This window comes from Ranitomeya imitator, chromosome 2, assembly GCF_032444005.1.
Source record: "Ranitomeya imitator isolate aRanImi1 chromosome 2, aRanImi1.pri, whole genome shotgun sequence".
NCBI lineage: Eukaryota > Metazoa > Chordata > Amphibia > Anura > Dendrobatidae > Ranitomeya > Ranitomeya imitator.
In genome coordinates this window covers 262932745-263004833 of record NC_091283.1, presented here as the reverse complement: position 1 = coordinate 263004833, position 72089 = coordinate 262932745, and the positions used below count along the sequence as shown (strand labels likewise).

General features: G+C 46.2%; 1 protein-coding gene across 1 annotated transcript; it reads left to right on the top strand.

Annotated features, from left to right (window-relative positions):
- The first annotated feature begins 28957 nt into the window (after nt 1-28957).
- Nucleotides 28958-67746, top strand: LOC138663025 (oocyte zinc finger protein XlCOF22-like). The gene is made up of 7 exons (XM_069749079.1): nt 28958-28990; nt 54323-54469; nt 54599-54778; nt 54861-54984; nt 55068-55165; nt 55364-55454; nt 66274-67746. The coding sequence occupies exons 1-7, from the start codon at nt 28964-28966 to the stop codon at nt 67632-67634; spliced, it is 2028 nt and encodes a 675-aa protein (XP_069605180.1). The 5' UTR covers nt 28958-28963; the 3' UTR covers nt 67635-67746.
- The last annotated feature ends 4343 nt before the right edge of the window (nt 67747-72089 follow it).

The following is a 72089-nucleotide window of genomic DNA, read 5'->3' as shown; positions in this document are numbered from 1 at the left end:
GGCCCATTTTTGGAGTTTTGTGTGAAATGATCAATGTTTTGCTTTTTGCTTCATTCTCTTTTGTGTTTTTTCATTTAAGGCAAATTAAATGAAGATAATAATACCAAAGAATTTGTGTTTGCAATAATTTTCAGGAAGAAAATGAGTATTATCTGACAGAATTGCAGGGGTGTCAATACTTTTGACCATGACTGTACTGAGCCCGAGTGACGGGCGAGACACCACATGTATTGAGCTCGGATGACGGGCGCGACACCCCATGTACTGAGCCCGGGTGACACTGTAATATGTAAGTAACATCAGACTGTATTGTGGGGACCATTCACTTCTATGGGAGGGTGTTAAAGGGAACCTGTCACCCCCAAAATCGCGGGTGAGGTAAGCCCACTGGCATCAGGGGCTTATCTATAGCATTCTGGAATGCTGTAGATAAGCCCCCGATGTATCCTAAAACATGAGAAAAAGACGTTATATTATACTCACCCTGTTGAGGGCAGAGCAAAGTACAGCATTGTGCAGGCGCCGGGCCTCTCTGACCTTTCCCGGCGCCTGCACAATGCTGTACTTTGCTCTGCCCTCAACAGGGCAGGCAAAGTACGCCTGCGCCGGAGCTGCGGCGTGAAGACCAGAAGAGGACGTCATCTGATGAAGATGGGAGGCGCCAGACCCGGACCAACAGCGGGAACGCCCCTGGGTGAGTATAATATAACGTCTTTTTCTCATGTTTTAGGATACATCAGGGGCTTATCTACAGCATTCCAGAATGCTGTAGATAAGCCCCTGATGTCGGTGTGCCTACCTCACCCGCGATTTTGGGGGTGACAGGTTCCCTTTAAGGAGGAGGAGGAGGTGAGCTGTGACATCTCCTATTGTGACTGTTGGATCTGGTTGCCGGGGTCTACCTTCCTGTGGTTGTTACAAGTATCCTCCGCTCACCTTTCGGGGTGTTGCGCTCCTCGTCCACTTGTCTCAGGAGATTCGGTTGAACGCTCGGTCCGGCGCTGATATCCTGCAATATAATGGAAATGGCGGCCGAAACTGCAGCACCAGGAGACACCGGAGAACGGCGGGGACAGAGCGCTCTGTAGCCGTGGACACGTGCAGTATAGCACGCGGCTGCCGGTCATGTGACGCCTGCACTCACTTTCACCAGAGGAGCGGCGCTATAGGTCAGAATATCAGAGTAGAAGCCTCACTGTCTGATCACCGGATATTTCCGTGGGAGGACGGTGCTGATCCACGCGGGTAACACCGGCACAAGCGACTGCGGACGCGGGATCTCCCAGTGTGGACGGGACTCCGCGGAGGATGGGGGTCGTCTGCCGTTATCTGCTCCATCTGCGCCCAACAGAGAAGACAAACATGTCCGATAACTCTACAGGACCGCGACAGCTGCAGAACATCGCCCCTCCCTGCAGAACATCATCGCCCCCCCCTCCCTCCCTGCAGAACATCATCGCCCCCCCCTCCCTCCCTGCAGAACATCATCGCCCCCCCTCCCTCCCTGCAGAACATCATCGCCCCCCCTCCCTCCCTGCAGAACATCATCGCCCCCCCTCCCTCCCTGCAGAACATCATCGCCCCCCCTCCCTCCCTGCAGAACATCATCGCCCCCCCCTCCCTCCCTGCAGAACATCATCGCCCCCCCCTCCCTCCCTGCAGAACATCATCGCCCCCCCTCCCTCCCTGCAGAACATCATCGCCCCCCCTCCCTCCCTGCAGAACATCATCGCCCCCCCTCCCTCCCTGCAGAACATCATCGCCCCCACCTCCCTCCCTGCAGAACATCATCGCCCCCCCTCCCTCCCTGCAGAACTTCATCGCCCCCCTCCCTCCCTGCAGAACTTCATCGCCCCCCCTCCCTCCCTGCAGAACTTCATCGCCCCCCCTCCCTCCCTGCAGAACTTCATCAGCCCCCCCTCCCTGCAGAACTTCATCGCCCCCCCTCCCTCCCTGCAGAACTTCATCGCCCCCCTCCCTCCCTGCAGAACTTCATCGCCCCCCCTCCCTCCCTGCAGAACTTCATCGCCCCCCCTCCCTCCCTGCAGAACTTCATCGCCCCCCCTCCCTCCCTGCAGAACTTCATCGCCCCCCCCCTCCCTCCCTGCAGAACTTTATCGCCCCCCCCCTCCCTCCCTGCAGAACTTCATCGCCCCCCCTCCCTCCCTGTAGAACTTCATCGCCCCCCCTCCCTCCCTGTAGAACTTCATCGCCCCCCCTCCCTCCCTGTAGAACTTCATCGCCCCCCCTCCCTCCCTGTAGAACTTCATCGCCCCCCCTCCCTCCCTGTAGAACTTCATCGCCCCCCCTCCCTCCCTGTAGAACTTCATCGCCCCCCCTCCCTCCCTGCAGAACTTCATCGCCCCCCCTCCCTCCCTGCAGAACTTCATCGCCCCCCTCCCTCCCTGCAGAACTTCATCGCCCCCCCCCTCCCTCCCTGCAGAACTTCATCGCCCCCCCTCCCTCCCTGCAGAACATCATCGCCCCCCCTCCCTCCCTGCAGAACATCATCGCCCCCCCTCCCTCCCTGCAGAACATCATCGCCCCCACCTCCCTCCCTGCAGAACATCATCGCCCCCCCTCCCTCCCTGCAGAACTTCATCGCCCCCCTCCCTCCCTGCAGAACTTCATCGCCCCCCCTCCCTCCCTGCAGAACTTCATCGCCCCCCCTCCCTCCCTGCAGAACTTCATCGCCCCCCCTCCCTCCCTGCAGAACTTCATCGCCCCCCCTCCCTCCCTGCAGAACTTCATCAGCCCCCCCTCCCTGCAGAACTTCATCGCCCCCCCTCCCTCCCTGCAGAACTTCATCGCCCCCCCTCCCTCCCTGCAGAACTTCATCGCCCCCCCTCCCTCCCTGCAGAACTTCATCGCCCCCCCTCCCTCCCTGCAGAACTTCATCGCCCCCCCTCCCTCCCTGCAGAACTTCATCGCCCCCCCTCCCTCCCTGCAGAACTTCATCGCCCCCCCTCCCTCCCTGCAGAACTTCATCGCCCCCCCTCCCTCCCTGCAGAACTTCATCGCCCCCCCTCCCTCCCTGCAGAACTTCATCGCCCCCCCCTCCCTCCCTGCAGAACTTTATCGCCCCCCCTCCCTCCCTGCAGAACTTCATCGCCCCCCCTCCCTCCCTGTAGAACTTCATCGCCCCCTCCCTCCCTGTAGAACTTCATCGCCCCCCCTCCCTCCCTGTAGAACTTCATCGCCCCCCCTCCCTCCCTGTAGAACTTCATCGCCCCCCTCCCTCCCTGTAGAACTTCATCGCCCCCCCTCCCTCCCTGTAGAACTTCATCGCCCCCCTCCCTCCCTGCAGAACTTCATCGCCCCCCCCTCCCCCCCTGCAGAACTTCATCGCCCCCCCTCCCTCCCTGCAGAACATCATCGCCCCCCCCTCCCTCCCTGCAGAACATCATCGCCCCCCCTCCCTCCCTGCAGAACATCATCGCCCCCCCTCCCTCCCTGCAGAACATCATCGCCCCCCCCTGCAGAACTTCATCGCCCCCCCTCCCTCCCTGCAGAACATCATCGCCCCCCCTCCCTCCCTGCAGAACATCATCGCCCCCCCCTCCCTGCAGAACATCATCGCCCCCCCTCCCTCCCTCCCTGCAGAACATCATTACCCCCCCTCCCTCCCTAACATCATCCTCCCTCCCTGCAGAACTTCATCGCCCCCCCTCCCTCCCTGCAGAACTTCATCACCCCCCTCTCTCCCTGCAGAACTTCATCGCCCCCCCTCCCTCCCTGCAGAACTTCATCGCCCCCCCTCCCTCCCTGCAGAACTTCATCGCCCCCCTCCCTCCCTGCAGAACTTCATCGCCCCCCCTCCCTCCCTGCAGAACTTCATCGCCCCCCCTCCCTCCCTGCAGAACTTCATCGCCCCCCCTCCCTCCCTGCAGAACTTCATCGCCCCCCCTCCCTCCCTCCCTCCCTCCCTGCAGAACTTCATCGCCCCCCCTCCCTCCCTGCAGAACTTCATCGACCCCCTCCCTCCCTGCAGAACTTCATCGCCCCCCCTCCCTCCCTGCAGAACTTCATCGCCCCCCCTTCCTCCCTGCAGAACTTCATCGCCCCCCCCTCCCTCCCTGCAGATCTTCATCGCGCCCCCTCCCTCCCTGCAGAACTTCATCGCCCCCCCTCCCTCCCTCCCTGCAGAACTTCATCGCCCCCCCTCCCTCCCTCCCTGCAGAACATCGCCCCCCGTCCGTCCTCATACTCACCTGTCAGCTCAGCTGCCTGTCCCACACACTGCGCGCGCCGCAGCCGCCGACATCCCTCTGGCGCTCTGTCCCGCCGCAGCGCCTTCTTCCTGAGTGAGCGGTCATGTGATACTGCTCAATAAGGTCATGAATATGCGCATATTCATGACCTTAATGACCGGTACCATGTGACCGCTCACTCAGGACGCGCTACAGACGATGAGAACAGGCATCGCTGGAGGCTGGAGCAGGTGAGTATCGTCTTCAAGGAGGGTGGGTGGGATGCGGAGGCGGGGGGGCACGGGGAGGAGGGCAGGGAGGCGGGCGGGGGTGCGGGTTTTGCGTCGGTCGCGTTTGTGACTAAAAAAAAAAAAAAAAAAAAAATCCTTGCCCAGGTGCCGCCCCCCCGCAATGACGCCGCCCTAGGCACGTGCCCTCGAGTGCCTAGTGGCAAATACGGCCCTGATGGGGCCATAATGAACGGTGCAGAGCATTATATATGGGGCACAGCTTTATATGGAGCGTCTTATGGGGCAATAATGAATGGTATGGAGCATCTATTTTTATTTTTGAAATTTACCAGTAGCTGCTGCATTTTCCACCCTAGGCTTATACTCGAGTCAATAAGTTTTCCCAGTTTTTTGTGGCAAAATTAGGGGGTCGGCTTATACTCGGGTCGGCTTATACTCGAGTATATACGGTATATATATATATATATATATATATATAGCAGTGAGAGACATATATCTACTATATAAAGCTGAATGTGTGTATGTGTGTATGTGTGTATGTGTGTATGTATGTCCGGGATTGGCATCTGCACCGTCGCAGCTACAGCCACAAAATTTTGCACAGTCACACGTCTGGACCCCGGGAGCGTCCAATTCACCAAACAATTTTGCCCCTATCTACATAATGGGGAAAAAAGTGAAAGGAAAAGTGTTGGAGGCGTTGAAGCTACAGCCACAAAATTTTGCACAGTCACACGTCTGGACCCCGAGAGCGTCATAGGCTATGTTGTGAGGTGAAATTTTAACCCCGCGCATTCCAATTCACCAAACAATTTTGCCCCTATCTACATAATGGGAAAAAATGAAAGGAAAAGTGTTGGAGGCAAATTGACAGCTGCCAGATGTGAACAAGGGGGACGTAAAGAGTGAGAGCGATGGCGCCAAAGAGTATATACCGTACAGTTGCTAAGGTGGGGCCCCGACATGGGATACTCACCACACACGGGGATATGAATACACACACAAAATGCGCCACACACTTCCACGTGCTTGAACACATATCACCCTCAGCACACATTTCACCACACATTCTCCAACCTCGCCACATAAAAGTCGAAACACAAAAGTCGCCGCTCAAAACTCGCCACGCGCAGAACTCGCCACATGCAAAAACTCGGCTCTTGCAAAACTCGCCACAAGTGCAAAACTCACCTCATGGAAAACTCGCCACACGCAAAACTTGCACATGCGGAAAAATTGCCACATGCACAAAAGTTGCAACACATGCAAAATTTCTTCACACAAAACTTGCACATACTCAAAAGGCACCACACAAAACTCGCCACGTGCAAAACTCGCCATGCGCAAAACTTGCTGCACACAAGTTGCTACACTAACCTGTCACATGCAACTCGACACACAAAAAGTTGCTACACGCATGTTGCCACACACAACTCATCTCACAAAAGTCGCTACATACATGTCGCCACACGCAACTCAACACACACAACTTGACAAACGAAACTCGCCCTAAAACACACACAAGTCTGGTCTTATCCTTCAAAAATAAAAATCTGATTAATAAGCAGACAAACTACAACAAATGTACCATAAAGGAAATACGGCAGCTGTCAGTCACATGACCTGTCTATTATGTGTATGTGTGAGCTAATATATACTGCCAGGGGGAGGGCTTCCTGCTGGCTGGGGATTTATCAGGCTGCCAATTTAGCTTACAAATACTGAGGTAAAAATACTGAGCAAATAACGTGTGAACGAGGTCTAATACAGGAGGAGATGACACACAGGTATATACTATATACAGGAGAGATGACACACAGGTATATACTATATAGAGGAGGAGATGACATACAGGTACATATATATACAGGAGGAGATGACATACAGGTATATACTATATACAGGAGGAGATGACACACAGGTATATACTATATACAGGAGCAGATGACCTACAGGTATATACTATATACAGGAGGAGATGACACACAGATATATACTACAGTGGGGCAAAAAAGTATTTAGTCAGTCAGCAATAGTGCAAGTTCCACCACTTAAAAAGATGAGAGGCGTCTGTAATTTACATCATAGGTAGACCTCAACTATGGGAGACAAACTGAGAAAAAAAAATCCAGAAAATCACATTGTCTGTTTTTTTAACATTTTATTTGCATATTATGGTGGAAAATAAGTATTTGGTCAGAAACAAAATTTCATCTCAATACTTTGTAATATATCCTTTGTTGGCAATGACAGAGGTCAAACGTTTTCTGTAAGTCTTCACAAGGTTGCCACACACTGTTGTTGGTATGTCGGCCCATTCCTCCATGCAGATCTCCTCTAGAGCAGTGATGTTTTTGGCTTTTCGCTTGGCAACACGGACTTTCAACTCCCTCCAAAGGTTTTCTATAGGGTTGAGATCTGGAGACTGGCTAGGCCACTCTAGGACCTTGAAATGCTTCTTACGAAGCCACTCCTTCGTTGCCCTGGCGGTGTGCTTTGGATCATTGTCATGTTGAAAGACCCAGCCACGTTTCATCTTCAATGCCCTTGCTGATGGATGGAGGTTTGCACTCAAAATCTCACGATACATGGCCCCATTCATTCTTTCATGTACCCGGATCAGTCGTCCTGGCCCCTTTGCAGAGAAACAGCCCCAAAGCATGATGTTTCCACCACCATGCTTTACAGTAGGTATGGTGTTTGATGGATGCAACTCAGTATTCTTTTTCTTCCAAACACGACAAGTTGTATTTCTACCAAACAGTTCCAGTTTGGTTTCATCAGACCATAGGACATTCTCCCAAAACTCCTCTGGATCATCCAAATGCTCTCTAGCAAACTTCAGATGGGCCCGGACATGTACTGGCTTAAGCAGTGGGACACGTCTGGCACTGCAGGATCTGAGTCCATGGTGGCGTAGTGTGTTACTTATGGTAGGCCTTGTTACATTGGTCCCAGCTCTCTGCAGTTCATTCACTAGGTCCCCCCGCGTGGTTCTGGGATTATTGCTCACCGTTCTTGTGATCATTCTGACCCCACGGGGTGGGATTTTGCGTGGAGCCCCAGATCGAGGGAGATTATCAGTGGTCTTGTATGTCTTCCATTTTCTAATTATTGCTCCCACTGTTGATTTCTTCACTCAAAGCTGGTTGGCTATTGCAGATTCAGTCTTCCCAGCCTGGTGCAGGGCTACAATTTTGTTTCTGGTGTCCTTTGACAGCTCTTTGGTCTTCACCATAGTGGAGTTTGGAGTCAGACTGTTTGAGGGTGTGCACAGGTGTCTTTTTATACTGATAACAAGTTTAAACAGGTGCCATTACTACAGGTAATGAGTGGAGGAAAGAGGAGACTCTTAAAGAAGAAGTTACAGGTCTGTGAGAGCCAGAAATCTTGATTGTTTGTTTCTGACCAAATACTTATTTTCCACCATAATATGCAAATAAAATGTTAAAAAAACAGACAATGTGATTTTCTGGATTTTTTTTTCTCAGTTTGTCTCCCATAGTTGAGGTCTACCTATGATGTAAATTACAGACGCCTCTCATCTTTTTAAGTGGTGGAACCTTCACTATTGCTGACTGACTAAATACTTTTTTGCCCCACTGTATATACAGGGGAGATGACAGACAGGTATATACTATATACAGGAGGAGATGACATACAGGTATATACTATATATAGAAGGAGATGACATTCAGGTATATACTATATATAGGGGAGATGACACACAGCAGGTATATAATATATTCAGGGGAGATGACATACAGGTATATACTATATACAGGAGATGACATACAGATGTATACTATATATAAGGGAGATGACAAACATGTATATACTGAGGTGATGAGGTGAAAATGAGAGGTGTGAGGTGAAAATGAAAAGGTGTGAGTGCAAAATGAGAGGAGTGAGGAAAAATAATGGAGTGATCAGAAAATGACAGATGTGAGGTTGAAATGACAAGTGTTAGGGGGGAATGAGAGGAGTGAGGGAGAAAATGAGAGATGTGAGGGAGAAAATGAGAGATGTGATTGGGAAAATGAGAGGCGGGATGGGAAAATAAGAGAAGTGACGTGCTATAACTAACCACAGATATTTACTATGCCCAGGCAACGCCGGGCTCTTCAGCTAGTATATATATATATATATATATATATATATATTTCATACAGCGCTAGATAGCATAAAAGCCGGTAATTCAGTTATTTAATTGCCGGCTTTTCCTATCTCCTTCCCAAACCCGACAGGTTATGAGACATGATTACATACAGTAAACCATCTCATATCCCTTCTTTTATTACATATTCCTCTTTAGCAATGTAAGAGTGTCTTTGTTTTCAAATTTGGCATCATTAGCTATTAAATTAAAGGGTCAAATCCCGGAAAAAATTGGCGTGGGACCCAGAGTGGTAAAGCCAGTGACTGAGGGCAGATATTAACAGCCTGGAGAGGGTCCATGGTTATTCCCCCCCCCCCCCCCGCTAAAAACATCTGCCCCCAGCCACCCCAGAAAAGGCACATCTGGAAGATGCGCCTATTCTGGCACTTGGCCACTCTCTTCCCATTCCCGTGTAGTGGTGGGATATGGGGTAATGAAGGGTTAATGTCACCTTGCTATTGTAAGGTGACATTAAGCCAGGTTAATAATGGAGAGGCGTCAACTATGACACCTATCCATTATTAATCCAATAGTATGAAATGGTTAATTAAACACACACACATTATTTTAATGAAATATAGACACAGGGTGTTTTAATATTTTATTATACTCTTAATTCACCTCAAGACCCTTGTCACCTGAAACCAAGTTAAAAAAAAAAAACAACAACATTCCATACCTTCCGTCGTTCAGTCTTGTCCCACGCTGTAAATCCATCTGAAGGGGTTAAATCATTTTACACCCAGGAGCTCTACTAATTCAGCTGTGCTGCTGACTGTTAAACTTGGTGAATGAATGGAAGGCAGGAGAATGTACTGTAGTAACGTCGAGTTGCGGTGATGCGCCCTCTGCTGGATGAACTCATATGAACTCAAGCGTGGGAAAATATTCTGAAAAGTTCCCAGGCTCGAGTTCATATGAGTTCATCCAGCAGGGGGTGCATCACCGCAACTCGAGGTAACTACAGGTCATTCCCCTGCATTCTGGTTTTGTTGATGAGGTGAATAATGCGATACAAAGCATCGGCTGATCACTCAGGCTACAGAATGGAGGATCCATTGGAGGAGCACTCTGGATGCCAGAGACAACGAAAAAACTGGGGAACGAACTACACTAGTGATGAGCGAGCATACTCAGTAATGTTCGTTACTCGCCCGAGCATCAGTGTACTCAGCGAGAACCGAGCATTTCTGGGTTTGCTCGGGGGGCCTTTGGCACGCTTTAGAGAGCCAATAAACATGCAGGGATTGCCTGCCATGCACTGCAATGCCGTAGCCATGTTGGTTGTGGCATGCTTGAAAAAGATCAAGTTTTGGTCAAAACGTTGCTGCTATACCATGGCTTAATAAAGCGTTGTTTGAAGATTTCTACACCTGGGTGGAGCGCTGTTCATTTATATTGGATGGATCCTCTTAGTGAGGACATGGAAGGCTTTCCTGTTACCGGTCTGGCACGCATGGCTGACTTTATGTTGTGCTGCCTTTCCCGTGACATTTTAGTTATATCCAATACTATATGAGGTCCTTATATCTTTGGTTATTAGGTGGTGGAACGCATTCTAGTTCTATCCAATAGTATATGAGGTCCTTATATCTTTGGTTATTAGGCGGTGGAACGCATTCTAGTTCTATCCAATAGTATATGAGGTCCTTATATCGTTGGTTATTAGGTGGTGGAACGCATTCTAGTTCTATCCAATAGTATATGAGGTCCTTATATCTTTGGTTATTAGGCGGTGGAACGCATTCTAGTTCTATCCAATAGTATATGAGGTCCTTATATCTTTGGTTATTAGGTGGTGGAACGCATTCTAGTTCTATCCAATACTATATGAGGTCCTTATATCTTTGGTTATTAGGCGGTGGAACGCATTCTAGTTCTATCCAATCGTATATGAGGTCCTTATATCTTTGGTTATTATGCGGTGGAAGGCACTTGCGTTCCATTGTCCGGATATGACATCACGAATCATGTTTCCGTACTTCCTGTGCTCTCTGCAAATATTGTGGCACGCATGATGCGTTCCACTAGCCGGATATGATGGCGGTAACAACACACAGCAAGTTCCGGCTCCAGTGCTTGCGGCTCAGCAACCGGATATGACATTACAAAGAACGCTGTGACACTTCCTGTTATAGGAAACACGTGGTTCATGTGAGCGCGACTGGAAACTAATTAATATTGTGCTATAACTAGAGGTTGGGAACGGACATCGGCAGCACAAATCATGTGGACAGGCAGACTGCTACCTGTTCATAGCTCACGTACCCATTGAGGCTTTTTGGAAGTCCCATGATGAACCTCCAAAGACTTGATTGATGGGGAGAAACGCGACGGGACCTGGGGAGTTAATCAGACACTATAACTGACATAAGGGATCAGCCTTCAACATACATCTAAGTTTGACTCATTCATGTATATGAGCGATGTTTTCTTTGGCACCTTATTTGCACTTTTAGCACTTTAGCCCAGCAGGTGGTTGTGCTATGGCATATATGTTTTTTCTTGATTGAGCTCATATGGTACATATTGCATAAGGCTGCATTTTTAATTGACTATTGAGCTTCTATACTGTTTGTGATACACTTTCCTGTGTCACAAGTAATGTTATTATACATCTATTATAATTAGTTTTGCTTTTTTAAGCTTATATTGAACCAATTGCATTGACCGCTCTCTTGATTTAATGAGCCTGGCTTCGATCGGTGAGAGGCTTTTCGTATGTACCCTATTACAAGTAATGCTTTGTTATATATATAGCTCAGTCAGGTCTTATCGCGATCATGAAATTTTTTGGTGCTCTGTCGGGTGCGTTATCTTACTGTGCCACCAAGCGATATAGATCAACCTTGATCTATAGTCTATTGTTGCTTTGTCTGTGATTCAATTTAGATTAAAGGGAAGGCTTAGGGATTGAAGGGAGAGCCGTCGTAGAGCGACATCGCAATTTTAGGGTGCCAACCTCTGCTGTCAGGTAGGCCATCAGATCCCAGGGCCTACCAGGGATAATGTTAGGTATATTGCTATTTTCAACATTTTTTCCAAGGACCGCTACCCTGATTCCTTGGCTGTAAACCCCCTTTTTTAGGGTGTTATTTACATACATTTTTGTTTTTATTTTTTTGACATTGTTATTTTTGATAATTAATAAAGAATATCTATATATAGGGGTAATTTTTCCTTAATGGTGTCTCATTTATTATTCCCCCTTTTTTGGTGTATCTGTTTTATAGTTTACATAGACAAACAATTGCTCAGAGTTGGCGCACACCTAGCTACTATTCTGATGCCGTTTTTAAGCATTGTATCCATAATGTCATCATCTCTAAGAATATTTAGGCTACGATGCACAGTCTTGGAGATTGATTTAAAATGTGTGCTGTATGTTAGAACCAGGACCGGCTGTTCTGGAAAATAATTATTTTTTATTTTATCTTGATTTTGACTGGTAAAAGCGGAATCAGAGGAAACCGCAATGAGTTCTGACCTTGATTTAGTATCGGCTATGTGAAAAGCACTGTCTGTTAGCCTGTGCATTGCATGCAAGGCCTGCCCTGCACCAGAGTTACAAACACCCAGGGCATTACTGCCCTGACTGGCGTATGGGGCCCGATCAGCATAGGGGCCCCGCATCGGGCCCCATCTCTTCTGCTGATTGGTCCCCAGCGGCAGGATTTTGCCGGAGCAGTAACTGAACCCTGCGTCCGAGACGCAGGGTTCAGTTACACTCTATTGCCATGCAGGCCTGGGCCCACATGGCAATAGTTAAAGCACCAGCCAATAAGAGGCTGGCAGCTGACGTCAGCGCGCACGTTGCCGGCGTCTGACGTCATCGTCAGTCGCTGGCGAGTGCGCATTTTCAGCCTGAAGGGAAGATCGCTGGTACACCAGTGCTAAAAGGATAATCTCTATGTGGCATGTTCACATTTATATTTATATTTTTCGGGGTGCAGTTGGGCCCTAGATGGCTCTGTAAACTGTGGCCTCTGTTCACACAGGATGCATTAGTCAGCAATGGTCAGCCCGCCACATGGCGTCATTAATAGGCTTTGAGCCATATGCTCTGCATTTTCTGTGTGAACATGCCGCATACAGATTATCTTTTTGCACTGGTGTACAAAGCGGCCAACCCCGGATTGTAGGCTGGCTGCCTTATCGGTATTACTGCACCTGTGAAGTTGACATCTTAACTTGGGTCCGCTGCACCTTGATAGTGCAATTGGTCAGTGGCCGTGACAGGTAAGCACCTATGTCTGTGTACTGGTGTTTTTTTTTTGTCTATAGTTAATGGAGGTTTTTCCTCTTATGGTGTTTTTTATGGCCACATGAAACCAAAGTTCCCATTATTTTTCATTTGGTACTTTCATACTGTTAGCCTATGCATTGAATGCAAGGTCTGCCCTGCACCAAAGTAACATGCACCTCAATAACACTTGGAACAGACGACCTGGATGGCCACAGGAAACCAAAGTTCCCATTATGTTTATTTTTTTTACTCCCATACAGTTTTCCCATGAAGTGAATGCAAGGCCTGCCCTCCACCAAAGTTACATGCACCCCAATAAGCCTTTGAACCCACGTACTGGATGGCCACAGGAAAACCAAATTCACATTATTATTATTTTTTTATGTCACATAAAATTTGCTCATGAAGTGAATACAAGGCCTGCCCCAAATTTGCACACAGTCCAATCACCCAAGGATGAAATGTGGAGGATGGCCTCCGAAAAATGTTTTCCCAGTTAAAAGGAGGGGATTCCTATATTTGTAATGCCCATATACCATCCTCCCGGCCCCTCTTATCAGTTCCTGGATCACTTTGCCAACTGGCTTCCACACTTTCTCTCCTGTCATCTCCCCACCCTCATCATGGGTGATTTCAACATCCCCATTGCTTTTCCCCTCTCCCCATCTGCATCTCACCTTTGATCTCTATCCTCCTCTTTTGGCCTCTTGCAGCATACTAACTCTCCAACGCATGAAGACGGAAATTCCCTCGACTTGGTCTTCTCCCGGCTTTGCTCAGTGGATGATTTCACAAACTCCCCTCTCCTGCTCTGACCACAACCTTCTTTCATTCTCTATCAAGAACTGCCATCCCGCTCAGGTCATCCCCACTTTTCACACTTATAGAAACATCCAGGCCATTAACACCCAGAAACTTATGAAGACCTTGCAGTCCTCATTGGCCCCTATCTCCTCAATCTCATGTCCTGATTCTGCGCTGAAGCATTACAATGAAACCCTGCAAAGTGCCCTGGATCAAACTGCATCTCCTATACATAGAACAACTCAGCACAGAAGGTGACAACCCTGGCACAAGCTGCAAACACGTTTACTGCAGCAGTGCTCCAGGTGCGCCAAACGTCTGTGGAGAAAATCTAATCTACCCAACGATTTCATCCATAATAAGTTCATGCTTAAAACATACAACTCTGCCCTTCACCTCTCCAAACAAACCTATTTCAACAAACTCATCACCTCACTGTCCAATAACCCTAAACGTCTCTTTGACACTTTCCAGTCCCTACTCAACCCAAGAGTGCAGGCCCCAACCACAGATCTCCGTGCTGACGATCTGGCCAATTACTTCAAAGAGAAAATTGACCACATCCAACAGGAAATTATCTCCCAATCCCTTCATACTATGCACTGTCCTCCCTCCTCCACAGCATCTAGTTCACTCTCTGATTTTGAACCAGTTACAGAAGAAGAAGTAATCAGGCTCCTTGCATCTTCTCGCCCCACCACTTGCACCAGTGACCCCATTCCGTCACATCTCCTCCAGTCCCTTTCCCCTTCTGTCACCTCTCACCTAACAAAAATATTCAACCTTTCTCTCTCTTCCGGTATCTTTCCCTTCTCATTTAAGCATGCCATCATACATCCATTACTTAAAAAACCATCGCTCGACCAAAACTGTGCCTCTAACTATAGACCTGTCTCTAATCTTCCCTTCATCTCTAAACTCCTCGAACGCCTGGTCCACTCCTGTATTATCCGCTATCTCTCAGATAACTCTCTTCAATCTGGCTTCCGCTCTTTACACTCTACTGAAATTGCCCTAACTAAAGTCTCTAATGATCTACTAACAGCTAAATCTAATGGTCACTACTCCATGCTAATTCTCTTGGATCTCTCTGCAGCATTCGATACTGTGGATCATCAGCTCCTCCTCAATATGCTACACTCCATCGGCCTCAGGGACACCGTTCTCTCTTGGTTCTCCTCCTATCTCTCTGGCCGCTCTTTCACTGTATCTTTTGCTGGTTCCTCCTCCTCTCACCTTCCCCTTACTGTTAGGGTTCCTCAAGGATCAGTCCTAGGCCCCCTCCTCTTCTCTTTGTATACTTCCCCATTGGACAAAAAAATCAGTAGATTTGATTTCCAGTACCATCTCTCTTTGCTGACGACACCCAATTATACATTTCTTCTCCTAATATCACGCCTGCCATTTTAGAAAATACTAGTGGTTGTCTTACCGCTGTCTATAACATCATGTCCTCCCTCTATCTGAAACTGAACCTGTCAAAAACTGAACTCCTCGTGTTCTCTCCCTCTTTTAACCTACCTTTGCCTGACATTGCCATCTCTGTGTGCGGTTCCACCATTACTCCCAAGCAACATGCCCGCTGCATTGGGGTCATACTTGATTCCGAGCTTTCATTCACCCCCCACATCCGATCATTGGCTCGCTCGCTTTTATCTGCATCTCAAAAACATTTCTAGAATTCGCCCTTTTCTTACTTTCGACTCTGCAAAAACTCTTACCATTTCTCTTATTCATTCTCATCTGTACTATTGTAACTCTCTACTAATTGGCCTCCCTCTTACCAAACTCTCCCCGCTCCAAACTGTCCTGAATGCTGCAGTCAGGATCATATTCCTCACCAACTGTTACACTGATGCCTACACCGATATCTTGTGCCAGTCATTACACTAGTTACCCATCCACTCCAGAAATCAGTACAAAACTATTACCCTCATCCACAAAGCACTCCATGGCTCTGCACCACCCTACATCTCTTCCCTAGTCTCAGTCTACCACCCTACCCGTGCTCTCCGTTCTACTAATGACCTTAGGTTAACATCCTCAATAATCAGAACCTCCCACTCCCGTCTCCAGGACTTTTCACGTGCTGTGCCAATTCTTTGGAATGCACTACCCAGGTTAATATGATTAATCCCCAATCCCCACAGTTTTAAGCATGCCCTAAAAACGGATTTGTTCAGACTGGCCTACCACCTCAACGCATTAACCTAACTATCTCTGGGTGGCCCATTCAAAAAACTTTAACCATAATCAGGTTCCTCGCATCATGTTCTCATACATTTTATGCAGTTAATTAGCCTTTTGTGTCTGTACTGTTACATATTTAGGCTGTTAACTGGTTCATGCAGCATTACATGAACACCCGATCCTTACGCTATCGCTGGTCCGAACAAAGAAAGCAATTGTTACCATCCACCTCTCGTGTCTCCTCTTTTCCCTCATAGTTTGTAAGCTTGAGAGCAGGGCCCTCACTCCTCTTGGTATCTGTCACGAATCGGGGGGTGACCTTTGGCCAGCACACGGCTATCACATGTGCGGGGGGCTTATCTTAGTTATCCCACAACTGCTAACATGTGATGAAAACACAAACAAGGCTATTGACCTATCAATTTACCGCAGGGGCTTATTTAAGTTATCCCACTGCTGCTACAATATGTCACGAACTGCAGGGATTTAAGTATATCCCGCTTTCCAATTCCGCTTCGGAACTTGCAGCTCTCCGGTGCCCCCTTACACTCAGGTCAGTCAGGGAACTACACCTAGGATAATTAGTCAACGGATGGGCCGATTTACTGTGGACTGGCTAGCAGGCACGCTGCAGCAAGGGAATTATATATGCTCAGGCCGCAGCGAGACAAAGGCTTATAAAACCCCATTCCGTCGCTGCCAGCTATACCCACCTAGCCCAGAACACACTTTGCTGCCATCAGCTCAGATTTCTCCACAGAGGGGTTCGAGCCAACCCAAATTAGTACCGTAATTAACTTCAGGCACATGAAAAATTTGCATAGGACATGGAGAAGACGAAACTAGTAAATTTTGTATTTTACTCCAAAAAGGTAGGCAGTGTTTACAAAAGGTATATAAAAGTTTTACAATATGAGACAATTTAAAGTGTGTACAATGCAATTACAAAGAAAACAGGGATTAAAACAGAAATTAACACTCATATGTGGCTTAGGTCATCCTAGCTAACCATGCTGGTGGGAGGAACCAGATGTCCCAATTCATCAGGGGGCCCTGCTGTTTCAGCTCCTCAGGCAAGAATGAAGGCCGGGTTGAGTGCAGAGACTTATACTTGCAGGCTTCTGACATCAGTAAAGGGGCTGGTTTACCTGCACCCTCCCCTAGCTGCCCGGGTGCACATTTTGGTACGAAAACTTATAATACTCCTAAATGTGCTTGCATACCTAGTAGAATAACGGCACCCACATCACTCATCTTCTACTGAAATTAGCTTTCTAATGAGTCTAAGCTTGGGCTAGCTATTCCACCCTGGTTAGGAGAAATCCATTTCCCTGGTTCTGTTGGAGCTAAAGTCTAGCAGTTGCCGCAGTGACGCTCTATTAAATCACATTCCGAATATGTATCTGGCGTATCTCTATCAAACACTGGCGGCGCATTATGGCTCATTCAATATCTCCCCTATACACAAAGGAAGCACGTTTTCCTGGGACAAAGCCAGCTCTGGGCTAATTAACATTCCAAGATGAGGAGGGAGGAGTAAGAGAGCAGAGAGGAGTTTCAAAGCCCCACGCTGGAGTTTCAAGTCACCCAGGGATTATGTCCAGACCAGCGAAGTCAGTGGGAAGGAAAAGGGGGGTTAGAGCCCGCAGCGTGTGTGAGAACAAGGGGAAATGAAAAACATGTTTTGAACTGTGATTATTATTATGCTGTAATGTCTGTTGTCTGTACAAATCTCCTCTATAATTGTAAAGCGCTGCGGAATATGTTGGTGCAGCGCCCCAGAGATCTGGTCGTTGCAGTATGACACTCTGCCGCTAAGGCGAGTGATCGTACGTCTGATGGCACTGAAGGAATTCTACTGACCAGTAGGGTTGAGCGAAACGGGTCGGCCATTTTCAGAAGTCGCCGACCTTTGGCAAAGTCGGCTTTCATGAAACCCGACCCGATCCCTGTGTGGGGTCGGCCATGAGGTCAGCGATCTTCGCGCAAAAGTCGCGTTTCATTCCGATACCGCAAGTATCGGATATCGGCCAATATTTGCAGTATCGGAATCCATATTTATATGTAAAATAAAGACTAAAAATAAAAAATAGGGATATATTCACCCTAGGACGCGCCCTGGTACTAACTGCTGTAACCGGCAGTTTCCATTCCTAAGAATAAGCGTGTGAAGGACCTTCGATGACGTCGCGGCTTGTGATTGGTCGCGTGAGCAGTCACATAAGCGGTCACGTGACCAATCACAAGCCGCGACGTCATCAAAGGTCCTTCACGCGCTCATTCTTTGGAAGGAAGGCTGCCGGTTAGTACCAGGGCGCGTCCGAGGATGAGTATATCCCTATTTTTATTTTTATTCTTTATTTTACACATAAATATGGATCCCAGGGCCTGAAGGAGAGTTTCCTCTCCTTCAGACCCTGGGAACCATTAGTATCCCATTGCACTGCATTGGGTTTCGTGTTTCGGCCGACCCCGACCCCGACTTTTTAATAGGATCGGCCGATTTCACTCGACCTGACTTTTGAGAAAGTCGGGTTTCGTGAAACCCGACCCGACCCTAAAAAAAGTCGCTCAACCCTACTGACCAGGTATCACCAGCACACATTACACTTCACACTCCGACCACTAGGGGGAGAAAAATGCTTTATTTATTGGGCGACTCCACACACTGGTAAAACTAGGGGTTGGATAGGAAGTTAGTCAGAAGCTGACTGGGTTGGATTCAGGCAACATCCCGTGGCAGGGGATGTTGCAGGGAGAAGATTCAGGGGGGTGCCTGTCAGGCGTGGGAACCTGGCAGGTACCTAGCGAACAGAACAGAACGTTATGGAACCGCGCCTGCACTACCTTGCGGCGGTATCCTAAGAAAGAGACACGAAGCGAAGGATATTGTGGAACAGTGAGAAACGAGATCAGCACAAAGGAGATCCAGTAGGAGTTGTGCCCCGAGAACGGCAACATCCTACTGAGGCGCGTAGCCGGTGGCCGGAACACCGAGGAAGTAACTGACTCTATGCCTTACTTCAAACTCCGCAGGACAGTTAATTATAGGTTGGCTGTCTACCTTAAATTTCCTACGAAGACATAGGGGACAACGCATGGAGAGGGGCGTCTCTAGGGTCCCGGAAGGGCTCCGAGCCTTCCCGTCATACGGGTGCGTCCTAGCCATAACATACCTGGGGGACGAGAAACTAGTAACATCTGGAATGAAATAGAAAGAAAGAGAAAGAACTAGAAAGAACGAACGAACTAGGACAGAAGTTGTGAGGACTATACCGAATGCTCAGCAGGGTAGCACTACAACACACAGGTGCTGGATGTGCCATCGGACCGGCCGGTCTCCGACAGCCCTGTTAATCATGCTCTGGATTGAGGATCCTGAAGTCTTCAGTAAAGGGGTAAAGAGACTGCAACCCTGTGTCCTCGTTATTGCCTGCACCTCACACCATCACAATCCACCTTACTGGGAAGCCCTGGGGACATACTTCACCTGTGGGAAGGTTTACCATCTAGCTGCCATCACATCACCCCAGTGGACCCCAAGCAACGTCGGTCACCCTGACCAAACACCACAGGTGGCCTCACGAAACCTTGACAGACTCCTATCACCTTTTATTGGACGCCCCTTAGCAGGGCCACGGACGGGGTCCAGCCACCGTGACAACCCCAGAACTGAGACAGAAAGGACCGGTACCGAGTAACCTGTGGCCCTGTGTCTGGGGTGATCCAACTTGGCGTCACGAACAGGATCGTACTTAAGCCTGAAGAATTGGGTCATGTGTGCCTTGGAACTGTGGTTGAATTGTGCTTGAACCGTAATTTATTGCAAAGACTGAGTATTGCTGTTTGCCGCAAGATTCCCGCCAAAACCCCCGCCATTACAGCGCCACGAGGAGCGCAGGAGAAGAAGAAGGGCGTGGAGTTGTGGGCGTGAACAAGCTGCAGAGCGCGAAAGATAATGGCCGCCCAGTCTAAGTATTGTTGTGTTCTGAGGGCGTGTTCGACAGCAACTGAGATCCGCCTCCAGATTCTTTATGGCGGGCGGAGGCCGAAGAAACGAAACTATGACTCAGATGGAGTGGAGCTGGAAAGCCGGGGAGGCTTACGGAGGAGGATGGCCCAGTCTAGATCCCCATCACCGGAGGATTTTACCGGCATGCCACTGCTGGAGAAGATCGAGTCCTGGGAGCTGTCCGCGGAGCCCCTGCTGCCTGCACCAGACCAGGTGGCCGCCCCTGAGGAACGGCATGGATCTGCCACAGCCCCCACCTGTGAGCGAGCTTGGTACCCTGGCCGATCGGGGATCGGTGTTCCGCCGACTTATGACCCGACTACCGACGCGGTTGGTGGAGTTCCGGAGTCTGCATCATTCGACCCGGAAACGCGTGAGTGGGACATGGGCTCCTTCCCCTGGGGGGATTATCGGAAGCACCTCATAGCTGAGTATGCCAGGGACGTGGAACGGGAGGCCTGCGGTGAGCTGCTGGATGGGTCATTGCCGAAATGGGGAGTGGTGATCGTTTACCAGCCCCAGGGAGGAAGAGGCTTTGTCCAGGAAATAGGATCGACAATAAGGGTCCATATCACCCGGGAGGTGATGGAGGCTGGCCTGCGGGCTGAGAGTAAGGGTCCCGTCCTGCTGCCGGGGGATGCGGTAAGCTACCTCAGATACCAGAAGGGCCACGGCTGGTGGGCTCGGGATATCCAGCGCTGTACCTCCGTCCTGGTTGCTGCCAAGTCCTTGGAGGAAGAACTGGCTGAAGCAGCGGCAGCCGCTGCTGCTGTTCCTCAGATCGTTCACTGGACTCCCGCACTGCTAGAAATAGACCGTGATTTAAGACTTCCCAGACCCCCGAGGCCTGCCTGCCCGGTTAGGCCCTGGCAGAGGCCACCAGAGCAGCAATAAACCTTGAAAACCTGAAAATGTACATAGTTAACTCTTTGTTTTCCTTACTTTTTTTGCTACTTAAACCCGTCCAGGGTTAACTCTAGGGATCCCTTTGTTTACCCGGGATCCCTCTTCATTTTTTTTGTTTGTTCATCATTGTTTCCAAAGACTGCCGGATCATGAACAGTGAATGATTCCAAAACTGTGTTGTATACAGTTCGCGCCTTATTAAAGGCGCCCCCTACTGGTTTTACATCGAAAGCAGACTTTGCAAAGATACTGCTTTTGGACATGACGCAGAAGGTCTTGCTTTCATTAGACTTGCAGACAGAGAGAATCTGCACTATTTCAAAGAGACTTGATTCACTCTTAAAGGGAATGTTCACATGTTGCACTGAAGTTATAATGTTGCCTTAAGAAAAGTTGAAATGTTAATAATGTTGTGATTCAGAAAAGTTTGATAATGTTACTAGAGATTGAGGACAGGAAAGATTGAAAGTGAACCCGTAGGGGTTAGAGAGAGAGTCCTCCTGAGAACCATAGAAAGATGATTGGTTGCTGACAGAAAGACAATGACAGTAGGCCCAGCCAAGGAGCTAGGTGGTCCTGCATTGGTGAAGCTAGAAAGAAAAGAAAAAGTTGAGTTTGTTTGATTCAGGGGGGTGCCTGTCAGGCGTGGGAACCTGGCAGGTACCTAGCGAACAGAACAGAACGTTACGGAACCGCGCCTGCACTACCTTGCGGCGGTATCCTAAGAAAGAAACACGAAGCGAAGGATATTGTGGAACAGTGAGAAACGAGATCAGCACAAAGGAGATCCAGTAGGAGTCGTGCCCCGAGAACGGCAACATCCTACTGAGGCGCGTAGCCAGTGGCCGGAACACCGAGGAAGTAACTGACTCTATGCCTTACTTCAAACTCCGCAGGACAGTTAATTATAGGTTGGCTGTCTACCTTAAATTTCCTACGAAGACATAGGGGGCAACGCATGGAGAGGGGCGTCTCTAGGGTCCCGGAAGGGCGCCGAGCCTTCCCGTCATACGGGTGCGTCCTAGCCATAACATACCTGGGGACGAGAAACTAGTAACATTTGGAACGAAATAGAAAGAAAGAGAAAGAACTAGAAAGAACGAACGAACTAGAACAGAAGTTGTGAGGACTATACCGAATTCTCAGCAGGGTAGCACTACAACACACAGGCGCTATTGGTAGGCACTGATTTCCACCTGTAAAGGGAACTCTGGATGTGCCATCGGACCGGCCGGTCTCCGACAGCCCTGTTAATCGTGTTCTGGATTGAGGATCCTGAAGTCTTCAGTAAAGGGGTAAAGAGACTGCAACCCTGTGTCCTCGTTATTGCCTGCACCTCACACCATCACCATCCACCTTACTGGGAAGCCCTGGGGACATACTTCACCTGTGGGAAGGTATACTATCTAGCTGCCATCACATCACCCCAGTGGACAGACTCCTATCACCTTTTATTGGACGCCCCTTAGCAGGGCCACGGACGGGGTCCAGCCACCGTGACAACCCCAGAACTGAGACAGAAAGGACCGGTACCGATTAACCTGTGGCCCTGTGTCTGGGAGCGATCCATTGGCACTATATAAATAAAATTATTATTATTATTACACTAAGTGTATGGGTTGACAAATATTTCACCCTGGGGGAGTACGCATCAAGCTACTGTGTCAACATTTATTTTAAGGGCATCATAAACACCCTTGCCAACAGTAACGTGGCTGTTGCATCACGGAACACGTTCACCCTGGTGATCTAGTGGTGGTGTTGGAAAAGACGTGGAGGATAGCCTCTGAAAAATGTGTTCTCAGTTTAAAGGAGCAGGTCTCCTATACTTGTAATGCCCATACACTAAGTGTATGGGGTGACAAACATTTCACTCTGAGGTGTACGCATCAACCTGCTGTGTCAACATTTTTTATAATGGCATCATAAACACCCTTGCCAACAGTAATGTGGCAGCTGCATCACGGATCACGTTCACCCTGGTGATCTAGTGGTGGTGGAAAAATGTGTTCTCAGTTTAAAGGAGAAGGTCTCCTATACTTGTAATGCCCATACACTAAGTGTATGGGGTGACAAACATTTCACTCTGAGGTGTACGCATCAACCTGCTGTGTCAACATTTTTTATAATGGCATCATAAACACCCTTGCCAACAGTAATGTGGCAGCTGCAACACGGATCACGTTCACCCTGGTGATCTAGTGGTGGTGGATGATGAGGATGAGAAGGAGGAGGATAATAGCAAATAGCCAAAATCAGGAAGCGTATACCCATGTGTGGATGTGAACAGGTGCATGGGAATATACCTCTCAAAAAAAAATCTGGATTTGAGGTTAGGCTTCACTGTTATCATGCGGTGGTGTACAAGTCTGGCCCAATCCAGCCCATGTTCATTTTTATAAGAGTCAGCCCGTCAGCATTCTCAGTTGTCAGGCGGATGCGCTTATCAGTTATAATTCCACTAGCGGCACTAAAAATGCGCTCTGACAAAACGTTAGCGGCAGGACAGGCCAGGACTTCCAAGGCGTAGAGTGCCTGTTCATGCCACGTATCCAGCTTTGAGACCCAATAATTATAAGGCACAAAGGAATCACGGAGAACAGTGGTACGGTCAGCAAGGTACTCCCTCAGCATCTTCCAAAACTTTGCACGCCTTGTGACAGTACCCCGCATCTCATGGCCACTGCGATGGGAAGGTGTGAGAAAACTCTCCCAGAACTTTGCCAGTGTTCCCCTGACTCTGCTGTATTGGAGTTGTGTCTCTCTCGCCTGTACTCCTTAGTTGTCCAACAAAATGTGACCTCTGCCACCAGCGTTTACAGATGGGATTTTTTTTAATAATTCTGAAACAAGGGCTTTCAGGTACTGCACCATTGTAGTAGACACGTCTGCCTCTGGAAAAAGAGATTGAAAGTTTTAATTGTAGCGTGGGTCTAAAAGTGTCACTAATTTAATGACTGTCATCTAAAATTTTGAGAATACGAGCATCACGGGAAAAGCAGCGCAACATAAAGTCAGCCTTGCGTGCCAGACTGGTAAGAGGAAAGCCTTCCATGTTCTACCAAGAGGAAGACTGACCATGCTCTACTTCCCCTACTCCACCCTGTCCTCAGGCCATTCATGCTGAACAGATGGTATGACAGTAGTGCCTGTAGAACCATCTATAGTGCATGAAAGTAGCTCCTGTTCTTCCTCCTCCTCTTCCTCATTATCTCCCAAGCTACATTGGGTGAGATGAGGCTGGGCTGTGTTTAATCACCCTGTATGGTTCCTTGATCCATCTCATCGTGCTCTGCCTGCAATGCATCCTCTTTGAGTGTGAGCAAAGAGCATTTCAGAACACAGAGAAGCGGGATGTGAAGCTAATTATGGCATCATCACCGCTCACAATCTTGATGGAGTCCTCAAAGTTTTCGAGGATGGTACATATGCCTGACATCTATATACACTGCTGAGGTCTTATGAGTGAAGTCTGAACTGAATACCAACTGCCTTGTTGATGCTGGTAGTCAACAACTGCCCTCTTCTGCTCACAAATTTCTTCCAACATATGCAGTGTAAAGTTCCAATGCGTGGGGACATCACACACCAGTCGGTGAGATGGAATCTGCAAACGCTGCTGCAGCACTGCACGGGTGACTGAAGCTGTAGCTGACTTCCTAAAATGGGCACACAGGCTGCATACTTTGACAAGCAGATCCGGCAGCTCCGGTACGTTTTGAGAAACCGCTGAACCATGAGGTTCAGGCATGGCACGTGTGTGAGCTTGCCTCAGAGCCGCCACCAGGTTTCGGCCATTGTCACACACGACCATGCCTGGCTGTAGGTTCATCTGTGTCAGCCATAGATCTGCCTGTTCTTTCAGAGCTGTCCACAACTCTTCAGCATTGTGCGGTTTGTCACCTAAGGCCGGCGTCACATTAGCGAGTTTTACGGACGTATGAGCGCATAAAATACGTCCGTAAAACACGCCTAACAAACGTCCCAATTATTCTCTATGCCCCTGCTCCTATCTGCCGTATTTTACTGATCAGTATTATACGGCTTTCTACGGCCGTAGAAAATCGCAGCAAGCTGCGTTTGTCACCGTATTGCGCAAAAAAAACGCCAATGAAAGTCTATAGAAGCCAGAAAAATACGGATTACACACGGACCAGCAGTGTGACTTGCGAGAAATACGCAGCGGTGTTAGAGAGAAAAGCCGGCAATTCAGTGCGGTGTACAGTAAAATCACACTGACAGCTTACATTAGAATAGGTAGAATAAATGTGTACACATAGAATAGGTATATATATATATATATATATATATATATATATATACATATATATGTCAGTAGACACATATATATATATATATATATATTATTATTATTATTTCATACAGCGCTAGATAGCTTTAAAGCCGGTAATTCGATTGCCGGCTTTTGCTATCTCCTTCCTAAACCCGACATTATATGAGACATGGTTTACATACAGTAAACCATCTCATATCCCCATTTTTTTGCATATTCCACACTACTAATGTTATTAGTGTGTATATGCAAAATTTGGCCGTTCTAGCTCTTAAAATAAAGGGTTAAATAGCGGAAAAATTGGCGTGGGCTCCCACGCAATTTTCTCCGACAGAGTGGTAAAGCCAGTGACTGAGGGCAGATATTAATAGCCTGGAGAGGGTCCATGGTTATTGCCCCCCCCCTGGCTATAAACATCTGCCCCAAGCCACCCCAGAAAAGGCACATCTGGAAGATGCGCCTATTCTGGCACTTGGCCACTCTCTTCCCATTCCCGTGTAGCGGTGGGATATGGGGTAATGAAGGGTTAATGCCACCTTGCTATTGTAAGGTGACATTAAGCCAAATTAATAATGGAGAGGCGTCAATTATGACACCTATCCATTATTAATCCAATACTAGTAAAGGGTTAAAAAAAAACACAAACACATTATTAAAAATTATTTTAATGAAATAAAAACAAAGGTTGTTGTAATAATTTATTCTACGCTCAATCCATCTGAAGACCCTCGCTCTGTAACAAAAAAAAAATAATAAACCAACAATATACATACCTTCCGAAGATCTGTATGGTCCCACGATGTAAATCCATCTGAAGGGGTTAAAATATTTTGCAGCCAGGAGCTCTGTTAATGCAGCGGTGCTCCTGGCTGCAAAACCCCGGGGGATGAAGGTAAAGTAGGTCAATGACCTATATTTTCCTTCATTTACGGTGAGGCGCCCTCTGCTGGTTGTTCCTAGAGCGTGGGAACTTTCCTAGAAAGCTCCCAGGCTCGAGTTCATATGAGGACAACCAGCAGAGGGCGCCCTCATATGAACTCGAGCCTGGGTGCTTTGTAGGAAAGTTGTTTTTAGCCAGGGGGGGGGGCCAATAACCGTGGACCCTCTCCAGGCTATTAATATCTGCCCTCAGTCACTGGCTTTACTACTCTGGCCGAGAAAATTGCGCAGGAGCCCACGCCAATTTTTTCCGCCATTTAACCCTTTATTTTAATAGCTAGTACGGCCAAATTTTGCATATACACACACATTAGTAGTGTGGAATATGCAAAAAAATGGGGATATGAGATGGTTTACTGTATGTAAACCATGTCTCATATCATGTCGGGTTTTAGGAAGGAGATAGCAAAAGCCGGCAATTGAATTACCGGCTTTAAAGCTACAGTATATATTATATAATTCATCCAGCGCGAGATAGCTTAAAAGCCGGTAATTCAATTGCCGGCTTTTGCTATCTCCTTCCTAAACCCGACATGATATGAGACATGGTTTACATACAGTAAACCATGTCATATCCCCATTTTTTTTGCATATTCCACACTACTAATGTTAGTAGTGTGTATGTGCAAAATTTGGCCGTTCTAGCTAGTAAATTAAAGGGTTAAATGGCGGAAAAAATTGGCGTGGGCTCCCGCGCAATTTTCTCCACCAGAGTAGTAAAGCCAGTGACTGAGGGCAGATATTAATAGCCTGGAGAGGGTCCATGGTTATTGGCTTCCCCCTGGCTAAAAACATCTGCCCCCAGCCACCCCAGAAAAGGCACATCTGGAAGATGCGCCTATTCTGGCACTTGGCCACTCTCTTCCCATTCCCATGTAGCGGTGGGATATGGGGTAATGAAGGGTTAATGTCACCTTGCTATTGTAAGGTGACATTAAGCCAGATTAATAATGGAGAGGCGTCAATTATGACACCAATCCATTATTAATCCAATTGTATGAAAGAGTTAAAAAAAACACACACACATTATTAAAAAGTATTTTAATGAAATAAACACACAGTTTGTTGTAATATTTTATTGTACGCTCAATCCACTGGCTGAAGACCCTCAGTCTGTGACAAAAAATAATAAATCAACAATATACATACCTTCCGAGGATCTGTAATGTCCCACGTTGTAAATCCATCTGAAGGGGTTAATTTTTTTTACAGCCAGGAGCTCTGCTATAATGCAGTTATGCTAGTGGCTGTAAAAGCCCAGCAAATGAATGGAAACTAGGTCAATGACCTGTAGTTACCTTCATTCGCGGTGAGGCGCCCTCTGCTGGTTGTCCTCATATGAACTCGAGCCTGGGAACTTTTCTGAATTTTTCCCACGCTCGATGGACATCCAGCAGAGGGCGCATCACCGCGACTGAAGGTAACTACAGGTCATTGACCTACATTTCATTCATTCCTCGGGGTTTTACATACAGGCAGCAGCACAGCTGCATTAGCAGGCTTTGCTTGTAAAATTAGTTAACCCCTTCAGATGGATTTACAGCGTGGGACGAGACTGATCATCGAAAGGTATGGGATATTGTTATTTTTTTATTTTACCTTTTTTACAGAACGAGGGTCTTTAGGTGGTTTACCAGGATAATAAAATATTACAACAACCTGTGTATTTATTTCATTAAAATACTTTGTAATAATGTGTGTGTGTTTTTTTTAACCCTTTACTACTATTGGATTAATAATGGATAGGTGTCACAATAGCAAGGTGACATTAACCCTTCATTACCCCATATCCCATCACTACACGAGAATGGGAAGAGAGTGGCCAAGTGCCAGAATAGGCGCATCTTACAGATGTGCCTTTTCTGGAGTGGCTGGGGGCAGATGTTTTTAGCCAGGGGGGGGCCAATAACCGTGGACCCTCTCCAGGCTATTAATATCTGCCCTCAGTCACTGGCTTTACCACTCTGTCGGAGAAAATTGCGTGGGAGCCCAATTTTTTCCGCTATTTAACCCTTTAATTTAATAGATAGAATGGCCAAATTTTGCACATACACACTACTAACATTAGTAGTGAGGAATATGCAAAAAAAAAGGGTATGAGATGGTTTACTATATGTAAACCATGTCTCATATCATGTCGGGTTTAGGAAGGAGAAATGAAAAGCCGGCAATTGAATTACAGGCTATTCTGCTATCTAGCGCTGTATGAAATATAAATATTAATATATATATGTGTCTCACTGACATATATATATGTATATATATACCTATTTTATGTGTATATATCTATTCTATTCTAACCTGTCAGTGAGATTTTACTGTACACCGCGCTGAATTGCCGGCTTTTCAAAGGACACAGGTGCATAAAAATCGGACGGCACTCGCATGGTGCGAGTGCTGTGCTCTTTTTTTCTCGCACCCATTGACTTGCATTGGCGAGTCTCGTCCGAGAATCGCAGCAATACGCAATATGCTGCGATTTTTTTCTCAGTCCGATTTCGGCTGAGAAAAAAAATCGCAAATGTAATGTCACCTATTGAATAACATTGGTCCGAGTGCAATCCGATTTTTTATTGGATTGCACTCGTCCGTTTTTCTCGCAAGTGGAAAGGAGCCCTTAGCCTGACACTGGAAGGGGTTAAATAAGCGAGATTTCGGCATTTTAGCTCCCGGTGTGGAGGCGACAGCACAATCATATGCCGCCATATACTAGACGTCCGGTAACCGGTAATAATTCCCTCATGTGTGGGGTCTATTTGTCTCCAGAGAAATCACACGTTACATTCCACACATAACATTGTGTAGAAAAGGCAGCGCGAGATAATTGTGCCAGTAGTGAGGGCGAATAATGGCGGAAATGTCACTGACTGAGGAGAAGTCTCCATGTAGCGTCTTCACTGCGGATCACGTGACCCCTGACTCCTCCCTCCTGTGACCTCATCACAGGTCCTGTGCGCACAGAGCAGCCATATATGTGGAGTGCGGCTCTGCAGGTGGAGGTATGTGGAGATTCCCCATTACTGAGCGCGGGTACATTAACCCCTTCTGCACGGAGACTCTTTATAAGAATCATAACGTTGTTGTTCTGTTTCCTGTAATAGATACATACGAGCCAACTATGGAGGACAGGAAGTGAGGGAGCGGATTGTTCTCCTAGTACAGGCCCCTTTCTTGGCCCCACACAGTGTAATGCCCCCATTATGCCCTGTAAGCAGGTTCTGCCCCACACCCAGCTGCCTTGGGCACTTTACCATGAGCTGGTACCTCAGATTCTTCCCCACACCCCTTTCCTTTGCTTGGTGCCAAATCTGTTCTGCCTTTGATGCCGCTCACACAGTATAATGTTTCCACAGTACTGGCATCTCACGTAAAAAAGGTATTTTCACACTACCGCCATACCCCCACACACAGTATAATGTTCCTACAGTACCACCATACCCCCACACACACAGTATAATGTTCTCATAGTACCGCCATACCCCGACACGCAGTATAATGTTCTCATAGTACCGCCATACCCCATACAGTATAATGTTCCTACAGTACCGCCATACCCCAACACGCAGTATAATGTTCTCATAGTACCTCCATCCCATCACACACAGTATTTTGTTCCTACAATAGTGGCTTCCCACAGACACAGGACAATGTTCCCACAGGACTGGCATCCCCCTCACACACAGTATAATGTCCCCACAGTTCTGCCGTCCCCCCACTTTCTAATGTTCCCACAGTACTGCCCCCTACATGCACAATATGGTACCATGCACCTCACTGACTACCTCCGACCACCGACAATTAATAAATACTCACTTAGCCTCATTCTTGGTGCAGATACTAATGAACCCAGGATCTATGAGATATTTCCATACGATAGTTGGATAGGCAGGAGTGTGTCATCCATAAAGGTCGCCCACTCGGTTGCTATGATGCCTATGAATTGACAGGGCTCGGTGGGGTGTGCTATTGGTCACCCTCTCCTTCCCATCATCACAATGTCAGCGATATCCACATTCCCATGACGGTGATACCACTGAATAGATTAGTGAATCAGGGAGTGGAAAGCTCCTGATCCACCATTCAGCCTTCACTTCTGAGTCTGAGACTCCGTGCACTGCAGACACAATGACGTCACTACATCACACCTGTAGTACGGAGACTCAGTACTTACACCGCACAGACCAGAGCAGCGCTCCTCAGGATCCGGGTTGGCTGAGTAGTGTGTGAGGTTTAATATCAGGAATTGTGGGGGCATCATATTGACCCTGCTGTTCTGTTGGCATTTCCTATACACTTGTACTGTTCCCGGGTCAATATGACCCGACCTATTAATTCTTGATTTTTAGCTACTCTAAGTGTTTTATTTGAATACTTTTTTCATTATTATACTGTATGTGAACATGGTTGATCATAAACAAATGAAAAATTTAAATTTAAACTTGATAATTTTTTTTTTTTCATAAAAAGGTTACACAGGCTTTTTACAATTATCTTTGATTGTTGGCATTCTGCACACAAATAACAAAGAAGCTTTACATTACTATTACTAAAACATGAAATTTAACTTTTTAAAAACAATATTTATAAATCAACAAATGAAAAATCATAAAAACTTCTACCTTTTTAGAAAGAAAAAAGAAAAACTGAACATGTTCCTGCGTTTTTACACTGAACACAATAATAAGACACATGTCCTTTACACAGATATTTTGAACATCCAGCACATGTCAGATTAGTCTTATTGTCACAGGAAGATGGACAGAAGCTCCATCTCTTCCTTTTTTTTGCTGGTAGCTGTGCTGCTGGTAGCTGTGCTGGTGGTAGCTGTGCTGGTGGTAGCTGTGCTGCTGGTAGCTGTGCTGGTGGTAGCTGTGCTGCTGGTAGCTGTGCTCGAGGTAGCTGTGCTGGTGGAGGCCATGCTGCTGGTAGCTGTGCTGCTGGTAGCTGTGCTGGTGGAGGCCGTGCTGCTGGTAGCTGTGCTGGTGGTAGCTGTGCTGCTGATAGCTGTGCTGGTGGAGGCCGTGCTGCTGGTAGCTGTGCTGGTGGTAGCTGTGCTGCTGGTAGCTGTGCTGGTGGTAGCTGTGCTGCTGGTAGCTGTGCTGGTGGAGGCCGTGCTGCTGGTAGCTGTGCTGCTGGTAGCTGTGCTGGTGGTAGCTGTGCTGGTGGTAGCTGTGCTGGTGGAGGCCGTGCTGCTGGTAGCTGTGCTGCTGGTAGCTGTGCTGGTGGTAGCTGTGCTGTGCTGGTAGCTGTGCTGTGCTGGTAGCTGAGCTGCTGGTAGCTGTGCTGGTGGTAGCTGTGCTGGTGGTAGCTGTGCTGTGCTGGTAGCTGTGCTGCTGGTGGAGGCCGTGCTGCTGGTGGAGGCTGTGCTGCTGGTAGCTGTGCTGCTGGTAGCTGTGCTGGTGGAGGCCGTGCTGCTGGTAGCTGTGCTGGTGGTAGCTGTGCTGGTGGTAGCTGTGCTGTGCTGGTAGCTGTGCTGTGCTGCTGGTAGCTGTGCTGGTAGCTGTGCTGCTGGTGGAGGCCGTGCTGCTGGTGGAGGCCGTGCTGCTGGTAGCTGTGCTGGTGGAGGCCGTGGATGTGGAGTCTCTTTCTTCAGCATGCTGGACACTTTTTACAATGGCTCCTTCACTTCTAAGGGTCACTTTTCTGCTCTCAATATATGGCCTAACCAGGGATTTGCCCAATTCCTCAAGAAATAATCTTCTTTAATGAGCTTATTCCGGTTCCAATAGGGGGCGATTTCTCTCCATAAGACAAATGCATTGTATGCAGAAACGTCCAGTATGTTATAAAATAAAATCATTGGCCACCGATTGGTTTTGCGCTTGCATGTATATGTTGATATTGCTTGGTCTAAAGTATCAACTGCTCCCTTTGGGGCATTATAATCCAAAATAATGTCAGGCTTTCTGTCTTCTATATCACTTACGGCATTGTCATGGTGCATTGTGCTCATTAGAATTACCTAAGTTTGGAAAAGAAAAGAATAGTTGTAAAGATATGTATTCACAGCGTCAGTCAATAGACATTTTAGAAACATTTTTATCCAAGTTTTGAAAAAAAAGAATACCTGTAAAGATGTGTATTCACAGCTCAGTGCTCTCTCTCTCTCACAGATTCCAGTGTCTCTTTTTTTCACAGGACTTAGCTTCAGGGTGTAAGTCAAATGACTGGTGTCCAATTTATAAGACAACAGTGTCTTCTCTCACAAACTGAAAATGCATTTGACTAAATAAATACTTGATTACTGATGACAGTGAAAACCCCAGCCTTTGAATGATAGACAACCAGTCTCTCACAAACAGCAAATGGATAATACTAGATAATTACTTGTTTACTGATAAGAACAGTGAAACCACCACCATTTTGAGATGAAGTACACATAAAAAAACATCTTTTGCAGTCAGAAATAATCAGAGACCTGTAGAACAGTATAAAATGCTATTGGGTCGTATTGACCCGAACAGTACAAGTGTAACAATCAGCGTGTAGCAAAAAGTAAACAAAAAAAAAATATAGAGCTCCACAAATGAGGAAAAGTCAAGATACCACTAGTTTCAAATCCTCATATAAAAAAATCTACAGGGTCTCAAAAATCATTTCGGGTCACATTGACCCGAACAGTACAGCAGGGTTAAGAGAAGAGCTGTTGGGACTCTCATACTGAATGTGTGGCTGGTAGGGGCCATTATACTGGGGTTCTGGTGGACTGTAAATGCCTCCATACTGAGTGGGGGTTTTATTTTGTGTAGCAGGTTGTGGAAGCCATAATTAGAGGTGAGCGAATATGTTCAGAAAACGATGAGCAAACATAAATTTGGCACGAATATGGTACATTCGGATTCATGATCGGTAACACGAGCATTTTTCTTAAGATCGGAAAAAGTCTGTAACATTCGGTAAAAGACATAATAGAAGCCGGCAATACATGTGCCGCGTTTAGTAAAATCACAGCCACCAATATGGGAGACGGGCTCAAATCCTGGCTCTGCCCTGTTGGACATAATATACCAGTAGTGGTCCATAACACTATGGTGCCTACCTCAATAAACATGAGAGTGTCACGAACAAAGAGAGTCATGGCGGCACAGACGTCACCTGGATTAACAAGGTCAAGGAACCAGGACAATCTGATGATACATGGGCTACTGGACCAAACCATACATGGACAAGGAAGAGAACCTGGATCTGGTGAAATGCTACTACAACAGCAGACCAAATAAGAGAGGATATATGAAGCATATGAGGAAACTCTGGATGGATACAATACCTGCATGTCCACTAACTGAGAAACAACTAGTCACCCAACGTTTCAATATCATAAAGAGAAAGCTATTATCACAACTTGAGATGGATCAACTGCACTGCAGATCCACCACACATGAAGACCTGGAAGAACAACATGTGCAACCCCCTGAAGATCCTGATCCAACCCTGCAACTAGAGAGCACTCCAGCTGGTCTGAAACAGAAGATCTTAGATAAACTTAATACCATCAATACAAGAGATCGACTGCCAAGGCTCAGCAAAGAAACACCACCATATAGTATGCTAGAGGATGCCAATAGAGCAGCTCTTGCATCAATACCTACCACCACCATAACTCAACCTAAATACCTGATCTATGCTACTGCCTCAGCAATCATGGAAATGCTTGGCTATACAACCAGCAAGAACAACAGAAGTACGTGCCCCCCCCTGGGAAAAGAAGACTGTAGACAAAAGATCAAGGTGCCACGAAGGGAAGTCAGCCAACTATCAGAAATACAGAAGTGTGTAAAGATCAAGAATAAGACCAATCTGGACAAGTAGAAAGGCCTGACCCCAACTGAAGAGAATGCTAAACAAAGGCTCACAGGACTCACTACAAGACTAAGGAGATACATTAGAGAAGCTGAGGCCAAGAAGATAAATGCCCTGTTCTCCAATGAACCATCCAAAGTGTACTCCCAACTACAGAGGAACAGCACAAAGGCAGCAACTCCACCAATAGCAGAGACTGAACAATACTGGAGGAACAACACAACACCAGTGCAATGTGGCTGCAATATTTGAGAATGAAACACAGCAACCACCTAGACCAAGAACCAGTTACCATTATAGAAGCAGACATCCAACAGTGGGTTAAGAACACGTAGAGCTGGACAGCACCTGGAACAGACATGATCCTCACCTACTGGCTAAGGGAATTCACAGCGGTGCATGAATGCATGGCAATGCAGATGAACCAACTGCTAGAAGCAGGCCACCACCCAGCTTGGATAACACAAGGAAGAACAGTGCTGATCATGAAGGATCCTCACAAAGGAACATTCCATTCAACTACCGCCCAATAACCTGCCTTACAACAACATGGAAACTTCTGTCAGGCATCATAGCGACCAAGCTACAGAACCATATGAACCAGTACATGAATCCAGCTCAGAAAGGCATTGGGACGGACACCAGAGGCTCTAAGCACCAGCTCCTAATAGATAGAGCAGTCGCTCAATACTCAAGATCCAGACAGACCAATCTCAGCACAGCCTGGATTGACTACAGGAAAGCCTATGACTCAATGCCACACACATGGATCTATGACTGCTTGGCTCTGTACAATGTCAACAGGAAATTAAGAACCTTTCTCAGAAACTCAATGGGCCTATGGAGAACAACATTGGAAGTCAACTCAAGACAACTAGCACAAGTGACCATCAAATGCGGTATATAGCAAGGTGGCGCACTGTCCCCATTGCTGTTCTGCATAGGTTTGAACCCCCTCAGTCAGATAATTCGGAGTCTGGCTATGGATACAAGTTGAAGAGTGAAAGCACCATCAGCCACCTCCTCTACATGGATGACATCAAGCTGTATGCGAAAAACGACCGATACATCAATTCACTGATTCACCTGCAAGGATCTACAGTGAAGACATCGGGATGTCCTTAGAACTGGAGAAGTGCGGCTGGTTGGTAATAAAGAGAGACAAGGTAGTCAAGACTGATGGAATGGAATTACCAGCAGCCTGAAAACAAAGAGAAAAAGAAACCACTCATAGGAATGCACACCACAGGGCTAATAAATAATGATATACAAAATATAATCACAAGAATTTTATTAACAAACCACAACTTCAAAAAACATAAAACATAATTAAAAACAGTAATACAAAGTACACTTGGTCCACATATCGATATAACATGTATAATACCAATATAAATAGAATGAATCTGCACACCCTTATTTATAATGGAAGACCAACCCTCTGGCTCGTGGAACTAAGCGCATGAAAGCAGAACCTAATGCAACTCCCTATGGCGTGTGTAACCCCAAATAGAGAGGGGGACAAACGCCATAACAAGGGGATAACCCCCCAACAAGACAATATCTGGGAAAAAGACCGCCCAAATGTAAGGGATGAAGAATAACTCCAAGCCTGAAAGCTGGAGGAAACAACAAAATGTAAGGTCTAAATGCATCCCATGCCCATGATAAAGCAGCAAAGGTGTAGCATTACCCGCAGTGTCAGAGCAAGAGGAGAAGGAAGCACCGTCCCCGGGTGCAGACCAATGTGGACCAAGTAATACAGCCCAACGCGTATCGCCCTACAGAAGAAGGCTTCGTCAGGGGAAGATGCCGTTTGCATAAAATACCTCGTATAAATAGTGGTCATGTTGCTCACCTGATGTAACGCTGGTGAGCTGAACTCCGGCGAAACCGGAAGTGCGGCGCTAAAAAAGGAACACCCCCAGCAGAGATGAAAATGGGACAGACACGCCCCCCAACAGGGGGAAGAGGTGCGCAGGCGCCATCGGATCCTGACTGCTGACCTTAGTACTTCGACAATTGTAGGCGAACGCCCTTTGCTAACTGCCAGAAGGGCCCCGAATTTCAGGGATCTCCTTATTAGGAGCCACTGTACTAGACAAACCACTCGGACGGGCCATGGTGTGAGACTCCAAGGCTCTTTTGCCTGTGGAGATTGTAATGTCTGCTCCCATATGATCACTACCAAGGATTTTTTCATCAATCCCCTTGATGGCAGACGGCATAAACTACGTTCCTACATTAATTGCAGGACGTCGTGTGTGATTTATGCCCTCATTTGCCCCTGTCGCCTTGTATATGTGGGTCAAACCACACAGGAGTTACGGCGCAGGGTGCAGAAGCATTTTTCTACTATTCATGTAGCTGCTAATGATGTGGCTAAGGGCAGGACGCTTACTCCAGTAGCTACCCACTTTTTGACCCATCATGCTGGACGTACTTCCAACACACAGGTGATAGGTCTGGACAGGATCCGTCGTTCGAATAGGGGTGGTCCCATCAAACCCCAGCTTCTCAGGACTGAGGATGGATTTTCCAATTGGGATCGGTGGCCCCGACGGGACTTAATGAGGAGTTGTTATTTACTGGTTTTTTGGGTTAATTTACCCCTTCTTTTTGTTCTGTTTCTTTCTCCCTTTACCTCCTCTTAGGTGACACTCCATATTGTCCAGGGCTTTTATCCGGATGGCATTTATATATGGACGGGGAGTCTGGATCCGTGGCTGAGGAATATTTTGGACTATGCATTTCCTCTTGTTGGTCAACTAAGCTATATGACGGATGGTTATTTGCCCCCAACTGATGGAAATTGCTTGGACCTGTATTCTGTTTAGGCTGAAATATATCGTTTCATCATTACCCAGGGTTTTTGGACATCCGTTTGAGGGCTTTTTATATATATATTTATAATGTATGTGGCTTTTGTTGGATCAGGCCTGCTTGACCTATTGGGCTTATTATATTACCCTCATTTGGCTCATGGGGCTATTTAGGTATACTCTGTTAGGGATTTCAGACCACTTTTGGACGACTATTTTCGGACAACTATCAAGTTGTCCACTTCTCTGCTCCCTATTGGGTCGCCACAGGGCTGTTATCATCTCAGCACGTATGGCTCAAGGACCTGATGACTTTTTTATGGCTATATTTAGGCCTTATAATGGGCTTTGTGCAAATTGCGGATGGGGTTTATTCTTATGTCATGTTTCTTTTGATATATGTGATATTATGATAAACAATAAAGTTATTTATATTTATATATTCTTTTTATTAACCCTTTATCTGTTTAATTATTGTATGTTGAGTATGGCTTGTGAGGCCTTATGTACTGAGTTATGCATGTGGTGAAGTGCCCCCGGGGGTTGAATGTGGTATGTTAGTTATGGGTATGCCTGGCGCTCGGTCCATCTCCTCTATATGTATACATATATTTGTATAGGCCTTTTTGTGTAGCTAATATTATTAAAAATTCTTCTTGCGGCTAGTTTTCTAGCCGTCAGGGCCACTTTAACATTTTATAGGATGAGGTCCCATTGACTTTGATAGGCCTTAATATCTGGCCGCTAACATATGGTCCTGTGTATTGGGGCTTTACATCTGGGAGTTCACTTATATCTCCAATATGTTTTTAATCCCCGTTTTGTTATCTACTCAGGGGCTTTTTCTGCCACTATTATTGGCATTCTGAATCGGGGACTTACTCATCAGCTGACCGTAGTTGCGCACGCGCAGGCTTGCACTTGGTATCTTGCAACCTATTTGGTTGGCCTTATTCCATTGTGTTCGCACTGCGCCTGCGCGATTCCGCTTGGTTACTTTATCGTAGCTGGGGGACCCTCTTATCCCGGCTCCAGTATTGTTGTGGCCATAATTATTTTTGTGCCGCACTTCCGGTCGCGCTGTAGCCTCGCTTATCTCTGCGGGCCGATGGCGCCTGCGCACCTCTTCCCCCTGCTGCGGGGCGTGTCTGCCCCATTTTCATCTCTGCTGGGGGTGTTCCTTTTTTAGCGCCTCACTTCCGATTTCGCCGGAGTTCAGCTCACCGGCGTTACATCAGGTGAGCAACATGACCACTATTTATACGAGGTATTTTATGCAAACGGCATCTTCCCCTGATGAAGCCCTCTTCTGTAGGGCGATATGCGTTGGGCTGTATTACTTGGTCCACATTGGTCTGCACCCGGGGACGGTGCTTCCTTCTCTTGCTCTGACACTGCGGGTAATGCTACACCTTTGCTGCCTTATCATGGGCATGGGATGCATTTAGACCTTACATTTTGTTGTTTCCTCCAGCTTTCAGGCTTGGAGTTATTCTTCATCCCTTACATTTGGGCAGTCTTTTTCCCTGATATTGTCTTGTTGGGGGGTTATCCCCTTGTTATGGCGTTTGTCCACCTCTCTATTTGGGGTTACAAATGCCATAGGGAGTTGCATTAGGTTCCGCTTTCATGCGCTTAGTTCCATGAGCCAGAGGGTTGGTCTTCCATTATAAATAAGGGTGTGCAGATTCATTCTATTTATATTGGTATTATACAGGTTATATCAATATGTGGACCAAGTGTACTTTGTATTACTGTTTTTAATTATGTTTTATGTTTTTTGAAGTTGTGGTTTGTTAATAAAATTCTTGTGATTATATTTTGTATATCATTATTTATTAGCCCTGTGGTGTGCATTCCTATGAGTGGCTACTTTTTCTCTTTGTTTTCAGATTTATGATATTGGCTGCTCGTTTGCACCCCGATTGGCATTTAGCATTAGTGGGTATTGGTAGTGCGCTCTATACGCTCATTTTTGCTTGGAATTACCAGCAGGGCACATAGCAGATGTACAGACATGCTACAAGTACCTCGGCATCCCACAGGAATACGGTAACCGTGATGGGGGCAAGGAAAGCAGCAACATCCAAATACCATCAAAGGGTAAGGCCGGTTTCACACTTGCGCTTGGTTGGTCTGCGTATGGCTGCGTACTTCCTCCCTTAAGCTCCACCTACTTCCGCATGCGTCCTGCGTACCTATCATTAGCATTGGGTATGCGTTGTATGTGGATGCGGTTTTGACGTGCCTGCCAACTGCATGGGAACGCAACATGTTGCGTCTTCAGTGTGGACGGTCACATCTTGGCACCGTCCTGGTTGGGAACTATTTGTCCTCCAGACATGGATTACAGCGTGGGACAGGATGATGAAGAGGTGAGGGATATTGTTGTTTTATTATTTCTGGTTTATTACAGGAGATTGAGGGCTTCAGTAAATTAGGCGAGGTCATAAGTATGGTTGAAATAAGATTATTAAATTATTCTGTGTCATTCTTTCAATTAAAGGACTTTTTTCTTGGTGTCTGTGACTATGGGGTTAGTAATGGGGGCTTCTTATTGACGCCTCTCCATTACTAACCTCGGGGCTTAATGTCACCGGACAATACAAAGGTGACACCAAGCCCCCCAACTATTGCCCCACTTGCCACCGCTAAAGGGCAAGTTGGTTTAGAGAGAGGCTAAGTGCCAGAATTGGTGCATCTTAGAGATGTGGCTTTACAGGGGTGGCTGAGAGCTGATGTTTTTAGCCTGGGGGGGCCAGTATCCATGGCCCCTTCTTAGGTTGTTAATATCAACCTGCAGCTGTCTGCATAGGCTTTGCTGGTTATTAACCCCTTTACCCCCAAAGGTGGTTTGCACATTAATAACCTAGCCAATTTTTACAATTCTGACCACCGCTTCAACGCATCCCAGTGATTCTGACATTATTTTCTCGTGACATAGTGTACTTCATGATAGTGGTAAAATTTCTTTGATATTACTTGCGTTTATTTGTAAAAAAAAACGGAAATTTGGCAAAAATTTGGAAAATTTCGCAATTTTTCAACTTTGAATTTTCATGCCCTTAAATCACAGAGATATGTCATACAAAATACTTAATAAGTAACATTTCCCACATGTCTACTTTACATCAGCACAATTTTGGAACCAAAATTTTTTTTAGGGAGTTATAAGGGTTAAAAAATTAACCAGCGATTTCTCATTTTTACAACACAATTTTTTTTTTAGGGACCACATCACATTTGAAGTCACTTTGAAGGGTCTATATGATACAAAATACCAAAAAGTGACACCATTCAAAAAATGTCACCCCTCAAGGTGCTCAAAACCACATTTAAAAAGTTTATTAACCCTTCAGGTTTTTCATAGGAATTTTTGGAATGTTTAAAAAAAATGAACGTTTTAACTTTTTTTCACAAATAATTACTTCAGATCCAATTTGTTTTATTTTACCAAAGGTAATAGGAGAAATTGGACTGCAAAGGTTGTTGTACAATTTGTTCCAAGTACGCCAATACCCCATATGTGGGGGTAAACCACTGTTTGGGTGCATGGCAGAGCTTGGAAGGGAAGGAGCGCCATTTACTTTTCAATGCAAAACTGGCTGAAATTGAGATCAGAAGCCATGTCGCGTTTGAAGAGCCCTTGATGTGCCTAAACAGCGGAAACCCACCACAATCAACCACATTTTGGAAAGTAGACCCCCTAAGGAACTTATCTAGATGTGTGGTGTGCACTTTGAACCCCCAATTGTTTCACTAAAGTTAATATAGATCCATGAAAATTTAAAAAAAAATTTTTTTCCACAAAAATGATTTATTGCCCACAATTTTTTATTTTTCTAAAGGTATCCGGATAAATTGGACTCCAAAAGTTGTTGTGCATCTTGTCCTGGGTAAGCCGATACCCCATATGTGAGGGGAAACCACCATTTGGGTGCATGGCAGAGCTTGGAAGGGAAGGAGCACTGTTTTGGGATGCAGACTTTGATGGAATGGTCTGCGCGCATCACGTTGCGTTTTCAGAGCCCCTGATGTACCTAAACAGTAGAAACCCCCCACAAGTGACCCCATATTGGAAACTAGACCCCAAAAGGAACTTATCTAGATGTTATGAGAACTTTTAACCCCCAAGTGTTTCACTAAAGTTTATAACGCAGAGCCGTGAAAATAAAAAAATCATTTTTTTGCCACAAAAATGATTTTTTAGCCCCAAATTTTTATTTTCCCAAGGGTAACAGGAGAAATTGGACCACAAAAGTTGTCCAATTTGTGCTGAATACACTGATACCACATATGTGGGGGTAAACCACTGTTTAGGTGCACGTCATGGCTCGGAAGGGAAGAAGTGGTGTTTTGTAATGCAGACTTTGATGGAATGGTCTGTGGGCATCACGTTGCGTTGGCAGAGCCCCTGATGTGCCTAAACAGTGGAAACCCCCCAATTCTAACTCCAACCCTAACCACACCCCTAACTCCAACACACCCCTAACCCTAATCCCAACCCTAACCATAACTCAAACCACACCCCTAACCCTAATCACAACCCTATCCCTAATCACAACTCTAACCATAACCCTAACCCTGACACACCCCTAACCCAACCGTAAACGTTATTCAAACCCTAATCCCAACGCTAGCCCCAACCCTAACCCTAACTTTAGCTCCAACCCTAAGTATAGCCCCAACCGTAACCCTTACTTTAGCCCCAACCCTAACCCTAATGGGAAAATGGAAATAAATACATTTTTTTCTTTTATTTTTGCCTAACTAAGGGGGTGATGAAGGGGGTTTTGATTTACTATTAATAGCGTTTTTTTCTAGCGGATTTTTATGATTGGCAGCCGTCACACACTGAAAGACGCTTTTTATTGCAAAAAATAGTTTTTGCATCACCACATTTTGAGAGCTATAATTTTTCCATATTTTGGCCCACAGAGTCATGTGAGGTCTTGTTTTTTGCGGGACGAGTTGACGTTTTTATGGGTACAATTTTCAGGCACATGACATTTTTTGATCGCCTTTTATTCCGAGTTTTGTGAGGCAGAATGAACAAAAACCAGCAATTCATGAATTTCTTTTGTGGGGGTGTTTATACCGTTCCGCGTTTGGTAAAATAGATAAAGCAGTTTTATTCTTCGGCGATATCTCATTTATATCTTTTTTAAGTTTTGGTGCTTTTATACAATAAAAACTATTTTATATAAAAAATAATTATTTTTGCATCTCTTTATTCTGAAGGCTATAACTTTTTTTTCGCTGATGATGCTGTATGGCAGCTTGTTTCTTGTGGCACAAGATGGCGTTTTCAGCGGTACCATATTTATTTATATCCGTCTTTTTGATCGCGTGTTATTCCACCTTTTGTTTGGCAGTATAATGATAAAGCATTGTTTTTTGCCTTGATTTTTATTTATTTTTTTACGGTGTTCACTGAAGGGATTAACTTGTGGGACAGTTTTATAGGTCGGGTCGTTACGGACGCGGCGATACTAAATATGTGTACTTTTATTGTTTTTTTTATTTACATAAAGAAATGTATTTATTGGAACAATATTTATTTATTTTTTTCTTTATTTGGAATTTTTTTAAATTTACACATGTTTAGTATTATTTGTTTTACTTTTTAACATTGTCCCAGGGTGGGACATCACTGTATAGTGTCAGATCGCTGATCTGACACTTTGCAGAGCACTGCTCTGGAGAGCACTGTGTCAGATCAGCGATCTGACAGGCAGTGCTGGATGCTTGCCGGCGCCTGTTCTCAGCAGGCGCTTGCAAGCCACCTCCCTGCAGGACCCGAAAGGACCTCCGCAGCCATCTTAGATCCGGGGCTTGCAGGGAAGAGGACGGAGGAGATGCTCGGAACAACGAAATCACATTGTGGTGTTCCAAGGGTCTCAGGGAAGCACGCAGGGAGCCCCATCCCTGCGCGATGCTTCCGTATGCCACCGGAGCACTGCTATCATGTTTGATCGCAGTGTTCCTGGGGTTGATGTGCCGGGAGCGGTCCGTGACCGCTTCTGGCACATAGTGCCGGATGTCAGCTGTGATAATCATCTCACACCCGGCTGCGATCAGCCGCGCTCCCCCCGTTAGTGCGGCTGACCGGTGATGGCGTACTATCCTGTTGGTGGTCATACGGGCCCAGGCCACGTCGACGGGAAAGTACGTCTAATGTCAGAAAGGGGTTAAATATAGGGGGACCATACTTCACTTTTTTTTGGGGGTCCCCCATTTTAATACCCACTAAATGTTAAGTATACAGTTGTGAGCTGATATTAATAGCCTGGGAAGCTCCATGGGTATTACCCCCTTCCTACGCTATAGACATCGTCCCCCAGCCATCGGCTTCCCTCTTCTGGTTACAAAAATTACGTGGGAGCCCACGCGATTTCTTTCAGAAAAATAATCTTTTATTAAAATCATGTACAGTAAGCTGCACACACTGTACTAACTGTATATGTCACAGACATCTGTATATCTACTTATCCTATTTGTATTTACTGTATGTAATCCATGTCTTCTATCCTGTCGGCTCCTGCAGTGATTTTACACTACCGCGGCTTCAAAATTACCGGCTTTTCTTTTATCTGTCTATCTATGTAATATACAGTATATATATATATATATGTGTGTGCGTGTCACTGACATCTATATATCTATGTAACCTGTCACGTTGTGATTTTACTGAACGCGGCACATGAATTGCCGGCTTTTGGGGGTACCCCTCTATTCTTGATAACCAACCTTGATGAAGTTGACAGATGAGTTTTGCACGGCTGGTTCTCAAAAATACAGGGGAACCCACGCAGTTTCTTTTTTTATTATTTATTTACAGCGCAGTAGCGTATGGTGTCTCACTGTTATTAGCGGCTGTAGGTGTCGGATGATGGGAGCTGTAGTCCCATCAGCTGACACCAGTGACCATTGGTAAACTTTATACCTCCGATCACAGATGAGCGGTCACGCTGCCTTCTGACAGGGTGGGAACCGCGGCTCTCTGACCAGCGGGTATGATTTTACCACAGATCAGAAGCGCTACGCCGGTGACCATGTTGTCACACAGCTTGGGAAACACTGGTTTTTGTACTGTGCATGTTTGGCTATACTCAATGATTTAATAAACGATTTAATCGGCGAATATTGCAAATTCGGCGATCGTGAGCCGAACAGAACATTGAAATATTTGCTCATCTCTAGCCATAATTCTGTGTGAGGTGCTGTGGGGCCGTCTGTTGTGAATTCTGTTGTCGAACTCCCTCCTGTGGTCGTGAATGGTACTTCGGCGAGTTCTGTCCATGGATTTCCTCTGGTGGCTGTGAGTGAAGCTGCTGCTTCTGAGGTTCCTTGCACAGGTGACGTGGTTTATCCTTTGGTTGGCTGCTCTATTTAACTCCACTCAGATCGTTGAGCCATGCCAGCTGTCAATGTTCCTGCATTGGTTCAGTTCGCTCTTGGATCTTTCTGGTGACCTGTCTTCTCCAGCAGAAGCTAAGTTCCTGATAGTTATTATTTGGTCTTTGTTTCCTTGTCCAGCTGGTTATCATGATTTTGTCTTGCTAGTTGGAAGCTCTGGGATGCAGAGTGGCACCTCCGCACCGTGAGTCGGTGCGGAGGTCTTTTTTGCACACGCTGCGTGGTCTTTTGTAGTTTTTGTGCTGACCCCAAAGATACCTTTCCTATCCTCTGTCTGTTTAGTAAGTCTGGCCTCCCTTTGCTGAAAACCTGTTTCATTTCTGCGTTTGTGACTTCATCTTTACTCACAGTCAATATATGTGGGGGGCTGCCTTTTCCTTTGGGGAATTTCTCTGAGGCAAGGTAGGCTTTATTTTCTTTCTCTAGGGCTAGCTAACTCTTAGGCTGTGAAGAGGCGTCTAGGGAGAGTCAGGAACGCTCCACGGCTATTTTTAGTTGCTGTGATAGGATTAGGGCTTGCGGTCAGCAGAGCTCCCACATCCCAGAGCTTGTCCTGTGTGAGTTAAACTATCAGGTCGTGCCGGGTGCTCCTAACCACCAGGTCATAACAGCCGTCATACTGTGTGGAGACCTCATACTGAGCTACATGGGCACACAGGAGAACAATTTCCCTGTGATGAGTCAGATAGAAAGTGAGAAGTACAGACCTTTGGTCTATATGATTGCAGTCCTCCTGAATTGAAAGGGTGTTGTGTGCCAGGAGGGAGACATCAGATAGTACGTCCTGAAGGTAAGCAAAGATATAATGGCAGTAAGAATTCAGATTCCAGGCAGGGAGCATAGTGGAGACAAAGAGCAGGAAGGGTTTATTAGCTCAGGTTTGCTGCACTATTGTGGCTTATAGCAAAAGTTATGTACCACCACATGTAGCCGGAAAGTTCCTGACTCTGCACAATGTATAAGAAGCATTCATAAAGTGTTGTGCCTGCTGTCTGATGTATATACTTCTCATCAAGTTCTTGTTAAGTAAAGGAAAGTCTATTTTTGAACTTTGGTTTCCCTCATTTATCTCCATACCATCTGGTCTGGGCCTACAACGACAGCATGCAATCTGCAGTCGGGAGATATGACTCTGCCAAATATATATATACAGTATACTAGCTGAAGAGCCCGGCATTGCCCGGGCATAGTAATAAACTGTGGTTAGTTATAACAAATTTATAATGATTATCCTCCATCCCATAGTCCAGTGCCCATATACTGTTATTATTATTATTACTATTATTTATATAGCACCATTGATTCCATGGTGCTGTACATGAGAAGGGGTTACATACAAATTACAGATATCACTTACAGTAACCTAACAATCACAGACTGATACAGAGGGGCGAGGACCCTGCCCTTGCGGGCTTACATTCTACAGGATGGTGGGGAAGAAGACAGTAGGTTGGGGGTTGCAGGAGCTCCGTTGTTGGTGAGGCGGTAGCTCCGGTGGTGGTGAGCAGGCAGCGGGGTCAGTGCAGGCTGTAGGCTTTCCTGAAGAGATGGGTTTTCAGGTTCCGTCTGTAGGATCCGAATGTGGTTGATAGTCGGACGTGTTGTGGAACAGAATTCCAGAGGATGCGGGATATTCGGGAGAAGTCTTGGAGGTGGTTGGGTGAGGAGCGAATAAGTGTGGAGGAGAGAAGGAGGTCTTGGGAGGATCGGAGATTACGTGAGGGAAGATATCGGGAGATTAGTTCAGAGATGTATGGAGCAGACAGGTTATAGATGGCCTTGTAGGTCAGAATTAGTCATTTGAAACGAATACGCTGAGGGAATGGGAGCCAGTGAAGAGATTTACAGAGAGGAGAAGTGGAGGAGTAGCGAGGAGAGAGATGAATTAGTCGGGCAGCAGAGTTAAGGATGGACTGGAGAGGTGTAAGAGTTTTAGCAGGGAGGCCACAGAAAAGGATGTTGCAGTAGTCGAAGCGGGAGATCATCACACATCCTCCATCCCATAGTCCCGTGCCCATATACCCATCACACATCCTCCATCCCATAGTCCAGTGCCCATATACCCATCACACACCCTCCATCCCATAGTCCCGTGCCCATATACCCATCACACATCCTCCATCCCATAGTCCTGTGCCCATATACCCATCACACACCCTCCATCCCATAGTCCCGTACCCATATACCCATCACACATCCTCCATCCCATAGTCCTGTGCCCATATACCCATCACACATCCTCCATCCCACAGTCCTGTGCCCATATACCCATCATACATCCTCCATCCCATAGTCCCGAGCTGGGTGGCGCTGAGCAGGGAGTTCCTGGAGATGTGCTGTTATGTAATCTGGCAGTGTGGCTCTGTGTGCGGCCGCTGATGATGCGATTTTCTACGCCGGTAACAATAGAGCGTGGCAGTAATAGAGGAGGGGGATTCATTTCTGTCATGTGCTCTCTGCTCCTTTCTGGGGGGCAGACAATGCCTGGAGCTTATGTTCCCAGGGATGCTAGATTTCTCCCACCCGGTCAGTGTCTGCTGAGGTGTTGTGGAGTGGGAAAACTGCTGCTCATAGCAACCAACCACAGCTCAGCTTCTTCTAAACAGCTCTGGTGAAATGAAAGATGCCTAGTGATTGGTTACTATTTGGAATAGGCGTGGCTTGACACACACACACACACTCAGCTTTATATATATATATATATATATATATATATATATATATATATATATACAGTGGGGCAAAAAAGTATTTAGTCAGTCAGCAATAGTGCAAGTTCCACCACTTAAAAAGATGAGAGGCGTCTGTAATTTACATCATAGGTAGACCTCAACTATGGGAGACAAACTGAGAAAAAAAAATCCAGAAAATCACATTGTCTGTTTTTTTAACATTTTATTTGCATATTATGGTGGAAAATAAGTATTTGGTCAGAAACAAAATTTCATCTCAATACTTTGTAATATATCCTTTGTTGGCAATGACAGAGGTCAAACGTTTTCTGTAAGTCTTCACAAGGTTGCCACACACTGTTGTTGCTATGTTGGCCCATTCCTCCATGCAGATCTCCTCTAGAGCAGTGATGTTTTTGGCTTTTCGCTTGGCAACACGGACTTTCAACTCCCTCCAAAGGTTTTCTATAGGGTTGAGATCTGGAGACTGGCTAGGCCACTCCAGGACCTTGAAATGCTTCTTACGAAGCCACTCCTTCGTTGCCCTGGCGGTGTGCTTTGGATCATTGTCATGTTGAAAGACCCAGCCACGTTTCATCTTCAATGCCCTTGCTGATGGAAGGAGGTTTGCACTCAAAATCTCACGATACATGGCCCCATTCATTCTTTCATGTACCCGGATCAGTCGTCCTGGCCCCTTTGCAGAGAAACAGCCCCAAAGCATGATGTTTCCACCACCATGCTTTACAGTAGGTATGGTGTTTGATGGATGCAACTCAGTATTCTTTTTCCTCCAAACACGACAAGTTGTGTTTCTACCAAACAGTTACAGTTTGGTTTCATCAGACCATAGCACATTCTCCCAAAACTCCTCTGGATCATCCAAATGTTCTCTAGCAAACTTCAGACGGGCCCGGACATGTACTGGCTTAAGCAGTGGGACACGTCTGGCACTGCAGGATCTGAGTCCATGGTGGCGTAGTGTGTTACTTATGGCAGGCCTTGTTACATTGGTCCCAGCTCTCTGCAGTTCATTCACTAGGTCTCCCCACGTGGTTCTGGGATTTTTGCTCACCGGTCATGTGATCATTCTGACCCCACGGGGTGGGATTTTGCGTGGAGCCCCAGATCGAAGGAGATTATCAGTGGTCTTGTATGTCTTCCATTTTCTAATTATTGCTCCCACTGTTGATTTCTTCACTCCAAGCTGGTTGGCTATTGCAGATTCAGTCTTCCCAGCCTGGTGCAGGGCTACAATTTTGTTTCTGGTGTCCTTTGACAGCTCTTTGGTCTTCACCATAGTGGAGTTTGGAGTCAGACTGTTTGAGGGTGTGCACAGGTGTCTTTTTATACTGATAACAAGTTTAAACAGGTGCCATTACTACAGGTAATGAGTGGAGGAAAGAGGAGACTCTTAAATAAGAAGTTACAGGTCTGTGAGAGCCAGAAATCTTGATTGTTTGTTTCTGACCAAATACTTATTTTCCACCATAATATGCAAATAAAATGTTAAAAAAACAGACAATGTGATTTTCTGGATTTTTTTTTCTCAGTTTGTCTCCCATAGTTGAGGTCTACCTATGATGTAAATTACAGACGCCTCTCATCTTTTTAAGTGGTGGAACTTGCACTATTGCTGACTGACTAAATACTTTTTTGCCCCACTGTATATATATAGATATTTTTTTCTTTCCGTTGGAGGGCCCAATTCCAGATGTTGCTGTCGGACCTGTGATTTCTATCTCCTCCACTGTGTACAGGATAATAGAGTATAATAAAGTAGTTATGGACGAGACTTAACTAACATTGTGCAGTGACTCTGCTTTCCATATAGTGATGGATATTTCTTGTTGCAGAAACTATGATGTTTTTCACTTTAACCCTTTGTTAAACCCCTCTGATCAGTGCGATCATACACCATACAAGCCTCTGATGGCTCTGGTGATGCCCTGTACTACTGTAGTGCCGTGTATCATCACTGCTGTCAGTGTAATACTACCGGCCCCATACACATGAGATAAGAGTTGGCTGAACGGTCATTTGGCAGACGGCCATCTCTCTCGACTCCCCCATACACACAAATATTCCAGCTTTCCTGGGGTCTGTATGAGAGAGTCGCCTCCAGACTCCTCTAGCGGAGGATTATCTACAGGAAGAACAAACGGATTATCCTCTGAAATTCAGGATGTCAGATCCTTCTCTGCCCTGACATCATCTGTCGGGAGGCCCCAAATACATTATATAGTCGCCCAAACCCCCGAAATCAGTGATTTCATGGAACTTTAGTCTACTGTGTATGGGGGCGGTAAAAGGTAACTTATTGAACGCTGCCTCTGGCCTAATAGACCTTCATACATTGCAGCCCAGACCCCATTATTAGGCATGTAAGTATCGTAATAACTAGGCCGCCCCATACTATCGAGTACTTGGGGCGGGGGGCGTTCAGCCACACTCTGTCACCTTCTTAGATGTCATGTTTGCTTTTCACAGCAGTAAGTGGTTAAACTGCCAGGGTTTTTGTTGAAGCCTCATCTGTGCCGTCCCTGCGGTGCACATCTATGTTCTGGGCACAAAAAGATTAATTTATTTTTAATAAATGTTTAACATGTTAAAAACTAGATGGGTATTTCCTAAAGGAACTACAGATAGTGCTTTGGAATTGTGCCCGGGCTGCCCCTGCAAGACTTTCACACTTGGGGGCCCCTCGGGGGCCACTCTGGTGGTCGGGGCTGCTCGGGGCCGATTTGGTGGTCGGGGCCGCTCGAGGGCCGATTTGGTGGTCAGGGCCGCTCGGGGGCCGATTTGGTGGTCGAGGCCGCTCGGGGGCCGATTTGGTGGTAGGGGCCACTCGGGGGCCGATTTGGTGGTAGGGGCCACTCGGGGGCCGATTTGGTGGTCGGGGCCGCTCGGGGGCCAATTTGGTGGTCGGGGCCGCTCGGGGGCCGATTTGGTGGTCGGGGCCGCTCGGGGGCCGATTTGGTGGTCGGGGCCGCTCGGGGGCCGATTTGGTGGTCGGGGCCGCTCGGGGGCCGATTTGGTGGTCGGGGCCGCTCGGGGGCGATTTGGTGGTCGGGGCCTCTCAGGGTCCAATTTGGTGGGCGGGGCCCCTCAGGAGCCGATTTGGTGGGCGGGGCCCCTCAGGGGCCGATTTGGTGGGGGGGGCCCCTCAGGGTCCGATTTGGTGGACGGGGTCCTTCAGGGTCCGATTTGGTGGGCGGGGTCCCTCAGGGTCCGATTTGGTGGGCGGGGCCCCTCAGGGGCCGATTTGGTGGGCGGGGCCCCTTAGGGGCCGATTTGGTGGGCGGGGCCCCTCAGGGTCCGACATGGTGGGCGGGGCCCCTCAGGGGCCGATTTGGTGGGCGGGGCCCCTCAGGGGCCGATTTGGTGGGCGGGGCCCCTCTGGGGCCGATTTGGTGGGCGGGGCCACTCTGGGTCCAATTTGGTGGGCGGGGCCCCTCGGGGTCAAATTTGGTGGGCGTGGCACCACAGGGTCCGATTTGGTGGGCTGGGCCCCTCGGGGTCCGATTTGGTGGGCGGGGCCCCTCGGCGTCCGATTTGGTGGGTGGGGCCCCTCAGGGTCCGATTTGGTGGGCGGGGCCACTCTGGGTCCAATTTGGTGGGTGGGGTCACTCGAGGTCCGGTTTGGTGGGCGGGGTCACTCGGGGTCCGATTTGGTGGGCGGGGTCGCTCTGGGTCCAATTTGGGGGGCGGGGCCACTCGGTACACTTACTTTTCACCCATGGGATTGGGGTGCACTTACTTTTCACCCATGGGACCGGGGGTGCACTTACTTTTCACCCACGGGACCGGGGGTGCACTTACTTTTCACCCACGGGACCCGGGGTGCACTTACTTTTCACCCACGGGACCCAGGGTGCACTTACTTTTCACCCACGGGAAGGGAGGTGCACTTACTTTTCACTCACGGGACCAGGGTGCACTTACTTTTCACCCACGGGACCGGGGGTGCACTTACTTTTCACCCATGGGACCAGGGGTGCACTTACTTTTCACCCACAGGAGTGGGGGTGCACTTACTTTTCACATATGGGAGCAGGGGTGCACTTACTTTTCACTCACGGGACCAAGGGTGCACTTACTTTTCACCCACGGGACCAAGGGTGCACTTACTTTTCACTCACGGGACCAAGGGTGCACTTACTTTTCACTCACGGGACCGAGGGTGCACTTACTTTTCACTCACGGGACCGAGGGTGCACTTACTTTTCACCCACGGGACCGGGGGTGCACTTACTTTCACACCCGGGACCGGGGGTGCACTTACTTTTCACACACGGGACCGGGGGTGCATTGACTTTTCACACACGGGACCGGGGGTGCACTTACTTTTCACACACGGGACGAGAGGGTGTCATAGTCACTTTATTCTGATGTTTGACTTTGATAAATGATCATGTCCTAAAATGGATACCGTACAGTTGCATAGCTGCCATCTTTGGAAGGTCAAGTTGGGGGTAATGGAAAGTTCGCCATTATTTCCTATGGGAATTTTTTTTTTTAAATGCGATTTTTAAAAAAACTACAAATCGGATCGACACGAAAAATACTTAGCACACCTCTCGTGGACGCTGGCTTCGAAATGACGCCTCACTAGAGTTTGTGCGTGCAGCGGTTCGGGCCGCATTAATCGCGGAAAAAAAGCCTAATAATAATGAGAAGAAGAACTAGATGGGTATTTCCTGAAGGAACTACAGATAGTGCTTTGGAATGGTGTCCGGGCTGCCCCTGCAAGACTTTCACATTTGGGTGCCCCTCAGGCGCTGGTTTGGTTTGCGGGGTCACTCTGGGGCCGGTTTGGTTTGCGGGGTCACTCTGGGTCCGATTTAGTAGGCGGGGTCACTCTGGGTCCGATTTGGTGGGCGGGGTCACTCGGGGTCCGATTTGGTGGGCGGAGTCACTCGGGGTCCGATTTGGTGGGCGGGGTCACTCGGGGTCCGATTTGGTGGGCGGGGTCACTCGGGGTCCAGTTTGGTGGGCGGGGCCACTCGGGGTCCAGTTTGGTGGGCGGGGTCACTCTGGGTCCGATTTGGTGGGCGGGGTCACTCGAGGTCCGATTTGGTGGGCGGGGTCACTCGAGGTCCGATTTGGTGGGCGGGGTCACTCGGGGTCCGGTTTGGTGGGCGGGGCCACTCGGGGTCCGGTTTGGTGGGGGGAGCCCCTCGGCCTCTGATTTGGTGGGCGGGACCCCTCGGCCTCCGATTTGGTGGGCGGGGCCCCTTGGCCTCCGATTTGGTGGGCGGGGCCCCTCGGCCTCCGATTTGGTGGGCGGGGACCCTCGGCCTCTGATTTGGTGGGCGAGGCCTCTCGGCCTCCGATTTGGTGGGCGGGGCCCCTCGGCCTCCGATTTGGTGGGCGGGGCCCCTCGGCCTCCGATTTGGTGGGCGGGGCCCCTCGGCCTCCGATTTGGTGGGCTGGACACCTCAGGTAACAATTTGGTGGGTCGGTCACTTTAAGAGCTGATATTATCTGGCAAAACTGTGTCCTGGTGGGGTCATGTAGAGTTCGTAGGCGTTGGCATAGTAACTGGGTCTGACTTCACATAGCAATGAGCTAATCAGCCAGGTGGCAGTTATTTTGAAATTGCCTCAGAAATCAGCCATTATACCTTATTGGAACAATTTCCCCATTGAAATGCATTGAGACGAAATTTTCAAACGCCAATTGCACCAAAACTACAAATCCGATCGACACGAAAAATACTTAGCACACCTCCCAGGAACGCTGGCTTCGAAATGACACCTCACTGGAGTCTGAGAGTGCAGCGGTTCGGGCCGCATTAATTGCGGACTGAATAATAAGAAGAAGAAGTTGACTACGGTGGAATAACAATATAGTGCTTTTTACAAAGCACTATAATTATAAAATGTGTCTTCTGCTTTTTTCTGGTGTTTTCCTGTAATGTAGGAAAGCCTAAGGCCAGAAATAAACCCCATAAATCTCTGTACATGGAGACTTTGGGACCAGATCATTTCTGTCCGCGTTTATTGTGGAAACAAAAAATCTTTTCTAAAAGCCTCAAACTTCTGTGTGTGAATCAGAGCTGAGATCTAACGTGATAGAAGATTACAGTGCGGGGAAGATGGGAAACCTTCATATAGAGGCCGGTGGTGATGGAGTCAGTGACCGACTCCGGCCAAATCTGTCTCTAGAGCCGTAGTAGAAGATGAAGATGTCGTCCTCATCATGAAGTACCGTACATACTCAAGTATAAGCCGACCCGCCTAATTTTGCCACAAAAAACTGGGAAAACTTAATGACTCGAGTATAAGTCTAGGGTGGGAAATGCCAAAAATAAAAATAGATACCAATAAAAGTAAAATTAATTGAGACATCAGTAGGTTAAGTGTTTTTGAATATCCATATTGAATCAGGAGCCCCATATAATGCTCCATAGAGTTCATGATTGGCCCCATAAGATGCTCCATATTAAAATATACCCCATATAATGCTGCACAAAGGTTAATAATGGCCCCATAAGATGCTCCATAGAAACATTTGCCCCATACAATGCTGCATAAAGGTTGATGGCCCCATGAGATGCTCCATACATTATGGCCCCATGAGATGCTCCATACATTATGGCCCCATGAGATGCTCCACACATTGTGGCCCCATGAGATGCTCCACACATTATGCCCCATAAGATGCTCCATACATTTACCCTATTTGCTGTTGCTGCGATTAAAATAAAAAAAATCACATACTTACCTCTCTTCACTCAGGTCCCCGGCACTTGCGATAGTCACCTTCCTCGTTCCACCGCTGCGCGCTGCTCTATCTTCCATCCTCTGCACTGACTGTTCAGGCAGAGGGCGGTGTGCACACTAATCGCGTCATCGCGCCCTCTGACCTGAACAGTTAGTGCAGAGGACGGAAGACAGAGCAGCGCGCGTGGAAGGTGACTATCGCGCAATGCTCCCCCTCCCCTGATATACTCACCTGCTCCTGGCGCGGTCCCTGGCAGCGTCTCACTGTCAGATGGTCTCTGGGAGTCGGCGGCATCTTCCTGTGTTCAGCGGTCACGTACCGCTCATTAGAGTAATGAATATGCGTGCATATTCATTACTTTAATGAGCGGTACCACGTGACCGCTGAACACAGGAAGAGCTGCCCGGAGACCATGGAACATGCAGGGACAGCGCCAGGAGCAGGTGAGGATATCACAGCCGCCGCTCCCCCTCACCCGCCGACCCCACACTGACACTGACTCGAGTATAAGCCGAGAGGGTCACTTTCAGCCCAAAAAAGTGGGCTGAAAATCTCGGCTTATACTGGAGTATATACGGTAGTTATTTCTCATGTCGCGTGTAATGAATATCTCCAACAGTATTGCTAATGCCGATTCCAGGGTCGGTAAATGAGACGAGAATTAGCGTTATGGAAGATGAGTCTATGAGAAACGTATTCAGCTGCCGACTCCGATGAAGAAACTGCTTGTTGTCTGTGGCCTAAATATATAGGATTTATTAGTAGATGTAAAGAAGGAAACTAAATACTGTAAAATAATAAATCTCCTCATATGTTTCCCTTATTACCTCCAGTAATTGTATTATTACAGGATTCTTATGATGTTACATCGGCTCATCTTCTCATTCAGGTCTCTACAATATCGGATCCTCTCAGTGAAGATCTACAACAGAACATTTTCCTGATTTACCCATCAAAGATGGATATGAACAGAGACAAGATGGCGGAGAGGATATTACACCTCACCCTAGAGATCCTCTTCCGGCTTACTGGAGAGGTGAGAGATTCTGATGACGTCACATTACATCATTCTTATCTATGGGAATAACAGATGGACAGAACTGGAGAGGTGAGGACTCTGGAAATGTCTGTAGTGAGATTTATTAATGTGTCTCTACATTACCAGGATTACACAGTGGTGAAGAAGACCTCTAGTGATCGCTGTCAGGACCCTGTGTCTGAGGGATGGGGAAGACCCCTGAGCCCAATCACGGGGCCTCCACCTCACCCCCTGATCCATGAGGACATCAATGACCAGAAGATCCTGGAACTCACCTACAAGATGATTGAGCTGCTGACTGGAGAGGTGACACTGCTGGGAATGCTGGGACATTATACAGTAACACTATGAAGGGATCGGGGGATGACGGTATCATTGTATGTGTCAGGTTCCTATAAGGTGTCAGGATGTCGCTGTCTATTTCTCCATGGAGGAGTGGGAGTATTTAGAAGGACACAGAGATCTGTACAAGAACGTCATAATGGAGGTTCCCCAGCACCTCACATCTCCAGGTACTAGACAGGACTAAATACACACGGCCTATAATTATCTGTATGTAAAGAATGAATTCACTCCCTGTATGTGTTTCCTCCAGATCTATCCAGTAAGAGGACAACACCAGAGAGATGTCCCCGTCCTCTTCTTCCACAGGACTGTAACCAAGAAGATCCCAATGCTCCTCAGGACCATCAGGTAGATGGAGAGAAGGTGTCAGGAGATCTCCCCTATGATGTGTAGACGCCGGTGAAGGTCTTGTGCTCAGTCTTGTTTTATCCACCAGTATTATATGTGTTATACTTGTGTAATGAGAGCGGTGGAGATGGCAGGATTTGAGCTGATCATAGATGTGACTTCTCCATCTGTCGGTGACTTTTATAATATTTGTTTCAGGGTGAAGATCTGACCCATAGTAATACTACAGAGACATATGTGAGGGGGGATGAGCGGTGTAAAGAGGAGATTCCCACATATGGCTACCCAGGTGAGTAGTGACCACTAAATGCAGGGAAGTCACAGATTCTTCTCAGTCACCGCCTGTGGCTGCTTTATCGGTGGTGTAGTCCGGCCGTATTACCATGATCACCATTTTACCTCTAGACAACAACATTCTCTTCCACGCAAAACTGTTCAAATGACTTTTCTATTGAACTTACAACCTGGTAAGATCCACCTATCCACTGGGTTTAGGAGATGCTGTTACCTGGCCAGATCTGTGAACTACAAAGCCAAATTATTATTATTATTATTATTATTATTTATATTGCACCGTTAATTCCATGGTGCTGTACATGAGACGGGGTTACATTATGGTGTAATTACAGGATTATGGTGAAGGAGACAGTAGGTCGATGGTTGCAGTAGCTCCAATGGTGTTGAGGTGGCCGTGTGGTCATTGCAGGTTGTAAGCTTTCCTGAAGAGACGAGTTTTCATGTTCCTTTTGACAGATCCAAATGTAGTGGAAAACCAGACGTGTTGGGGCACAGAATTCCAGATGAGGAATATTCGGGAGAAGTCTTGGAGGCGATTGGGTGAGGAGCGAATAAGCATGGATAAGAGAAGGAGGTCTTAGGAGGATTGGAGATTATGTGAGGGAAGATATTGAGAGATTATTTTGGAGGAGAAAGGTTATGGATGGCTTTGTAGGTTAGTGTTAATAGTTGAAACTGGATACGCTGGAAATTTGGGAGCCAGTGAAGGGATTTGCAAAGAGGGGAAGCAGGAGTGTAGGGAGGAGAGAGATTAATTAGTTAATTAGTCGGCAGCAGAGTTAAGGACTGACTGGAGAGGTGCGAGCAGGTACGGACTGGGGTTGAAATTCAGCCCTGGAATTTGAAATCACACAGGCCCATGTTGGCCCCGACCCAAGTACCAGATGGGGATATATTACTAATATTTCCCTGGATGGAGGAAAGTAAGATTTTCTAAAGACCAATATTTGTAATGATACCCGTGACCTGCTGGAGTAAGTGATGGAGTAAGCGACTTTGTGCTTCATCACAATTCTTAACAGTATGGGTGTCTTGAAAACACTGATTCTTTTAACAACATTGCAGACAAGGCAGCCCATGGCCAGACAGGCCCTTCTGGCATTTGCCAGAATTGCTAAATGGCCAGTCCGGCCCTGGGTGCGAGAGTGTTAGAAGGTAGGCCACAGAGGAGGGTGTTACAATAGTCGAGGCGGGAGATGATTAGGGAATGCACAAGCATTTTGGTAGAGTGAGGGTTGAGGAAAGGACGGAATTTGGAAATATTTTTGAGCTGGAGGCGACAGTAGGTGGCGAGAGATTGGACGTTCGGTTTGAACGACAGGGCAGTGACGGGAAAGAGTGATTTCATTTATTTCGATAGACAGATCAGGTAGGGAAGATATGAAAGATGGAGGAAAGATAATTAGTTCAGATATAGTTTAGCCAAATGACAGCGTACGTACAATGTTCTGACAAGATAGACAATCATTTGAAGAAAACTATTATGATGGGCTGTAAGAGAAAGCGGAGGGTAATGATGCTGTTGGCTTCCTAGAACCCGGAGATCTTATCGGATGAATCTCCCTTCTCTCCCTTCTGTGCTGCTGAATGTGATCATATGGTCCCTACAAGACCAGGTCCCGTCTTTCTGGACAAACTTCACTTTTATGATCGACAACATTAAATGTGCAGTGAGGCCAAGTGTGAATTTCTGCACAGTAACAGAGTTTCCCTTTATCCTGACTTTTCAATTTGTATTAAAACCGACTAACTTCAAGGAGGATTGTGATAATCTACATAAACCCATCACACCGGTGCCATGATATATCTCTGAGCTGTGTGTGGCTGATGGCTGTAATACACACTGCTCAAAAAAATATAGGAAACACTATAATACCACATCCTAAATATCACTGAATGAAATGTTTCAGTTGGAAATCTTTATTCATTACATAGTGGAATGTGTGGAGAACAATAAATCATAACAATGATCAATGTAAATCAAAATGAATATCCCACGGAGGTCTAGATTTGAAATGATACTCAAAATCAAAGTGAAAAATGTAGTTACACGCTGATCCAACTTCACTTGAAATGACTCAAGACAAGGAAATGATGCTCAGTTTTGTGTGTGGCTGCCACGTGCCTTTATGACCTCCCTACAACGCCTGGACATGCTCCTGATGAGGCGGTGGCTGGTCTCCAGAGGGATCTCCTCCCAGACCTGGACTAAAGCATCCGCCAACTCCTGGACAGTCTGTGGTGCAATGTGACGTTGGTAGATGGTGCGAGACATGATGTCCCAGATGTGTTCAGTCGGATTCAGGTTTGGGGAACAGGCGGCCAGTCCATAGCTTCAATGCCTTCATCTTGCAGGAACTGCTGACACACTCCAGCCACATGAGTCCTGACATTGTCCTGCATTAGGAGGAACCCAGGGCCAACCGCACCAGCATATGGTCTCACAAGGGGTCTAAGGATCTCATCTCGGTACCTAATGGCAGTCAGGCTACCTCTGTCGAGCACATGGAGGGCTGTGCGGCCCTCCAAAGAGATGCTACCCCACACCATTACTGACCCACTGCCAAGCCGGTCATGCTGAAGGATGTTGCAGGCAGCAGATCGCTCTCCATGGTGTCTCCAGTCTCTGTCACATGTGCTCAATGTGAACCTGCTTTCATCTGTGAAGAGCACAGGGTGCCAGTGGCGAATTTGCCAATCCTGGTGTTCTGTGGCAAATGCCAAGCGTCCTGCACGCTGTTGGGCAGCGAGCAGATCCCCCATCTGTGGACATCGAGCACTCAGACCATCTTCATGGAGTCGGTTTCTAACCTTTTGTGCAGACATATGCACATTTGTGGCCTGCTGGAGGACATTTTGCTGGGCTCTGGCAGCTCTCCTCCTGTTCCTCCTTGCACAAAGGCTACGGTAGCGATCCTGCTGCTGGGTTGTTGCCCTCCTGCGGCCCCCTCCATGTCTCCTGGTGTACTATCCTGTCTCCTGGAAGCACCTCCATACTCTGGACACTATGATGACAGACACAGCAAACCTTCTTGCCACAGCTCGCATTGATGTGCCATCCTGGATGAGCTGCACTACCTGAGCCACTTGTGTGGGTTGTTGAATCCATCTCTTTCTACCGCGAGTGTGAAAGCACAACCAACATTCAAAAGTGACCAAAATATCAGCCAGAAAGCATTGGTGCTGAGATGTGGTCTGTGGTCCCCACCTGCAGAACCACTCCTTTATTGAGGGTGTCTTGATAATTTCCATCTGTTGTCTATTCCATTTGCACAACAGCATATGAAATTGATTGTCAATCAGTGTTTCTTCCTAAGTGGACAGTTTGATTTCACAGAAGTTTGATTTACTTGAAGTTATATTCTGTTGTTTAAGTGTTCCCTTTATTTTTTTGAGCAGGAGATGTGTTGGCATGACTCGAGCCCTGGTTTCATGGATTCACACTACGTCATAAATTACATTGTTTTTGATCCTAAGAAATTTATGTGGGTTTATTTGCTCCATAAACCACCAAGGCAGCAACAAAAAGGTAAACAGTCCGTACATCAGGCTGACAAAGCATTAATGTCCATAGAAGAGCTCTGCTCTCTCAGGCCTGAAGGCACACAGGCTGTGCAATGTCCAGCCCTAAGGCTCTATCTGAAGCCACAGACATAGAAAGGCTTCTCCCTTTCAATACACAGACCACTCTGTAGTGTCCAGCCTGGAAGTCTATCCACATTGGCAGATTCCCAAACACTCACTAACATGTGCCAAACACACCTCCATTAGGTAGCCTGAAACCACACCCACAGGTGAGGTAACATCACATGCACTGTCACGTGATTATGACATCACTGCAGGTCCTCAAACTCCTGCAGGGAAAAGGGTACAGTGAGCACACCCACTCAGAGTGAGGAATGTGGGTAGCCAGTCCCCCGCATTCCTCATAGCTACCCGCAACCCGGACCCAGGTGCACTGAACGACATCTTTAGTGCTCACGTGCACTAAAGACAAAATACTCCGGGTTGCATCGCAGGGTGCATCCATCCATGTGACACATACCTCCCATTAACCACGCGACCACCAGTCACACCACAGCTCCAATGGTCCACCATAAATGAATGCAACTCTGGTTTACTGTTGTATAATCTGTATTTGTAGTTTTCAGTTAGTGAGATTCTCGTGCTCTGGAGCGGGGTAGTTTTCTCATTAACTGAAAACTACAAATACAGATTAAACAACAACCACAAGACGGATTTCATCACCAGGTATCGGTGTAATCAGTATAACGGCACCGACCTGACACTGTCTGTAGGTTACTGAGCACAATCCTGCTGACAGGTTCCCTTTAAGACATCTCCGCTCTGCACTATTATACACAGTTCTCTTTAAATGTGTAATATTTCTTCTTGAAACTCATCTGACAGAAAATATTGGAGCTTCCGATAGTTTAGATTGTGAAGTCACCGAGCCCCGTGCTCTAATTACCCCAGAGAGGTTTCACCACTAGCTGCTCATTTATTACTGATGGAGACTGTTCAGTTTGAGCATTTCAGTAGATCTTATTGTCTATAGTCAGTTTTTGATTACAGTAGTGTCCAGAATCCTCTGATTTATCCTCTTCCCGCAGCCAGTTTTGTGTTCTTAATCCGGCCCCATTTTTACAATCTGACGTGTGTCACTTTATGTGGTGAAAACTTTGGAATTATTCACAAAGTATAATAGAAAACAAATGGATCTGACAAATTATTTTCCAGCTTCTCACAATACCCTACATACGATTGTACACTACTCTCTGGGCACATGGCCGTGTTCAGGAGGGAAGGAGCGCCATTTAGCTGTTTGACTGCAGATCTAGCTGGAATAGTTTGCAGACACAGTGTATTGGGACCATTGTTCGTGGTGAACTGGCAGCTCAAAAGATCTCCACCATGAACATGCTTGGCACTATCTTCTCTGCTTTCCATATCCCAAAGATCGCCTTGCTCATCGCCCATTATCACCATTACATGGATCTGGACTTACACTGGGACCCCTGGGCTTGGACAATGGTGTTACCTGCTATTCTGTGGTATTAGATGGCAAGAAGAATAGTCAGGTAGCTGGGTCAGAACCAGAAGGACAGAATACAGAATCAGAAGACACAAGAGTAGTCAGTAAACGGGCCATGATCACAACAGGGATCAAATACGCAAGCCACAAGCTGAGCACAGAGGACTGAACCAGAGGAGAACAACGCTGTTTCTGGCAGATTCCGGCCATGTTCTTTGAGCTTTAGTAGGGTGTGGTACTTTCCAATTGGCTGAAGTAGGGAGCAGATTACTCCAGCTGGACAGCAGGAACAGATCCCAGATGAGATTGGACACACCAATCTAACCCAAGAAGAGGTGCGAAACCGGCTAAATAAGATCAAAATAGATAAATCTCCGGGTCCGGATGGCATACACCCACGAGTACTAAGAGAACTAAGTAATGTAATAGATAAACCATTATTTCTTATTTTTAGGGACTCTATAGCGACGGGGTCTGTTCCTCAGGACTGGCGCATAGCAAATGTGGTGCCAATATTCAAAAAGGGCTCTAAAAGTGAACCTGGAAATTATAGACCAGTAAGTCTAACCTCTATTGTTGGTAAAATATTTGAAGGGTTTCTGAGGGATGTTATTCTGGATTATCTCAATGAGAATAACTGTTTAACTCCATATCAGCATGGGTTTATGAGAAATCGCTCCTGTCAAACCAATCTAATCAGTTTTTATGAAGAGGTAAGCTATAGGCTGGACAACAGTGAGTCATTGGACGTGGTATATCTCGATTTTTCCAAAGCGTTTGATACCGTGCCGCACAAGAGGTTGGTACACAAAATGAGAATGCTTGGTCTGGGGGAAAATGTGTGTAAATGGGTTAGTAACTGGCTTAGTGATAGAAAGCAGAGGGTGGTTATAAATGGTATAGTCTCTAACTGGGTCGCTGTGACCAGTGGGGTACCGCAGGGGTCGGTATTGGGACCTGTTCTATTCAACATATTCATTAATGATCTGGTAGAAGGTTTACACAGTAAAATATCGATATTTGCAGATGATACAAAACTATGTAAAGCAGTTAATACAAGAGAAGATAGTATTCTGCTACAAATGGATCTGGATAGGTTGGAAACTTGGGCTGAAAGGTGGCAGATGAGGTTTAACAATGATAAATGTAAGGTTATACACATGGGAAGAAGGAATCAATATCACCATTACACACTGAACGGGAAACCACTGGGTAAATCTGACAGGGAGAAGGACTTGGGGATCCTAGTTAATGATAAACTTACCTGGAGCAGCCAGTGCCAGGCAGCAGCTGCCAAGGCAAACAGGATCATGGGGTGCATTAAAAGAGGTCTGGATACACGTGATGAGAGCATTATACTGCCTCTGTACAAATCCCTAGTTAGACCGCACATGGAGTACTGTGTCCAGTTTTGGGCACCGGTGTTCAGGAAGGATATAATGGAACTAGAGAGAGTACAAAGGAGGGCAACAAAATTAATAAAGGGGATGGGAGAACTACAATACCTAGATAGATTAGCGAAATTAGGATTATTTAGTCTAGAAAAAAGACGACTGAGGGGCGATCTAATAACCATGTATAAGTATATAAGGGGACAATACAAATATCTCGCTGAGGATTTGTTTATACCAAGGAAGGTGACGGGCACAAGGGGGCATTCTTTGCGTCTGGAGGAGAGAAGGTTTTTCCACCAATATAGAAGAGGATTCTTTACTGTTAGGGCAGTGAGAATCTGGAATTGCTTGCCTGAGGAGGTGGTTATGGCGAACTCAGTCGAGGGGTTCAAGAGAGGCCTGGATGTCTTCCTGGAGCAGAACAATATTGTATCATACAATTATTAGGTTCTGTAGAAGGACGTAGATCTGGGGATTTATTATGATGGAATATAGGCTGAACTGGATGGACAAATGTCTTTTTTCGGCCTTACTAATTATGTTACTATGTTACCATATGCTGAAGCCCTAATATAACTAAATGACAGAAAACCAGAATAGTCAAAATCCTCATAAAGTGATTCCATTTTATAAATTAATTCACTGAGGGTTATAATCTATACATAAGTGGTCAAAATTGTTGGTACCCCTCGTTTAATGACAGAAATACCCACAATGGTCACAGAAATAACTTGAATCTGACAAAGTAATAAGAAATAAAAGATCTCTGAAAATGAACAAATGAAAGTCAGACATTGCTTTTCAATCATGCTTCCACAGAATAAAAAATAAATAAAACTCATTGTCACGCGTGTTTCGCGTGGGCTTCTTCGGGAGGCTGCCTCCTGAACGTGCGTCAGGGCTGCCTTGGACACACGCTGACAGGCGACTTTCTTTGAGTGTCGTTTTTATCCCTAGGGTAGTGATGTTTGGCTAATGGGTTTATTTAGAGTGATGTATACTCTCCCACATTAAGCCCTCTACTTTTTCGGATAATTGGTATAATGTTTGCACCTTATTTGCACTATGCACTTTTTTGCTGTTGCATTGATGTTTATTGAGGTGGAGATTTAGGACCTCTGTTTGCCCAGCCTGCTTTTTCTCAGTGCCACTGTTTTTGTGTCCTTCACACAGAAGCTCTCTACGTGTCTTGTCATTGATAAGCTGCTTTTATCATGATTATTTTGTGATTTTCTTGTAATATGTTTTCAATAAATTTTCTTATTTTTATGAATTAATTCTTTTTGGACATTTACTCCGTGTGTTTGTGCAGGAATTATCTAGTTGGGAATGTCCTTGATCATATTGATCTAGTCCCTTGAAAAGGTATGTAATCGGACCTGTTACATTAGTATGTATCAGTGGTTTTTGTTCTCCGATACTCATTGTGCTGTTTGGTGACATGGACCAGGGGAAGCGAAGGAAAGAGTTGTCTCAGGAGATTAGAAAGAAAATTATAGACAAACATGTTAAAGGTAAAAGTTATACGACCATCTCCAAGCAGCTTGATGTTCCTGTGACTACAGTTGCACATATTATTCAGAAATGTAAGATCCATGGGACTGTAGACCACCTCCCTGGACGTGGCCGCAGGAGGAAAATTGATGGCAAATCAAAGAGACGGATAATACATATGGTAATAAAAGAGCCCACAAAAACTTCTAAACAGATTAAAGGTGAACTTCAAGCTCAAGGAACATCAGTGTCAGATCGCACCATCCGTCGTTGTATGACCCAAAGTGGACTTCATGGGAGATGACCAAGGAGGACACCATTGTTGAAACAAAATCTTTAAAAAGCCAGACTGGAATTTGCCAAGCTACATGTTGACAAGCCCCAAAGCTTCTGGGAGAATGTCCTATGGACAGATGATACAAAATTTGAACTTTTTGGCAAGGCACATCAGCTCTATGTTCACAGATGGAAAAATGAAGCATATCAAGAAAAGAACACTGTCCCTACTGTGAAACATGGAGGAGGCTCTGTTATGTTCTGGGGCTGCTTTGCTGCATCTGGCACAGGGTGTCTAGAATCTGTACAGGGTACAATGATATCTCAAAATTATTAAGGAATTCTAAAGAGAAATGTGTTGACCAGTGTCAGAAAGCTTGGTCTCAGTCGCAGGTCATGGGTCTTGCAACAGGATAATGACCCAAAACACGCAGCTAAAAGCACCCAAGAATGGCTGAGAGGAAAACATTGGACTATTCTGAAGTGGCCTTCCATGAGCCCTGACCTAAATCCTATTGAGCATCTTTGGAAAGAGCTAAAACCTGCCGTCTGGAAAAGGCAACCTTCAGACACTAGACAACTGGAGCAGTTTGCTCCAGAGGAGTGGCCAAAATACCTGTCGAGAGGTGTAGAAGTCTCATTGACAGTTACATGAATTGTTTGTTTGCAGTGATTGCCTCAAAAGGATGTTCAGTAAAATATTAAGTTAAGGACTCCATCATTTCTGTCCCGGCATATTTCATGAGTTTTATTTATTTTAAATTCTGTGGAAGCATGGTGGAAAAGCAATGTCTGACTTTCATTTGTTCATTTTCATAGATTATTTATTTCTTATTACTTTTGTCAGATTCAAGTTATTTATGTGACCATTGTGGGTTTTTCTGTCATTAAACGAGGGGTACCAATAATTTTGACCACGTCTGTAGGAGGAATGAATATTTTGACTCCACAGCCACTTTCCGGAAATTAACACGCAGTGGATGTTGGAGAGTGAAAATGACACATTTGCCATTTTATTACCCAGCACATAGTGCCCAGATTGTGCTCCAGGAGACACACACCGCAAATTAAGTGGATTCTTCTCACTATAATATTGGTAAATACAGGGATCCTAAATGTTGTATGAGCACTAGTGTTGAGCGATACCGTCCGATATTTGAAAGTATCGGTATCGGATGGTATCGGCCGATATCCGAAAAATATCGGATATCGCCGATACCGATATCCGATCCCAATACAAGTCAATGGGACACAAATATCGGAAGGTATCCTGTAATGGATCCCAGGGTCTGAAGGAGCGGAAACTCTCCTTCAGGCCCTGGGATCCATATTCATTTGTAAAATAAAGAATAAAAATAAAAAATATTGATATACTTACCCTCGGAAGGGCCCTGGTTGTCACCGCTGCAACCGCCATGCTTTCGTTGCTAAGAATGCGCGCGTTAAGGGTCTTCGATGACGTCGCGGCTTGTGATTGGTCGCTGAGCGATCATGTGACCGCTCACGCGGCCAATCACAAGCCGCGACGTCATCGGAGGTCCTCAACGCGCTCATTCTTTGCAACGCGTTAATGACCTTCGATGATGCAACGAAAGCATGGCGGTTGCAGCGGTGACAACCAGGGCGCGTCCGAGGGTGAGTATATCAATATCAATATCAATCTTGCCTTGCGCAGGCGTGTACTATGGAGGACAGAGAATGAACTTCAATCCAATATTGCAGCCAGCATGCAGCCAGCGGGTAAGGAAAGGGTGAATCAAACACCCAAAAACACCGCCTTCATGGCAGAAGATTGTTCCCTCCAAATTCAGGTGACAGTGTCCCTTTAAGCTGTAGTAGATCTAAATCATTGAAATTCTGCAAAATAAAGCACTGCCATCTAAACGAGCAGCAATTGTTCACCTTACTTTCAAGAGTTTTCTTCCAATATTTGCATGTAAAATGAGGTGCCCAGGACTTGTCTTGATCCCCGACAGGCATGCCGAAATATGCCTTGTAGGCCTCGCACATCTTACGACATGCTTTCATGGAATACTTTCTCGCTCTTGTCTTTATAAATTGTCCACACACGTAGAAAAATGCATCTGCTGGGCGCAAATAACCTCTTGATGTCATCTAAAACAAATAATTGCTCTTTAACTACGATCCGTTATTCTCTTACTCCACAATAACAAACTGAAATGTTGGTTCGAGTCACCTGTGCTTTCATACTTGTATGACTACTATTGAACAGTCAAAAAATGTTCTAGAAACTTCAAGATAATTCTGGAAAAGTGTAGAAGCTTCTACACAATCCTAGCAGTTTAAGAATATTCTAGAAGACTACTCAGTATTGAATATGAATCGAGATTTTTACAGAAAACAGACAAATTTCAAAAGTTCATTTTCCTGATCACAGAAGCAAAGTTTTGGTGGAACAACATCTATTTTGTATTTGTTTTAGGCATAACGAGTTAGAAAAACACACTTTCTACCCAGGAAAAAAAATTGTTGCATAGTGTAATTAAAGTTTTTTTACATAGCTTGCCATTTTTATGGACAGTTTAAGTAGAAATGTTGAAAAATATAAAACTCAAGGATATTTTATTAAAAAATATTTTTTTTTATCTTAGCAGATGACTGTACCAGGAAATCAGAGGGACAGCTGACATCTTCAATGTTTAAATCTGATGATCTTGAGATCCTACAAGATACAACTGAAGTGAATACCATTACTCCAGATATATCATCATCCATTCACTGCAAAGATCTGTCATCTGATCCTATGAAACAGGTCCCATCTTCTGATACGCTACCGGCTACTAAGGAAAATCAAAGTCACAAAAGAGGCATTAAAAAACAAACTGCTCCTAAAGCAAATAAGTCATTTTCATGTTCAGAATGTGGGAAATGTTTTAACCACAAATCACATTTTGTTACCCACCAAAGAATTCACACAGGAGAGAAGCCTTTTTCCTGTACAGAATGTGGGAAACGTTTTACCCTCAAAGAGAATCTTGTTAGACACCATAGAATTCACACAGGGGAGAAGCCTTTTTCATGTTCAGAATGTGGGAAATGTTTTACCTACCAAGGGAGTCTTGTTAGTCACCAGAGAACTCGCACAAGGAAGAAGAAGTTTTCCTTTTCAGAATCTGAGAAATGTTTTACCCACAAAGTGAATCTTGTTACACACCAAAGAAATTACACAGGGGAGAAGCCTTTTTCCTGTTCAGAATGTGAGAAATGTTTTAGTCAGAGAGGGAATCTTGATAAACACCAAAGAACCCACAGAGGAAAGAAGCCTGATTCCTGTTCAGAATGTGGGAAATGTTTTGCACGTAAATCACATTTGGTTAGACACCAAAGAACTCACACGGGGGAGAAGCCTTTTTCATGTTCAGAATGTTGGAAATGTTTTAGCCAGAAAGGGAATCTTGATAAACACCAAAGAACCCACAGAGGAAAGAAGCCTGATTCCTGTTCAGAATGTGGGAAATGTTTTGCACGTAAATCACATTTGGTTAGACACCAAAGAACTCACACGGGGGAGAAGCCTTTTTCATGTTCAGAATGTTGGAAATGTTTTAGCCAGAAAGGGAATCTTGATAAACACCAAAGAACCCACAGAGGAAAGAAGCCTGATTCCTGTTCAGAATGTGGGAAATGTTTTGCACGTAAATCACATTTGGTTAGACACCAAAGAACTCACACGGGGGAGAAGCCTTTTTCATGTTCAGAATGTGGGAAATGTTTTAGCCAGAAAGGGAATCTTGTTAGTCACCAGAGAACTCACACAGGGGAGAAGTCTTTTTCATGTTCAGAATGTGGGAAATGTTTTAACCAGAAATCAGATTTAGTTAATCACCGTAGAACTCACACAGGGGAGAAGCCTTTTTCCTGTTCAGAATGTGGGAAATGTTTTAAATGGAAAGCGTTTCTTGTTAGACATCAGAGCAGTCACACAGGGGAGAAGCCTTTTTCATTTTCTTAATGTGGGAAATATTTTACTTGGAAATCAACTGTTAATAAACATCAGAGACGTCACATAGGGGAGAAGCCTTTTTTATGGTCATAATGTTGGAATAGTTTTAATTCTAAACAGCAAGAGCACAAGAAGAGGATTCAGAGATCCTCCAAAAAATAGAAAAAACAGCAAAACGAGGCAGAGCTTCTTACCTGCCTAGGCCTCTAAACAAATGCACTATCAGGACGCAAGCTCGCAACTCGTTTTGCTGCACCTGTGTAGTCTCCATCTTAACCACATGGGTCCACTGCATCCTGATAGTGCATTTGTTTAGAGGCCTAGGCAGGTAAGAAGCTCTGCCTCGTTTTGCTGTTTTTTCTATTTTTTGGAGGATCTCTGAATCCTCTTCTTGTGCTCTTGCTGTTTAGAATTAGGACTCGTAAGCGTGGGGTCCATTGACGCGGGTTACGAGCTTGCGTATTTTGGCCAAAGTATAAACTAATACCTCACAAAAAAATTTTTTATATTTTTTTGTGTTTTTTGCACTTTTTTTCGGGGTGCAGTTGGGCCCATTTTTGTCTTGTAAACTGTGGTGTCTGTTCACATGGGGTGCATTTGGATAGCGCTGGGCAGGCCTGCCTGATCTAATAGAAGGGTGTCACTACTAGGCTTGCCTGGATGCTGTGCATCTCCATTGTGTGAACAGCGCCACATACAAGTCTTTTATGTGTAGCAATGTGCCAAGCAGCCACCCCCTCCATTAGTTTGGTAGGTTGTGAGTGGCTGCCTCATCGGTTATGCTGCACCTGTGTAGTCTCCATCTTAACCACATGGGTCCACTGCATCCTGATAGTGCATTTGTTTAGAGGCCTAGGCAGGTAAGAAGCTCTGCCTCGTTTTGCTGTTTTTTGGAATAGTTTTACCAAAATTGAATCTTCTTAAATGGGTTGTCTCTTGTCATTCCTCATGTTTGCTGAAAAAAAGGATAAAACTGAACTTTATTAATTCCAAATGTAAAACTATACCCATAATTCACCCTCTGGAGGTTATTCAGTAGGTGACTAATAGAAAAAACATGTACCCCACAGTAGGGTTGAGCGAAACGGGTCGTTCATTTTCAAAAGTCGCCGACTTTTGGCAAAGTCGGGTTTCATGAAACCCGATCCGACCCCTGTGCGGGGTCGGCAATGCGGTACGCGACTTTCGCGCCAAAGTCGCGTTTCAATGACGCGAAAAGCGCCATTTCTCAGCCAATGAAGGTGAACGCAGAGTGTGGGCAGCGTGATGACATAGGTCCTGGTCCCCACCATCTTAGAGAAGGGCATTGCAGTGATTGGCTTGCTGTCTGCAGCGTCACAGGGGCTATAAAGAGGCGTTCCCGCCGACCGCCATCTTACTGCTGCTGATCTGAGCTTAGGGAGAGGTTGCTGCAGCTTCCTCAGAAGCAGGGATAGCGTTAGGCAGGGTCCATTAACCACCAAACCGCTTGTGCTGTAGCGATTTCCACTGTCCAACACCACCTTCGGTGTGCAGGGACAGTGGAAGCTACATTTTTTTTATTTTTTTTTTCTCAGCGCTGTAGCTCATTGGGCTGCCCTAGAAGGCTCCCTGATAGCTGCATTGCTGTGTGTACGCCGCTGTGCAAACCAACTGCTTTTTTCAAAGCACAAATCCTCTTGTTCCTTCCTTTCTGCACAGCTATCTTTTTTGTTTGTCCACACTTTTTATTTAATTTGTGCATCAGTCCACTCCTTATTGCTGCCTGCCATACCTGGCTGAGATTACTGCAGGGAGATAGTAATTGTAGGACAGTCCCTGTTTTTATTTTTTTTTTGTGGGAGATTAAGATTGGCATTTCTGCTAGAGTGCCATCCCTGTGTGTGCCATCTCTCACTCAGTGGGCCATAGAAAGCCTATTTATTTTTTTGCTTGATTTGGGTTCTAAAATCTACCTGAAAAAATCACTACATCAATCAGTGGGAGAAAAATATTGGCCTCTGGGCTTGTGTGCCACTCCTGACTCCTGTGTGTGCCATCTCTCACTCAGTGGGCCATAGAAAGCCTATTTATTTTTTTGCTTGATTTGGGTTCTAAAATCTACCTGAAAAAATCACTACATCAATCAGTGGGAGAAAAATATTGGCCTCTGGGCTTGTGTGCCACTCCTGACTCCTGTGTGTGCCATCTCTCACTCAGTGGGCCATAGAAAGCCTATTTATTTTTTTGCTTGATTTTGGTTCTAAATTCTACCTGAAAAAATCAATAAATCATTCAGTGGGAGAAAAATATTGGCCTCTGGGCTTGTGTGCCACTCCTGACTCCTGTGTGTGCCATCTCTCACTCAGTGGGCCATAGAAAGCCTATTTATTTTTTTTATTTGGTTTCTAAATTCTTCCTGAAAAAATCATTTTATTTTATGTTGTTTCTAAAGTCTCCCTTAAAAAAAAAAAAAAAAAAAAACAGTGGGAGATTAATATTGCCCTTTCTGCTTGTGTGCCAGTCTTGACTCCTGGGTGTGCCATCTCTCTCTCTCTCTCAAATTGTGGGCCATAGAAAGCCTATTTATTTTTTTGCTTGATTTGGGTTCTAAATTCTACCTGAAAAAATCAATAAATCAATCAGTGGGAGATAAATATTGGCCTCTGGGCTTGTGTGCCACTCCTGACTCCTGTGTGTGCCATCTCTCACTCAGTGGGCCATAGAAAGCCTATTTATTTTTTTTATTTGGTTTCTAAATTCTCCCTGAAAAAATCATTTTATTTGGTTTCTAAATTCTTCCTGAAAAAATCATTTTATTTTATTATGTTTCTAAAGTCTCCCTGAAAAAAAAAAAAAAAAGGGAGATTAATATTGACATTTGTGCTTGAGTGACAGTCCTGCGTGTGTGGCATCTCTGTGATTTGGTGCCACAGAAAACAGTGTGTAACATTGTGCCTGATTTTCCTTGCGGTCTCACCAACCTGTAAAGGGATATCGAAATCATACTGAAGTTATAGCTCACCGTGTAAGTTGTTTGACAGCAACAAATAAAGTTACTTTGGTTAAGTTTTTAAAACAATGAGGAAGTCTGGTGCAAGAGGTCGTGGCCGTGGGCGTTCATTGTCAGCTGGTAATGATGGTAGTGGTAGTGGAGCATCAGGTGGTCGTGGGAAAAAAAATATTCCACCTAAGTCTGGAGCTGTGGAGCCAGGTTCGTCGTCTGGCTACACAAGGCCTCGAACGCTCTCTTTTCTGGGAGTAGGAAAACCGCTTTTAAAGCCGGAGCAGCAACAGCAAGTTTTGGCTTACCTTGCAGACTCAGCCTCTAGCTCTTTTGCCTCCTCTTCTGAAACTGGTAAATGTAAAAGCAGCGCGTCGTTTGTGGATGTTCACGGTCAGGGACAAGTCGCTTCCTTGTCCTCTTCAGCAAAAACAACAACAAGAGAGAAGGATGCAGCAGGCGACACAACGGGTTACTCCATGGAGCTCTTTACACATACCGTCCCTGGCTTAGAAAGTGAAACAGTTAACAGGCCATGCCCATTACAAGTAGATTCTGACATGGAGTGCACTGATGCACAGCCACAGCCAGACTACTATGCTGGTCCTTTGACTCAGACCACAACATTGCCCTCTCAGGGTACTGATCCACAATCAGACCCTGATGAGACTATGTTGCCCCGTCACGAACGCTATACCACCGACCGACACGGTGACACAGACGAAGTTGCACACGAGCTAGAAGAGGAGGTAATAGATGACCCAGTTGTTGACCCCGATTGGCAGCCATTGGGGGAACAGGGTGCAGGCGGCAGTAGTTCTGAAGCGGAGGTGGAGGAGGGGCCGCAGCAGGCATCAACATCGCAACAGGTTCCATCAGCCGGGCCCGTATCTGGCCCAAAACGCGTGTCAAAGCCAAAACCTGTTGGAGGACAGCGTGGCCATCCGGTTAAAGCTCAGTCTGCAATCCCTGAAAAGGGATCCAATGCTAGGAAGAGTGCAGTCTGGCATTTTTTTTAAACAACATCCAATTGATCAGCGCAAAGTCATCTGTCAAAAATGTTCAACTAGCTTAAGCAGAGGTCAGAATATGAAAAGTCTCAATACAAGTTGCATGTATAGACATTTAACCACCATGCATTTTCAAGCCTGGACTAACTACCAAACGTCCCTTAAGGTTGTAGCACCCTCGGCCAATGAAGCTAGTCAGCAACGCAACATCCCTTCCGTCAATGTAAGGCCACCATTTTCCGCACCACCGGCAGTATCTGTGCAGGTTTCTTTGCCAGCCAAAAGCAGTCAGGGTCAGGGAATCACCAGTTTTGTAGGAGGAAATATTGCATCTAGGGCACCGGCGGAAACAATACCGTCTCCAACCGTCTCTCAGTCTGCCATGTCCACCGGCACACCCGCTAGTTCCACGATCTCCAGCTCTCCAGTCCAGCTCACCCTACATGAGACTCTGGTTAGAAAAAGGAAGTACTAAAGGTACCGTCACACTTA

Bases quoted from the DNA above. Each gene is read 5' to 3' on its own strand.
- LOC138663025 (XM_069749079.1), top strand. From the start codon at position 28,964: ATGTGGAGTGCGGCTCTGCAGGTGGAG. The intron at 28,991-54,322 runs GTATGTGGAGAT...CTTCTCATTCAG, and splicing joins GTGCGGCTCTGCAGGTGGAG to GTCTCTACAATATCGGATCC. The intron at 55,455-66,273 runs GTGAGTAGTGAC...TTTTTATCTTAG, and splicing joins TCCCACATATGGCTACCCAG to CAGATGACTGTACCAGGAAA.